Here is a 72,089-nt window from a genome sequence, read left to right on the forward strand (position 1 = left end):
TAAGCTATCCATTAGGGTTTAGACTGAAACCCTAGCAGCCTACAGTATAAATAAGACCCCTAGCCTTCAATTTTTGGCCACTTGATTCCCAAGAGAAACCCTAGGCCAAAATTAAGCATCCTCCCTCCTCTCTCATAGTTGCCTTCTTGCTTGTGGTGTTTGTAAGCCATTAGAGGAGTTATAATTGTGACTCTAAGCTCCAAGAAAGAAGATTCAAGCTTCCATTGAAGAGGTAAACATCTAGATCTGATGTTATATGTTAATTTCGAAATTACGTATGCTAGATTAGGGTTTGTAAGTCTTGGATTCGTTGCATATACAATAGAGAAACCTAGATCCAATCATTAGGGGTTGTATGAGCACATAGGATTGTTCTTATGCATAAAATCCATCAATAAAGGCATCTATGTGATGCTTAATATGTTTATAACATCAAGCTAGGAATAGTTATTCAAGACTTCTAGGAAGTCTTGGATAATTTAAAGATATATATATATATATATATATATATATATATATATATATATATATATATATATATATGTCAGATGATATAATAGGTCAATCAATATTCCAATAAATACAATGATATTTTATTTAAAGCCAGTTTAAACATTGGAATAATTCAAGGCTAAAAGAGTCACATAGTGTGATCTAAGAGGCCCATGTTTTATGGACTGAACACCTTTCAATCGAAGAAATCTACTAAATCCCACATAGATTGATCTTGTTTCTTTTCTGAAGAGACTGGACATTGGAAGATGATTTACTCCTCTTATTTCTTAAAGAAAGTCTAGAAGAGACTAGTACTTTTTGTATCTACTAGATAGAACTCATACTTTTCATGTAACACTTAGGTACTTGGTACTTAAATGTTAATCTAATATTTGTAAATGGATAGCAAATATTTACTGAAGAGTAACCAAACTGAGCACAATCAAGTAGGAACTATACTCTTAGAGTTTAGTTTATTATGCTTAGTACATAAATGACTTGTAATGTAAAACAAAATTTGTTTTGGAACAATGTATGTTTTAATTTAGCATGTCTAAATTTGTGTCTCCGTTATTTTTTTCAAATGTTTGATCATTTTTAATAACGATAATATTCATATTCTAAAATGATTAACTTCTATTTATGAGGCCAGATCTCTTAATAGATTTGTGAAGTAAATATCAACATTTCATAAATAAAATTAAGTTCTATATGCAAACACTTTTGACTTAAACTTGTTATAAATCAAACTCATCTTTGACATTGTTATCTTTATTATATAAATGATATTCACATATTCCAACTTCAATAAAGGGATCTTTGAAGGCAAATAATGTAGTTTATTCGACATATGTGAACCTTATTTATATGTCAAGGATTCCTAATGCTATTTTCACTAAGGTGTAGAGAAAATAATTAAGGAACTATACACTTTGATGTATGACTTCCTTCCAAATGAATGTATGAGATTAAACACAAGATACCAAATCAACTTTGTTAACAACTATAGTAGTTTTAATTATATTTTACGTGCTAAAACATAATTGTGAAATCTTGGTTGAAGGTTTCAAAAGTTGAGATACAAACTGATAAGAACCATCTAAGGCCTTAATGATAGTAAATAATGAATTAAATCTTACATGGTATGATTTACTTTCTAATTGGTAGAAATATCCTCCTTTAATCTTTTTGGGATAATACTTCAATCACTATTAATTGTATCTTGAATACAAATACCAACTAATAAGTAGATTAAACACTTTATAAGATTTAGTATGGAAAGGCCCCATTCTCATCTTACTTAATGTTTTATGGATTTGAAGCTGATGTTGGACTAAAGTTTCTAAACCCAAAATCTACTAAATACATATTTGTATGATACTATAAATGTGGCTTAGATTGATATAAGCAAACCCACCAAGAATAGGTTATCTTATTCTTATGAAGTCTAAGTTAGTAGAAATCAAGCTTCTAGTAACAAAGCAAGTGGGAGGTACATGGAACTTGAAACAACTCAAGAACCATAACCTTATGTAGTAATAGTTGGTACTAGTTATAACAAGGATTGTTAAACTTGAATAATAGCTATTCACAAACACAAATTGTTCGCATTAATGGTAGAATTCATCTATGACCTGAGAAATGTGGAATCTCTCATTGATGAGCTTTTATTGATAGTTTTTGGAAAATCGATCAAATACCAAGATGCTATGTCAGATCTCAAATCTTATAAATGACTTAGATTCATGAACATGATATGTAATCCATGTATGAGAATCAAGTATGAGATTGATTAAAATTTATCTCTATAGCAAGGCTAGAATGAGAAAATGATTCTTCTAGAAAGAATAAATTACATGGATAACCATACACATTTAAAGCAAGACTTTTTGTATAAGGATTTTCTTATACTCATGTCATTGACTATGGTCCTCATCATACTCATGACATTGACTGTTATCAAACCTTTTCACACATAGCTATGATTAGATCAACAAGGATATTATTTTCAATACATTCATATTCTTAATATGAGATATACTAAATAGATTTCAAGAAAGACCGCTTTTCTTAATAAACATCTACAGGAAGTTATCTATATAGATTAGCCTGGAGGTTTTCTCCATGTTATCCTGAACAAAATGTGTAGAGCATGAGATCCACTTGTGGATATAAATCAAACATCTTGATGTTGCAATCATCATTTTAATGTAAAACCACAAGGTATGTTTTTATATCAAAATGAATAGAACATGTGTGTTTACTAAGAACTAGTGGGAACATAATGAAATTCCTAATCTTGTATGAATGTGACATACTTAACATTTGAAATCACATTCTGACTAAGCAAGGTCGTTTTCACCTTGACTTAGAAAGCGTTTCTAAAATGAAAGACTTAGGAAGGAGAATGTACATTCTTTGATGTAAAATATATAAGGGATAGATAAAAGGAATGTTAAAAGTTTCATGTCCTTATACATATATTGACAATATCTTGAAAGGGATCTAGACACAAGATTGTTTTGGAGAATTCTTGGCATTGTCATATGGCACCATTTTGAGATAGCCTCAAAAAGTACATAGCTCATAGGATTGAACTAGATGAAATGATTTTTATTCTATTTGCTTGGAAAATGAATTCATCATTTACGCCATATTATACATAAGACATGGTATTTGATCATGCTGAAAGCATGTCATAGGATACTAATTAAATACATGGTGAAGTCACTGGATGACTAAGAGAGCATTCTATGGGTACTTTAGAAGAACTAAGAGAATGTATATGAGACAATCAGTTTAAAAAGGATCTTTATAGAAAGAGCTACACAAGATGTTAATTTCTAAACAGATATAAATAATTATAAATTATAATTAGATGTTGACTTCATTATGGAATAAAGGATAAGTTTTATTAGAATGAGGTCCAAGCAAAACATAATGACACAATCTACTACAAAATAATAATACACTACGTTAGAAGTTGAATTCAAATATGATTGGATGAATGAGATCATTGAAAAACTATGTTGATTTATGCCATTCAAGGATCACATAGAAATGTTTGTGACTTTGAGAGTATACTTAATCAAGCTAAGGGACTTTATGTCACAAAAGAAAACCAATAATATTCTCCAAGAAATTTTATTTTACTTAGAGTAAAGTTAAGTATGGAGATGATAGTATTCATAGAATTCACATAAATTAAATTTTGATAGATCCATTGATAAAGTCATTCATTTGAGCTAAGTATGAATACTCACACTTCAACTATAAAACTTTATTATTCTAGAAATGGATTTTGATTTGGATTTAGTATTTGAATATTGGAACATTATAAAAACAACTATTAGATGATGTTATGATATATTGGGATATGGTCATCACATTAATACTAGTCGTGTTCTATATTAACATGTTTAGTCCATGAATAATGTTATTATTCTAAAATTTCATAGTTAGTTATAATTGTGGGAGAAATTATGAAGTAATACTAATATGAATTGGATTGGTTGACTCTCACTAGATGAAAGTAGGCAGGTGGTTGTAACAAAGTTTCATAGGTACTTGTCAGAGAACTAGTATTGAATTGACCTGCATCAAGATCATCTCATGGATCACTATCGTGAATGATCCTTGATTTAAAAAGGTACTATCTTTGTAACCTTAACACCTGAGATACATAGTGGGACTTAAGTGTAGGGAGTACTATGCTTCGATATGGTCAAATGTTGTTCCATAATTGGGCAGTTATAAAAGCCATTTTTAGGTATGGTGTGAACTATGGAAGAGGCTTATGTAGTAAAGATGGGATTTTTTTTTCTCTTCTGTGTTGAGGCGCCTTACCAAAAGTTGAACAACTAATGTGATTGATCGCGATCCGAATCTCATGTTCAACATGGTGTATGTAGAAAAGGGATAACTGATAAACTTACCTTATACACCAATTGTAGCTTTGAGCTTTTTGGGAATTGGGTGTTGATAGAATGGCACAAAAAGTCGTATGGTCTTGGGGGCAGTGAAATGTTGTTAGATGTTCACCACTGTCTATATCAGTCTAATATGAGTCTTACGCAAGTGGGAGATTGAAAGGTCTAGTATGCTCAAGAGTCATATTAAAGTGATATTGCCAAATAATATATGATACTAATAGGTCACACTAACTACAACTTGATATAATTGATTATTTATTAGAAATTGATTTTTGGACTAGGTAAGCTTTTTGTCTTTTAGCAAAAGACAAAGTTTATATCTTATAAACTTTGATTTTATAAAATATAAACTTCCTTTTCTCTTTCTCTCCATGATGGATGAATCTTAAGAGTATCATAAGGGGACATGGCTTTCCAATTTGTCTAATCAAAAGTAATAAGAAGCATGAGAGACATGTAAGCTTTAGGGACATGCAGTGGAAGGACCTAATGGTTAAAGACTTCACTTTAAGACAATATAAATATGAGGCTTCCAGTCTTGAATTGGTGCTCCATGCTTTCTTCCCTAAAACTTTAACCTCCTTAGAGGAGGTTACGCTCTCTCTCTCTCTCTCTCTCTCTCTCTCTCTCTCTCTCTCTCTTTTCTTCATCTCTTCTTGAAGATTACTTGCATTTCATGCCCTCTATAAGTTAATATTGGTTATGAACTTAAAGATTAAGGGTCTAAGAGTTTTGGACTAGCATCTACATGAAGTTGAGTCATTGTTTGTGTCTTAAAGGTTCCATATTCTTCATCAACTTCCAAGCCACCCAAGACGACACAAAGAACTACACATGTTGTTATTTCTTCATCTCTTCTTTGGTTATTGTTTAAATCTTCTCATAACTTGCAAGAAGATCCTTGGTGGGCATAAAATGTTTATGTTATTTCAAAAATTAAAGTCTTCTGTTTCCATATTTTTCAAGTTTATATAACTAATTTTCAAATAAAACCCAACAGTTTGCTCCAAAACACTAAAGGTGGAGGATATGAGGAAAGCAAAAGAAGACATTATTAGAATCTTGTGCAAGTTAGAGTTGATTTATCCTCTAGCGTTTTTTGACATTGTGATTTATTTAGTTTTGCAATTACCCGATGAAGTGATTGCCATAGGCCCGGTATGTAATAGACGGATGTATTCTTTCGAAAGGTATATGAAATAAATAAAAAACTATGTGAGAAATAAGGTGAGGCTGGAAGGTTGTATAGCTAAAGCTTATGTCGCTAAAGAAGCTTTGCCATTTTGTTCGATGTACCTTCGAGATGTGCAGACTCAATTCAATCTCCTTAAAAGAAACAAGGACGTTGTCATTGATAAAAACAAAGTTTTGGATGTTTGAGTCCAAGTGTCAACCGGTTAGCGCAACGCAAATCGAAAATCTTTATATAAGGGAAAGACGTAATATAGAATGGTTTATTGAAAGACATCTTTCATACTTAACATTATTACTCCAAGTTGCTCCAAAACATGCTACATGCATATTTATAAAACAGTATTTTACATTAATAGTTTAATTACATAATACTGGATACAAGCTGACTAAGTTTTAGTATATTACATAACTACCCAGGAAATTATAATTTTATACATACATGATCACTAAATACAAAACTAATATTATTAACTATTCTAAATCTTCCAACAGTATGTGTCTATACTGGATGCTTATTACCTGTAATAGTTAAACACTGAGAGAGATAAGCGGTGACGCCTAGTGACTTCAGTAACAGATACAATATAACGTTATGTCATACAAATATATATTACACATATAACACATAACATACCATTGTTTCTATATATTGAACTCACTGTCAAATAATTGGAGGTTAAAATGGTAAGTTGGGCAGCACTTCGTTTCTACAAATAACTTTCTTCAATGAAAACTAAGAGCTTTATTGAAAACCGAGCCTTGCGAGGGCTGAGTTTCAAACCAAAAAGATAAATTCATCGGGGTCTTCGGGTGCTTCAGGACGTTCATCGTGTGTTGGGTATGATCTTGGGGCTTTGGGGGATGTAAAATAGCTTGAAAGAAGGTTTAAATTGAAAAAGTGTGCAAAAATCCAACCAAAACCAGGAGGGTTCGCACCTCCCCTTATATAGGGCGCGAGGCTCGGATCTGAAGAGGGAAGGAGGACATGCGTCAGCAGCGAGGGGGAGGGGGAGAGGCACGCATCGGGCTCGCAGGGCTGCACGTGTTGGATGCGAGGGCGAGGTACGCTTCGGATACGTAGGCGAGGTGTATTGCTTCAGACCTTCGGACGCGCCACCAATCGGACACGCGTCACGCATGCGAGGCTTGTATGTGGCCGAGTCCGAGCCTAATATGCGAAGCTTCTCGAATTTAGTGCCTAAATCTTCAAAAATTCATAACTTTCGAATGCGAGCTCCATTTTCAACGTTCTTTATATCCACGCGTAGGTGAGATTATACTCTACAACTTTTGTTTAGACACCGTTGGGTAATTTTGACTTTATTTTCAATATTATTATTTTTAACAGACCGGGATAGGAAAATCCATTAAAATTTCATAACTTCTTCATCCGATGTCCGTTTTCGTCTATCTTTTTACTGCTGTACTAATATTGACGAGACTTTCGATTCTCATTTAGGTTGTGTCGGCTAAAAATCATTCGATCTTTATTTCGAGTTTTTAGTTGTATACTGCTATACCAAATCATAGAAAAATCATAACTTCCTCATACGAAGTCAAATTTTGACGATCTTTTTATGAAAGTTCTCGGTTTAACGAATCTACGACTTTCATTTAGATCACAAAAGATAAAAAGTAGTTTATTGAAAACTCAATTTTTATGCTAAATTGTGTTTTGTCGGTTTTGTTGCGGATCTTCGATTGGTCCTAGCTTCTTCGTTATAACTCGGATTTCGATGAGGTTTTTGCCTAAATGATTCTAACAAGATAATCTAAAACTTTCAATAACATTATTTTTATTTTTTAAAACTTTATATTTTCGTTAATTTTGATAGTTGACTTTTGATCGGAATGTCATAAGACTTCCAATACATTTCGAGTGATTCTAAACATAGTTTTACTTTAAATCTCATAAAAACCATCTTGTTAGAACTCAACGCTCAAAAAAATATAATATTATTCATTTTAAGCTGATAAGCTTTACAAACGCGATAGTCGAACAAGGTTATTAACGTGTATTTTACAATTACCTGCTCCTTTCGAGGATTTCGTTCCCGAAATCACAATGATTAAAACAAATGGGGATATTTCGCTCTTATCTCATTCTTATTTTCCTATGTATAATTTGGGCCTGGATGGTGTTTCCACTTGACAAGCACCAACTACACTTCTTTATTACATAGATTAGTCTTTCGTTCATTTACTATCTCTTCAGGCTCTTCTACATATCTTAACTTATTATCCAGTTTCACCTCGGATAACGGAACCGTTTCATCATATATGCTTAAAGATTTACACAGATAACTAACATGAAACATGTCATGAATACCTGCCAAATCTTCAGGCAATTCCAAGCGGTATTGTTGTTTACCAATTCTCTGGATGATTTTGAAAGGACAAACAAATCTAGGAATTAGTTTTCCTTTCTTTCCAAATCGCATAATACCTTTCCATGGGGATACCTTCAACATTATGAAATCACCCTCTTGGAATTCTATTGGTCGTCTCCTCCTTTCTGCATAGGATTTTTTTCGATCCTGGGCCTCTTTCATTCTTTCTCGTACAATTTGAATCTTGTCAGTGGTATGTTGAATGAATTCAGGGCCTCCAAGGATTTTCTATCCTACTTCACGCCAACATAATGGAGTACGAAATCTACGTCCATATAGTGCTTCATATAATGGCAATTTGATTGAAGCGTGGTAACTGTTATTATATGAAAATTCGACAAGACGTAAGTACTTGTCCCAGTTACCACCGAACTCCGAGACAGATGCACGAAGCATATCTTCTACTATTTGGATCTTTCTCTCAGTCTAACCGTCTGTCTGGGGATGATAGGCTATGCTAAGAGCAACTTGAGATCCCAATTCACGTTGCATACTCGCTCAAAAATGAGAAGTGAAGCAAGTATCACGAACGGAAATAATCTTTGGTGGCACACCATGTCTCGCAAAAATTTCATCCAAGTACACTTGTGTGTATTTCTCCATTGGATCTGTTTCACGCATGGCAAGAAAACATGCGCTCTTAGTCAATCTGTCGACAACTACCCAAATACTATCATTCTGTCTAGTAGTCTTTGGTAATTTGGTAATAAAATTCATGCATAGCTCTTCCCATTTCCAGACGGGAACACCAAGACTTTCTGGAATTCCGTAAGGCTTTTGGTGCTCTGATTTAACTTGTAAGCATACTAAACATTCCTATATGTATCTTCGAATGTCTTTCTTTAATCTAGGCCACCAATAATCAACTTTTACATCATAGTACATTTTACTTGTACCAGGATGTATTGACAGCTTAGCTTATGAGCTTCATCTAAATTTTGCTATCTTAATCCACCAATCTTTGGAATCCATAGCCAATTCTTAAATACCTTCAATCCTCGTGGATCATCAAGTAAAACATTAGTATAATGTATCGTTCCTTCTTTCTTCACATTTTCTAGCTTTAAGGCCTCTACTTGACATTTCTCTAGTTCATCAAGAATAGTGAACTTTACTGTAGTGTGAGTAATAGTATAACACACACTATTACAATAAACTTTTCTGCTAAGAGTATCAGCAACTACATTGGCCTTTCTAGGATGATATAATATTTCACAGTCATAGTCTTTGATCAGCTCCATGGCTCGTTGTTGGCTCATACTTAGAGTTTGCTGACTGAATATATACTTGAGACTTTTGTGGTCGGTAAACAATTGGCATTTTGTACCAAAAAGATAATGTCTCCAAAGTTTTAGGGCAAATACCACTTCAGCGAGTTCAAGGTCATGAGTGGGATAATTCTTTTCATAATCTTTCAGTTCTCTTGAGGCATAGGCTATCACTTTACGATGTTGCTGTTGGGTTTTGAGCAATCTAACACTTCCTAAGTGTGCATGCAACCCTAATAAACCTTGGATCTATGTTTGTCTAAATACATGCAAAATAATAATTTTCCAAGGTTTATAACCTATTTAACATGGCATGGGGAACATTTCAACATAAAAGAGTTAGAAGAGATTACATACCTTTTTGATGAGTTTGGTTCTTAAGGAGTTTGAGGGCCAAGCACCAATAGTGTGAATGCCTCAAATGGAATCACAAAACACCACAAACTCTTGGAAAACTTTGAGAGAGAATACACACTTGTATTTTCGGCCACACACAAGCACACACACACTAGGCTCCATTTCATGCTCCATAAGCATGCTTATATAGTGTGCATAGTTAGGGTGAAACCCTAATAACCCATGTCTTTTCCTTTCCAAGGATCCATGGGTTAAAAGCTCCATGGATCATCCATGGACTTCCATATAAGCCTAGCCCATTAACAAATGAGTATTAGCCCACACTATATAAAACCAATAGCCCATAATCTAATTAGTCTTCTTTTTAATCTCTAAATTAATTCATAATTAATTTAAGACTAAGACTAATTAAATAACATAACTTGATATTAATATATTATAACTTATAATATATTAATAAACATATGTGTATAACTCTCATAAAATTATCTATAAATAGTTTGGATGAGATGCAAGCCAAATGGACCATGCCGGGTCGGTTCAAGTATATACCAAATAAGTTATGGACTTAGACACCTTATCCAACAGTTGCATCAACACACAACCGAGTCCCAACCCAGAAGCATTGTTATATACAGAGAAATCATTATCACCTTCTGGAAGTGATAAGATTGGAGCATGAGTCAAAAGATCTTTTAAACTTAAGAAAGCTTTTTCTTGGGCTTCACTCCATTCGAACTTTGCTTGCTTTCGTGTAAGACTTGTGAGAGGTACAACTATACGTGAGAAATCTTTGATGAATCTCCGGTAATACCCTACGAGACCCAAGAAACTGCGTATTTCAGAAGCATTAGGAGGCGCTTCCCAATTCTGAATGGCTTCAATTTTGGTAGGATCTACGGATATACCGTCACCAGAAATCACATGGCAAAGAGATTGAACTTGGCGAAGACAAAATTCACATTTTGAGAATTTTGCATATAGTTTCTGATGGGTTTGAGCCATAGGAACATTCCTATGTGCACATACAAACCCTAATGCTTGGATCTAGGTTTCTCTAATGAACATGCTTTCATCCAAGACTTGCAAATCCTAGATCTATAATATAGAATTCGAAATTGACAATCTAAAAGAGATCCAGATGAGTACCTCTTCTTGAAAGCTTGAATCTTGTTATCCTTGGAGCTTAGAGTCACAATTTTTGCTCCTCTAATGGATTACAAACACCAAGAAGCAAGAGGATGATTTGGATAGAGGTTGTAGGTACTAAATCAGCTCTAGGAACTCCTTAGGGTTTTTGGTAGCTGATTTCTGTAGCCCTTGGGTTCCTTAAATACTTGATCTGCTAGGGTTACAACCTGAAACCCTAATTAGATTACTTAGGCCTTAAGAAGTCCAAGGATCCTTCTAGAGTAGGGCTTGGACGAATTCAAGGAGTCCATACACCTTGATTTCGTCCACCCCATGACCCATAAGGATCCACAGCCAAAACAAACTATCACACAATTGACAGTTCCAGTTGCCATTATTTAATTAATCTCTTTTAGCTACAAAATTAATCTTAATTAATTCTTGTCTAATATTAATTAAACTATATGATTTCTCCTTTAATATATTAATCATATAATATATTAATAAACCATAATAACCTCTTTATTTATAAATCATCCTACCATGTTGCTCTGGTGAAAGCAACCCAAAAGTACCACGCACAACTGGGTCAAGTATTTACCAAATATAATTATAGGCTTAGACACTAATCCAACAGTCTCCCACTTGGATAAGTCTAGCAACTATAAATATAAGCACAATTCGATTAGCAATCGTACCTCTCAAAGACACTGTCAAACTCTAATCTTATCAGTAACTCTGATTTTATACGTGTGCACATTCCCATCCATGTCGGTCTTCTTTTTGAAGATCCACTTGCACCCGAATGTCTTACGTCCGGGCACATGGTCAACCAAATTCCAAACTTGGTTGTTGTACATGGACTGAATCTCACTGTCCATCGCCTCTTTCCATTTTGCAGACTCCGGGCCTACCATGGCTTCCTTATAGCTGTTAGGTTCGTCCAAATTTATTAGTGTACTATCACTAATATACGTGTACCCTTCTATAGTAATATGAAAACCATATAACTAGGGTTGAACTCTAACTCTTTCAGAATGTCTAAGAGGTAAGGACTCGTCAATTGGTTCAACCGAAGTTTCCTCCTCGGGTTGAGTGCCAGCGTTAGAGGTTCCTTCATCGTCCGACTCTTGAATCTCTTCAAGATCGATTTGCCTCCCACTATCCCCTTGGCTTATGTGTTCTCGCTCTCGGAAAACCCCTCTCCTCACAACGAAGACAACATTGTCACTCGGCCTATAGAAGAGATATCTAAAGGATTTATGTGGGTAGCCGATGAAAATACACCGCTCACTACGAGGTTTGAACTTGTCGTGAGTCTCTCGTCTTACTAAAGCCTCGGCAACCCCCAACCTTGATATGTGCCAACGAGGAAGCTTTCCCTGTCCACATCTTGTGATGTGGTTTGGCAACCTTCTTCGTAGGGACTAATTTAAGGATATGGGCGGCAGTCTCTAAGGCATAACCCCAGAATGAGATAGGTAGTGAAGCACGACTCATCATGGAACGAACCATGTCCAACAAGGTTCGATTATGCCTCACAGACACACCGTTCAACTGTGGTGTCCTAGGTGGCATCAATTTTGAAACTATTCCGCATTCCTTGAGGTAGTCGTGGAATTCAAGACTTAGGTACTCTCCTCCTTGATCGGATCGAAGCGTCTTGATTTCCCTGCCCAATTGATTCTCCACTTCTTGCTTAAACTCTTTGAACATTTCAAAGGTTTCTGACTTGTGCTTGATTAAGTAGATATACCCATATCTACTATAATCTTCGGTGAAAGTCACTTAGAAGCGGTTTGCATCCCTTGTGGTGGATCTAAAGAGCCCACACACATCGGTGTGTATGTCCAATAGACCCTCACCCATTTCACAAGTGCCAGTGAAGGGTGACTTGGTCATCTTTCCAAGTAAACAAGACTCACATACGTCATCGTCCCTAAGGTCGAATGACTCCAACACCCCATCCTGCTGGAGTTGGGCTATACGTTTCTTGTTAACATGTCCAAGACGACAATGCCATAAGCATGCTTTATCCATACTATTGGAAGAATCCACACATAACACATCATTTCTTAAGTTATCTACAACCATCACAGTTTCATAAATTCCATTACAAGGCGATGCTTCGAAATATAAAACACCATTTAGATAAGCATAAATAGAACCTTTCTCATTATCAAATGAATAACTAAATCCTTGTCTAAACAAACCATGAAATGAAGTGATGTTTCTTGCCATATCTAGCCAATAGCAACAATTATTTAAATCTAATCCTAATCCATTACTAAACACTAGAGAATACACTCCAATCTTGGTGACAGGCGACGATCTTATGTTCCCATGATTAGATTTATCCTTCTACGCTCCACATACCTATCTCTTCTTAGTCCCTGCAAATCAGAACATATGTGAAAACCACATCCTGTATCAAGAACCCAAGAAATAGCATGTGATGAATCATTAGATTTAATTGTGTAAATACATGCGAAAGATGGCTTGATCTTCCCATCCTTGATGGCTTGTATATATTCCGGTCAGCTTCTCTTCCAATGCCCTATCATGTGGCAGTGGTGGCACTCTGCCTCCTTTGGGTTAGAGTTGGGCTTAGCAGAACCAATTTTGGTTCCAATAGAAGAGGTACCATCTTGGGATTTTCCCTTGTGGTGGCTCTTTGAAGGAGCCTTCCTCTTCTTTCCCCTCCCTTGCCCAATGGCCAACTAGGAACAACGGTTGGAGTGGGAGTTGATGCAACAGACTTATCCTTGAGATTGATCTCAACAGTCCTAAGAAATCCTTGAAGCTTGCTCAAGGTGACCTCTTCCTTATTCATGTGGTAGGTCATGCGGAATTGGTTGTAGCAGTGAGGCAATGAGTGAAGGATAATGTCAATTGCCATCTCTTCTTCGAATTTAACATTCAACTTCAGCAAGCGATCAACATATCTCTGCATCTTTTGCAGAATAGTGGTAAAGGACTCTCCATTACCCATTTTGGCAGTGATCATCGAAGTGATGATCTCATACCTTTCTTGCCTCGCAGTCTGGTGGTACCGATCCACCAAGTCTTGATGCATCTCATAGGGATAGTAGTCCTCGTAGGACTTTTGTAGTTCAGCAGTCATAGTCGCTAGCATGATGCGATGGACTTTCGTGGCATTACGCTCATGGGCCTCAAAGGCAGCGATTTCTTCGGGAGTAGCAGTGTTGATGTTCACCTCCTTTAGCTCCTTATCGAGGACATACTCTTTGTCCTCGTAATGAGTGAGCATTCGGATGTTACTGATCCAATCGTTGAAATTGGACCCGTCAAAGATCACCCTCCCACACAAGTTCATGAGTGAGAACGAGCCGGATGAGGTGGAGCCTAAAGCGTTGATGTTGTTTGAGTTCGACATCTAAAGAAGAAAAGAACAAAGTTTGATTAGAAGTGAATCCCTAATTAAGCACCCAAAATGAGAAATTAGGAATATGATCCAACAACATTATTTACATATTAGAAAAGGGATGCTGTAATCTAACATGCAAATAATTTGAAGGTAAGTGAATGACGATTCACTAATTCTCCACCATGAAAAACCAAAAAAAATAAGTTTTAAATGTATTGAAAACTCCTAGATTCTTTTGAGATTCATTGACCTTTCCAATGGCATGTTTTAATCTCGATATGCCCCTCAAGTTTGTGACTAGGATGCCGAGGATCACAAAGCGGGTGTGAATAACCATGCAAATGTACATGGTGACCTAGTCAATATTTCTTGCAAGATAATTCAACAATTAATTTAAATAATCAAGTATTATCAAATAAGGAAAAATATTAGTTAAATAATTGGTAAGTATCTTTTGTTTTGATGAGGATATTGATAAAAAAGTAATAAAATTCGGATTTTATTAGACTAAAACAATTTAGGTAATTATCGTTAAGCAAAATAGCAAGAAATCCCAAAATTCCCTCTGTCTGACGCTCCAACTCGCCGAGTCCCCTTATGGACTCGTCGAGTTCATCCTACTCGTCGAGTCCACAATGGGACTCGCCGAGTTCATCAGGCAGAGAGCAAGAAAAATGATTTTTAAGTAAGAATCAAAGCACAAAGCATCAAATTCAAGAGAAGCCAATCAAGGCTCTGATACCACTGATGGGTTTGAGCCATAACAACATTCCTATGTGCACATACAAACCCTAATGCTTGGATCTAGGTTTCTATAATGAACATGCTTTCATCTAAGACTTGCAAACCCTAGATCTATAATATACAATTCGAAATTGACAATCTAAAAGAGATCTATATGATTACCTCTTCTTGAAAGCTTGAATCTTACAAACACCAAGAAGCAAGAGGATGATTTTGAGAGAGGTTGTAGGCATAAAATCGGCTCTAGGAACTCCTTAAGGTTTCTGGTAGCCAATTTCTGTAGCCCCTGGGTTCCTTAAATACTTGAGCTGCTAGGGTTACAGCTTGAAACCCTAATTAGATTACTTAGGCCTTAAGCAGTCCAAGGATCCTTCTAGATTAGGGCTTGGATGAATTCAAGGAATCTATACACCTACATTTTTTCCACCCCATGACCCATAAGGATCCACAGCCCAAAACAAACTATCACACAATTGACAGTTCCAGTCCACATTATTTAATTAATCTCTTTTAGCCACAGAATTAATTCTTAATTAATTCTTGTCTAATATTAATTAAACTATATGATTTCTCCTTTAATATATTAATCATATAATATATTAATAAGCCATACTAACCTCTTTATTTATAAATCATCCTATCATGTTGCTCTGGTGAAGGCAACCCAAAAGGACCATGCACAACCGGGTCAAGTACTTACCAAATATAGTTACGGGCTTAGACACTAATCCAATTATTTCTCCTTTCGAAGAAGTTCTAATATTTCACGAATATGAATGGCATGATTAGATTCCGACTTGGAATAAATTAGAATATCATCAATGAATACGATGACATATTTATCGAGCATTGGACGGTATACGCAATTCATCATATCCATGAATATAGCAGGAGCAATTGTCAAACCGAATGACATGACATGGCATTCAAAATGCCCATATTGAGTACGGAAAGAAGTCTTCGGTAAATACTGCTCGTGTAACTGATGATAGCCAAATATCAAATCAATCTTCGAGAAATAGCTAACACCCTGAAGTTGTTCAAACAAATCGTCAATGCGAGGTAGTGGGTACTTGTTCTTGATAGTGACCTTATTTAGCTCATGGTAATCAATACACATTTGAATTTAACCGTCCTTCTTGACAAACAACACTGGAGCACCCCAAGGAGAGGTACTCGGTTGAATAAAGCCTTTGTCAAGTAATTCCTAAAGTTGGATAATCATTTCTTTCATTTCAGCTGGCGTAAGACAATAAGGAGTCTTTGCAATCGGAGCAGCACCAGACACAAGGTCAATTCAGAATTCTACTTGCCTATCCGGAAGAATTCCAGGACAATCTTTGGGGAAAACATCAGTATATTTATTAACAACAGGAATATTATTCACAATTTTCTTCTACTCTTTTGAGATATCAACTATATAGGCCAGATAGATTGAACACCCATTCGATATAAATTTACGAGATTTTAGGAAAGAGATTATTTTTATGATTTTAAGTCTTTATTCAAAGTAGAAATAAATAGGATTCTCCCCTTCAATAGGAATGCATACCATCTTTTCATAGCATAAGAGTTCTGCGTGGTTCTTTGACAACCAATCCATGCTGAGAATAATATCAAAGTTAGGCAAGGAGATAGGAATCAGATTAGCAAGAAAATTTAAGCCTTCAATTTCTATAACACAATCCCTATTGATTTTATCAGCAACTAATGATATACTTCCCGCAGTATCTACATGAATTGGTTGTGTGAGTGCATAGCAAGCAATTTGAAAGGAATGCGCAAATTCATGAGACACAAAAGAATCTGAGGCACCAGAATCAAATAAGATGTGAGCAGGTCTAGGGTTGACTAGAAATGTACCAGTCACAACATTTGGGTCTTCATGTGTCTCCTCTATGGTAATCTGGAATGCACGGCTTTTAGCTTTTGGTACCTCCTCCTTTTTAGTTGGAGTACTCTTCGGTTGTTGAACGGAAGCTTGACTCTACGCTATTTGACAAGTAAGAGTAGGGCAAAAACGCTTCTTGTGTCCAGTAACACCACATGCATAGTAGGTAACATTCTTCATGGGAAAACAGGTTTCATGTGGACCACTTCTACATATCTATAACAGACTACTGATCCCTTTTCTAATCTGTATTCGCCCTGATGATTCTTTCCACAATTTTGACACGATGACGACTGAATAGAAATAGATTGTGACCTACCGTGGCCACGAAAAGCGCTCTGAGATTGCACCTTTTAATTAGAATCAGGTCGAACAAGTCGAGCTGATGGAATAGAGGAAACATGATCAGTTTGATCAATACATGGATGCTTCAGAACAGAAATTATGGCACCACGTATCTCTAGGTCATGCTCGCGCTTTCGGGCATACTCTACAGCTTTATCAAATGTTAGAATATCCCGATTGATCATGAAATCACGGATTTCATATCGTAATTCTTCCATGAATAACTTAATTTTATCGGCTTTAGTTGGATTATACTTTCCAGCAAACCGTGCTCTTTGGTTGAATAGAGTTTCATACTCATTCACATTAATTCCTCCCTTCTTAAGCTTCAGGAACTCTTTCTCCAGTCTTCTCCTCATGTCTAGAGGACAATAATTTCCTAACAAGTGACTTTTCAACATCTCCCAGTATAAGTTCTCCGGGTCAGACTCATTGAGAGCTTCAAATGTTGCTTCCCACCAGACCAAGGCTTCTCCAATAAGCATTGCAGCGACATAGTTTGCCTTGTCTTCATTAATTACATGAGAGATACGAAATATTTTCTCTATGTTCTGGATCCAAGTAAGAACAACAAAAGGATCGAGGACACTTGTAAACTCTGTAGCACCACTACTTTTGAAAGTCTTGAATGAGGGACGCTTCGCCTTCTCTCTCTCTCGAAGATTCTCCAGTGGCTTTCTCTTTGCCTTTATCATTATCCTTCTTGTGTTCTTCGAGAGTCTGTCGAATAAAACCAGTAAATTTGTCCAAGAGTCTCACATCACGAGGGGATATCGGGGTATCTCCTTCATCAGGATGAGAATCTCCATCCACATCTGGTGTATGACTACTCACCTATTCAACCATTGCTCTGAAAATTTGGAGTAACATTGTATTTTAGATTATTAGGATTTATTATAACATAATACTTCACTTAAGTCTTTCCTATGGTTTGTATCCATGTACTTATAATGAATCCGTTGATATATTGAACTTCTAATAGTTTAAGTCTAAATACTAATCCATGGGATTTAGTTCACTTAAACTACTACTATGATACCATGATTGAAAGACCTCTTTCATACTTAACATTATTACTCCAAGTTACTCCAAAACATGCTACATGCATATTCATAAAACAATATTTTACATTGATAGTTTAATTACATAAGACTGGATACAAACCCACTAAGTTTTAGTATATTACATAACTACCCAGGAAATTATAATTTTATACATACATGATCACTAAATATAAAAGTAATATTATTAACTATTCTAAATCTTCCAACAATATGTGTCTATAATGGATGCTTATTATCTGCAATAGTTAAACACTGAGAGAGATAAGCGGTGACACTTAGTGAGTTTAGTAACAGATAAACACTGAGAGGGATAAGCGATGACGCTTAGTGAGTTCAGTAACAGATACAATATAACGTTATGTCATATATATATATATATATATATATATATATATATATATATATATATATATAAAGACCCTTTTACTAAGATCTCACTAAAAAAACACAGTTCCATAATCGACACGTAACCTATCCTCACCGATCGACGCAATTTATTAGTAGCTAGTTACGTCGATTCAATCCATCTGCTGATCTTCAACTTCTACGACTCCCTTCTACACATCGACTTATCCACCAATTCCTCCATCTGTTTCGCAACACGTCCGACTGTATCCCCAACTGGAATCCGACATATCATCCACCCAAAAAAAACCTAATTCGTTGTGCAAATATTCCACCAAGTCACTTATGCCGATGGTGGGTTGATTGTTGATTCTTGAATCATCAAAAGAGTTAATATTCATTTGGTTTTCACTTAAATTACATAATCCCCCAAAAAGTCATAACTTTTACCATTTGAAATTATCCCTGAAAGTGTAATGTTGTTGAATGCGGAGCCAAAGAGGGACAACACAATCTTTCCATTTGCTGTCAACATGTTTCCTACATGTATATTATCTTCACGAACCCTAATTTGATCTTGATCTTATCTATTTCTTAGTGTTAACTCAATAATTGGATTTTCCTGCCCCGTTCAAGTTTCTATTGACAATTTTCCCTAATTCTTATTACCATTCTCTCGTGTGTCACCAAGTATCAAACTCATGTCCTAATTTTGTGTTTTGTTTGAATTAGAGTGCAGTTTTTATTGTTTTATTGTCGTTGATTTTTTAATATTGTGGATGTTTATGATTTGCATTGGGTCATTACCGTAGTCCTTAAATTAAAGGGTTTATGTTACTTTTTACTTTGAGGGTAAAATTGACAATTGCTACTAACATGCTTCAAAGGCAATCAATCAATAGTTTATGCTCTAATATGTGTTTTCAAGTAAATAACCCTACTATACTAAACAAAAATCACTTCTATATATTTGTTTGTTAGGGAGGACAGAATCGTGAATGTTGCTCCTGCTTCAGCAGGTTTTTTGTAAGGCAAAAAGTCTTATCGAAAATATAATGGACTTTCACTTGTTGATTATAAAAATATATATGCTCAAAGTAGATGTTTATACATGTCTACTACCCTCACCTTATATGTTATTGTTTTTTAGATGTGTGTCTATGATCGATGATAGATTAATATTTGCCACAGAAGTTAGGGCTCTCATTCTTGTCTTTTCATTTTCGTTTATTTCCCGAGATAATAAACCTCTCTCTGAAGCTTAGCTTCTCAAACAGAACCTTTCAATAAGAATAGAAAATTAATGGAAGAAGATATGTTTACAATTTGTTTTACATTTTCTATTTCTATTTCTATTTTTACGCTATTATTAGAATTAAGTTTTAATATTTCTATTTTGCCCGAGGTTTTACTAAATGGGATTTTATTTCCTACCCTGATCAGGTTTGAACTGGTATTTCAATCCTTTTTCATTTTTAGAATTCCTTCGTCCTGAAAAAAATTTAGTAATTCCATCCATTTTTTTAGTCAATTTGTTCGTTTATTATAGTTTTAATTAATAAATTAACAATGCTTAACATTCAATAAATTGTAAAGATAAAGATATAGGAAATTTATAATGTATATAAATTTTATAAAGAAATTAGACTCTTTTACATAAAAAGATGCCAGCAAATAGACCTAAAAGATCAACAGGTAGGGCTGGCAATCCTGTCGTGTTCGGGTTGGCATGTCACGGGTTGGCGGGTCAAAATATGTCAACCCAAACACGGCCCATTTAAATATACAGGTCACAGGTTAGCGGGTCATGGGTTGGCGGGTTTGGAACAGAAACCCATATATGACCCGTCAACCCATTTATTTATACGGGTTCACAGGTTGGCGGGTTCGTGGGTCAGATTGCATAAATAAAATGGACAATTAAACATGAATAAATTCTTGATGGTTGATGCAAACATATCCGAATTTTAGACACTTAACTACTTAAGTCTTAAACATCCAAATGAAAATTAAAAAACATTTATAGAAACATGTTCAAACTAAACATTAATACAAACATAGATAATACTTATTAAATATTGATACTTGATACATAAATACATGTAAAAATAATATATATATATATATATATATATATATATATATTTGTGTGTGTATATTATTAAAAATATAAACGGGTTGGCAGGTCAATCCATTTATTTTTTGAGAAACCCATATATGACCCGTTTAATAAACGGGTTGACGGGTTGGCGGGTTGAAAAACTCAACTCAAACCCATTTATTTCGTGCCGCGTCATGGGTTGTGTCGTGGGTCGTGTCGAGAATTGCCAGCCCTATCAACAGGTCATTTTAAGCATTCCAAATGACAACATATGTTTGCACACTACCTTCAATTAAAGCAGACCAGGCTCTGACTAGATGTCTTTATAACGTATTGTTAACAATTAGTTAATGTAAATATAATATAATGTGCTATCAATAATGAGTTTTATGTTAGTTTTTAATGGTTTTTAGTTTTTTTAGAACAGTTTTTACATAAATATATCTTTTTTGTTTACTGATGTGTGCTCTTGTTTGATATTAACATGTGATTCACAAGCTGATCAAAGGAATTCAAAATTTATGTATTAATGTACTTGCATTTAGGTATAATCATAATCTTTTTAATGAAAATTACAATCATAATTTATTTGTTAATTGAAATTGATGAACTAACGTTTGGAAATGAACCAGATCAGATCATCAACTACTCAAATGTACTAGATTTACAATTGAAAAGTGATTCCAACCAAAACAACCCACACATGTGTCATGTATGACATTACTTACAAAGTATCTCAATTTTTTTCGTGCACAATATTATAATCTTCATCAGAAGTGACAATAAAGTGACAATTATAAGTCTTAGATAAAAATAACACATCCATCAGTATAGTTATATGATATACCAATTAAAATTATTAAACAATTGTCATCAAATTAATGATCTGTAATCATCAACCATCAACAAATCACACAAAAATAACAATTGGTGGTTGTTCCAAGCAAGATAAGAAACTATATAGGAGGATAGCTATCATAAATTGGAATTTTTTTTTGATAAATGTGATGAGATAATAGAGAAGTTGGATATGATTAATGTTGCTCTTGCTTATAAGAAACAATTAAGAAAGGAAGTTGTTATAAAATGGAAAAAGAAGAAATTAAAAATGACCTGCAATACAAATGTTACAATAAACAAGTCAAACAAACAAATAATTGATACCATACACACAAGTATATGCAATTTAAATGAAAACATCAGTGAAGAAAGCAAAAGACTTAACAAAAGAATACTTAGAGATTTGGGTCCATCAAATGAGAAATCTACAAATCTAGGCAAAAAATAGCAACAAAAATGGAAAGCATCTCTTACAATAAGTAATTTTTTCTGCTGATGTTCTTCCAGAAGTAAGGTGTTGTGTCTATTGTCATGCTGTGAATTTTTTTTTCCAAAACATCAAATTTTTGCTGTTCAAAAGGTCGTATTGTTTTATCCAGTAATGAACTCCCACCCGTCATGTGATATTTATTGACATCTAACTCAGATGAGATGAAATCATTTAGAACATATATAAGAACATATAATAATCATTTCGCATTAACTTCATTGGGTGTTAAAGCTGATAAAAAACTTACAAGACGAAATAAGGGTATTTACACTTTTAGAGTGCAAGGTCAAGTATATCATTTCGTGAACGATCTACAACCTAAAGAGAAAAGTGCAAAAAACCTTCAATTATATTTTCACGATACAAACAATGAAATAGAAAATCGACAAACATCTTCTCCACGATTATCCAATGGCATAATTGCAACGTGTATAACTTATCTACAACATAATTCATATGCACGTTTTATTAGAAATTTAAGAGACATTCCATCTTTGAATGAATATAAAACTATTCTTAAGACTATTCCTGGACAAGATCAACAAGTATATAACAAACCAGAAGTTTTACAAGTTGCGGCACTATGGGTTGAAGGGGAAGAGAACGGAGAACATGGTTGTAGAAATATACAAGTAAGAACACATAGTGACCATCAAAGGACTGTTGAGTACTATTATAGTTGTTATGATCCTTTACAATACCCTTTAATGTTTCCATTTGGAGAACTTGGCTGGCATCAACACATTCCCAAAAAAAATACCAATAAACAAGGTAATAGTGGAGTAGGAACAAGTTCTGTAGAAAGGCTTATTTCGCCATTTGATGCTACAGATGCTGATGAATTATTAAATATGGAACAAACAGGTAAACATGTTCCATTAATTTTTTTTCTACAATGTAGTATTAGGAAACAAATTAATATTTTTTGGCAGTTATGAACAAAACTATAGAGAACTCAATTTCTGTCTCTGTTAGAGAATATTATGCTTACAAACTTCAAATACGTTTACATGATAAATCATGTATATTGCTTTTCGGTCCCTTATTACAACAATATATAGTTGATAGTTATGTAAAATTAGAGACACAAAGATTAGCATTTTATAGAAATCAACAAGAGTTACGACAAGAGTTACTTCAAGGAGTTGTAGATGCTATGGCAAGTGGTGAGACAAATGCATTAGCATTGGTCAACGAGTGGTTTTACCAACAAATTTTATAGGTGGTCCAAGGAGCATGAGACGAAAATACATTGATGCTATGGCATTAGTCCAAAAGTTTGGTATGCCAGACATTTTTTTAACCTTAACATGTAATCCTAATTGGCCAGAAATCAAACAACACATGATGCACCATGAGGAAGCAGAAAATATGGCGGATTTAATTGTTAGAGTATTCCATGCAAAACTTGACCAATTTAAAAAAGATATTTTCAAAAATGAAATATTTGGTAAGGTTGTTGCATACACTTATGTTGTGGAGTTTCAAAAAAGAGGCTTTCCACATGGTCATTTTTGGCAAATACTTGGAACTCCTTATAAGATGTACCATGCTGAAGAATATGATGAAATAGTTTCAGCTGAAATACCAAATGAAAATTAAATCCTCATCTATTTTGCATGGTAGTGAAACATATGCTACATGGTCCCTGTGATGATCTTAATCCCAAAAATGTTTGTATGAAAAGAAAAGGATATTGTAAGAATTTGTATCCAAAAGCATTTTGTGATGTAACAACACAAAATATTGGTGCATATCCAGCATATCGAAGACGTGACAGAGGAGTTAAAGTTATAGTTCAAGGTGCCAAGCTAGATAACAGATGGGTTGTTCCCTACAATCCCTATTTACTTTGTAAGTTTGACTATCATGTAAATATAGAAATATGCTCTACAATTAAAGCTGTTAAATACATTTATAAGTACATATGCAAGGGATTTGACAAAATAAATTTCCTGTAACACAAGATGATCACTCATCTAGCATAAATGAAATAGATCAATTTCAAGCACGTAGGTGGATATCACCCCCAGAGGCAGCTTGGAGAATTTTTAGATTTTCATTGGGTGAAATCAAACCAGTAGCTATTCATTTGCCTCTATATTTGGAAAATTACCAACCAATTAATAACATTCAAAAAGAAAGAACGGTTGACTAATATTGTAGATAATATAGGTAAAAGAAAAACAATGCTAACCGAGTTTTTTTGTGAAAAATAGTACAGATAGATATGCACAACATCTTAATTTAACATATGTTGAGTTTCCTGACCATTTTGTATGGAAACCGGATAACAAAATCTGGTTACCTAGACAAACTAAAGATTCAATAGGACGAATAGTGTTAGCACACCCAAGTGAAGGAGAATGATATTTTTTAAGAATACTATTAACAAAAAAAAGATGTCTAAAGTCATACGATGACCTTAAGCTTTGTAAAGGACAAAGAGTTGACACCTTTCGAGAATCTGCATTACTACGTGGATACCTACTTGATGATAACAGCCAACAATTATGTTTGGAAGAGGCATGAAACTTCCACATGCCATATGAATTACGAAGAATTTTCACTACATTACTTGTATATACAAATCCTAACAATCCAAGAAAATTATGTGAATCATTTGAAGCTGCCATGCTTGAAGACTTTGTACACTATGATATTCGTTCACTAACTGAAGCAAAGCGATGTGCATTTCAGCAAATTAATACATTGCTACAGTCTAATGGAAGACAACTTCATGAGTTTGATATATTGCCAAATGATTTATCATATGCTGATTTAGAAGATGACACAAGAGAAGTAGCAACAGAAAAAAGTATCATTGTATCAGAAAAAGATCAAAGAGCAATACAAAATCTCAACAAAAAACAAAAACTTGCTTTTGATACAATAATTAGAAAAGTAGAAAGTAACAATGGTGGGACATTTTTTATTGATGGTCCAGGTGGTATAGGGAAAACTTTCCTATATAGAGCATTTTTAGCATACATCAGATTAAAGGGACAAATAGCTTTAGCAGCCGCAATATCAGGTATAGCTACCTAATTACTACCAGGAGGTAGGACAACACAATCTAGATTTAAGATTCCATTAGATTTGACAGATAGGTCGAATTGTAGGATCAGTAAACAAAGTTCATTGGGTATATTGATTAAGACTTGTACGATAAATATTTGGGATGAAGCTCCAATGGAAAAAAAAAGACAAGCAATAGAAGCCCTAGATGACCTTTTACAAGATCTTATGGAATCAACTAAAATCTTTGGAGGGAAAGTAGTTGTACTTGGTGGTGATTTTTGGCAAACATTGCCAGTTGTTCGAAATGGAAGCAAACATGATACAATTACTGCTTGTATAACTAACTAACACATATGGCCATGACTATATGTACTACAACTAGATGAAAACATGAGGGCATTACTAGATCCAATTTTTACTGAGTTTCTTCTAAGATTAGGTGACGGTAGAGAAAATTTAGAAGATGATGATGTTGTTTCTCTTCCATCACAAATTATCATAGCAAATAATGATGAATTACAAGGGTTAAATGTTCTAATCAAATATGTTTACCCACATATATTTGAAAATTCTATAAATAACCTTGCATCCTTCAATCAAGCTATTTTGACAACTAAAAATACGTTTGTTGATGAGCTAAATGATATCTTAATACACAAATTCCAAGGAGAAGAGAAAGAGTATATTAATTTTGATGAAACGCTTGATCCAAATGACCAAGCTCATTATGAGGATCTTCTACATTCTTTAACTCCACATGGTATGCCACCACATAAATTGATTTTAAAGGTAGATGCACCTATTATATTATTAAGAAACATGAATCCAGCAAAAGGATTATGTAATGGTACAAGACTTTTTTGCAAGGACTTTGATAAAAATGTTATTTGAGCACAGATAGCATTCAATGATTTTGTTGGAAAAGAGGTATTTATACATAGAATACCTTTACAACCACCTACAGGTGAAGAATACACAGTGCCATTCAAAAGAACACAATTTCCAATCACGGTCTGTTTTGGAATGACAATTAATAAAGCACAAGGCCAAACACTAGACAGAGTGGGCCTATACCTTAAGGAACCTATTTTTTCACATGGACAATTGTATGTTGCCCTATCTCGTGCTAGAAGTATTGAAAATGTTAAAGTTGTTATAAAAAAATCTCACAAAAATCAAGAAATACTTAACAAAAAAAATATAGTATATCAAGAAGTATTACAATGTTCCAAACACAACTAAAGGTATGTATTACTATTAATCTTAATATCTGGTATGATGACGAAACTAAAATCACACACATTTTTGCACATTGATTAGATAAGATAGCAGGTCATTTCATTTTTCCAATTTTCATTTGTGCAATACCCCCTTATATGATAAATTTTCATACATTAATTCAATTGAATTTCAGGTATGCATTCCAGCGATGGTAGTTCCTTTCTTTTCCAAACAAATTACAACCATCAATGTAAGTGTTTTTGCAATATCATGGTTGCTTGGCAAATTACATGCTTTTTTATATAAATTTAGACCATGAATATTTCCAGCAGGTAAACAACTACTAAACCGAAAATAATGATTTTGGATCATTACAGGAATACACTATTCAGTGATCTGGTAAGTGCACTTTGTTTTCTGAATTCATTCAAAATTTCATTCTTTTCATTTAATATTACTTGATTTAAATGATATGTCAATGGACTATCCAAAGAAATCCATTTATTTTAGATTATAGCAATTAATTTTTATTACATATTGTAATAAGCAATATTTCAATAGTAAACAACATGCAAAGAATCACAACCCTTCTGGAGATCCATCTCTTTCATTAATATTTGTATGATTGCATTACATACAGAAAATTATATTATCCCAATTAAAGTGTTTATTTTCATATTTGCACTCTATTTTAAAATTAATTCATGCAGAAACAACTTTATTGCAACATCATATGGCAGTACAAAAGGAAGGGGACAAGTTCAATTCATCACGCCAAGAAAACAACATGCAACATCTGCAATTGCTTTATTACATAAAATTTGCAACCATAAATTGTATTGTCATACAGTTTCATTTATGATTTTATTTCAAATTTATTTATTTGTATATGTTGAATCAGATCATTTGCCATCGATTGGTGACCTAAATTGTTAATTTTTAAATTAACTCAACTATAAAGGAAATTACTAATGATCATCATTGCCGCAATTTTGATCATCTTCATGATGCCATTTTTTGAGTTAAATATAAAATACATCAAATACAATTGTATTGTTTAAAATCATAAAACCGCAACACACAAATTTACTAACATGTATGTTCAACGTTCTTTCCAATTTTGCATCGTCGCATACACACAAATTTACTTTTCGGAAGACACTGTCAACTTTCACTATAAATCTTTAATGCATTCCATCTATTTGCAAACACAATTTACAACACCAATTCTTGCACAAACACATACGTATTGGCTGAAATACGAATGTATTATAATATACAATTTAACATACATTTATTAGAATATAAGTAACTCCTACATAATTCTTCAGTGTATTATGGAAATTTGTAAGAATATAATCGACAAAACAACATACCACTTCCACATACAATTCTAAATGGTGATCATCCAAATTTTGGAAAAAGACGTTATCTAAAAACCATATATAAAATATGATCAATTTGGCTAACATAGCCCAACATCTATTTTGGTAAGAGACACTTTTATTTTAGATGAAAACATGGTACTATATTATTTATATACATTTAATTTCGATATTGTCAATGTATGTTGATTGTTTTTTTAAACTAATGTTACCTTCATAGCATTTTAATACATGTTATACGCATCAAATAATTATATATACAATGTAAATAAAATGAACAACATTAATAAATATAAATCTTAGAAACTTAAAGCTATGTAAAGATTTTGTACATCTGTCATAAACATTAATATACCAAAAGTACTTAATGCATTCCAGAACCAATTCATTACAGTTTATTAAGAAACAATGACTTTTTTCAGAACACAATACATAGCAAACACCAATGTCGAGAGACCAATACAACATTCATGACATAATTCCAAATATGAAGAAAAATTGGACCGTCTTGATTCAAGTTTTGGCATATGGACACATACAACTGAGTAGAGAAAATAAAAATTTTAGAAGGCTCATGTTTGCTGACACACAGGTATACAATAAATCCTTGCATATCTTACAACATCTGCATAAATCTAATCACGTTTCAAAACAGGGAACAAGGGTGGCAGCATTAATCTGGAACAACGACCTTGACTTTTATGAAAATACTTTCAAACCCTACAAGCGCTATCAAATATCAAATGCTAATTTGATATACAATGAACCACGTTTTCAACTCGATTCATATGGAAATTCATGGACACCGAGCAAATTGGCACTCATTGAACCTTTTCAAGATGAAACCCCACCAACACTCACATGCAAGTTCACCTTTACTCCCTTTAGTGACCTATACAAATATGCAGATGAGGAAAAAGATTTAAGTATGCAAAAATTACTTGTTCTATACTTATCACTCATTTTTAATTTGTTCTTTACTAACTTTGATGTTCAAATTGCAGATGTGTAAGGGGTGTTGTAATAAAATGTTTTCCAAGTCAGAAGATGAAACTAGTCCAAGATCCATCATCGAAAAGAGATGTAATCATTGTTAACGAAGAGTACGTGCACAATTGCCCAATAACATAAACGATGACATTTTTACTTTGTTAAATTAAAAAATTATTCATCATATTATTCCTACCTTTTAATTTTTAGGAAAAAACTTTTAATATTAACATTATGGAATTACATCAATGAAAATGAAGGCAATACCTTAGACCAAATACTAGAAACCGGGCCAATGATATTCTCAATGAGAGTAAAGGTGACAACTTTCTACGATAAGATAATGTTGCTTAAAACACAAACACAGTATATATATATATATATATATATATATATATATATATATATATATATATATAACAAAATTTTTAAAAAACATCTTATCTTATGTCTTATAATCACACAGGACAATCACTCTCAACAAGTAGTAGCTCTGCAATTCTTATAAATCCACCAGTGACAGATGATCTACAGCTAAAAAATTGATATAATCCACAAACCCATTAACCAAAATTCAATTTAATTAATTCTATTTGTATGTGATAGGTATACAAATAGCAGAACAGGAATTAAAGAACTACTTCAAAAACAAACATATAAGGATACCGATATTCTGTTGCCCCCTCCCCAAGAGAGAGACATACTTCCGATAGCCAAGCAATTATAAGAATGAAAAATGTTAGTAATATCAACATTTTTTCATGACCTTTTACATAATATTATATACTATACGTTATCTATATAATTTTTTTTCATCTAAAACAGGGTAAACCAACATGGATAAAAGGAACTCTTATATTGCCTCGTCAAGATAGAAGTTTCACACAAACAGAATGTGCCAATTGTTTAAAACCAGTTGTGGTTGACGTAAAGTGGATCATCACATGCTCTGCTTGCAAAAAACAATATAAAGTACAACTCATGTAAGTATTTTCCATCATTCAAGTATTTAAACCATATTTTTTATACTAAATGATAATTCTATGTGAAGGTCAAGGGCAATAATTGAAATCGATGATGGTACCAGCTCAATTTCAGCAAGCATTTCAACGCCGGAAATTGAAAAGTTCATTAAATTGGACCCCAATGAAATCGAAGATGCAGAAGAAAATGTAAGCCTATTATTTTAAATATTACAGTTGTAATTTAACAATTGATTATTTATGTTATCATTTTACAAACCAGGAACAAACTGTACAAGATATGATTGCAAAATCAATTGGATCATTACCACTTCTGGCATATGTACGATCATATCAGACATCGAATCAAGAAAACCTTATTACAAGATTCGTCGTTGTGAAGGCACATAGACTCCTATAACATCAAAACGAAAACAAACAACAACTCCGACTATCAAATGAAGATGAAACTTTGTCAACAACAAAACCACGCTCTCCTAAACAAACACAAAAGCGAAACCAAACGGACAATTAGAAAGCAAAACCAACTGAAACATCGACAGCTGGAACATCAAGACCAAAAAAAAATGAAACAGATATTCACACCTATCATATTTAAATAAAAATTGTAAACTATTATTATATTTGATACTGCTACTTCCATTAGATATTATATTCATCAATTTTGTATGATATTATGCATATTTAATTAACTCCAAGAATGATATATAATTATATTTTAAGTTTATATATATATATATATATATATATATATATATATATATATATATATATATATATTAACTCTTATTAGTTATTGTTGCTTCTAAACATAGTTCATATTATAACATTCCATTACATTAATAACTGTATAATAGTTTACATCTCTTCAGAGCACCCCATGCATCTCTTATATCATAACCATTTCATTAATGACTGTTGATAGTTTACATTTCTAATTTCAATAAACTATATCTGATGATCATTTTTTAAAACAGCATAATACTAAATGTCAGAAAGTTGATCAAGTATCATCCAATATATTAATTTTCAAGTTTTATCTAATCTATTTTTTTTTCTAATGTTTGTCGGTGTAGTCTAATAGTTTTTCAATGATACGCAAAACACTACACTTGGGCGTGCTAAGCACGGGCCTCGAACTTTCTAGTGTGTGTGTATATATATATATATATATATATATATATATATATATATATATATATATATATATATATATATATATGACAGAAGCAAAGAGGAACAAAGATCAACAAAGGCATATGTGAATTATGTGACAAGCTTTCCATTTTAATCAATAACTGATTTCAAGATTTACAATCAATGAGACATAACACTTTCAACTTGATCTACATCAATAAAGCTTTAGCCCAAGTGGCACAAAAAATATACAATTTTTGATTATCATTTTGCTAGAATATATAGGCTTTCAGCCCTACGTAGCCCTATATGAATACCTGATGTGATACGAGTCATGCTCTACATGGCCAAATGTACAAAGCCGATACCAGAAGTTATACGAGTCATGCTCTACATGGCCAGAGACATAATACCAATACCAGAAGTGATACTAGACATGCTCTAGATGGGAAAAGGCACATTGCTAATACCAGAAGTTATACGAGACATGTTCTACATGGCCAAAGGTATAAATGCATATTCAGGATAACACAGGAAAACATATTACACATATAACACATAACATACAATTGTTTCTATATATTGAACTCACCGTGAAATAACTGGAGGTTAAAATGGTAATTTGGGCAACACTTCGTTTCTATAAATAATTTTTTCCAATGAAAACCGGGAGCTTTATTGAAAATCGGGCCTTACGAGGGTTGAGTTTCAAACCGAAAAGATAAATTCCTTCGGGTCTTCGGGTGCTTCGAGATGTTCTTCGGGTGTTGGGTATGATCCCGGGGCTTCGGGGATGTAAAATAGCTTGGAAGAAGGTTTAAAGTGAAAAAGTGTGCAAAAATCCAACCAAAACTGGGAGGGTTCGCACCTCCCCTTTTATAGGATGCGAGGCTCGGATCCGAAGAGGGAAGGAGGACACGCATCAACAGCGAGGGAGAGGGGGAGGGGCATGTGTCGAGCTCGCAGGGCTGCACACGTCGGATGTAAGAGCAAGGCACTCGTCGGATGCATAGGCGAGGTGGTTCAATTTGGACATTCGGATGCGCCACGAGTCGGACATGCGTCACGCATGCGAGGCTTGTACGTGGCCGAGTCCGAGCCTAGTATGCGAAGCTTCTCAGATTTTGTGCCTAAATCTTCAAAAATTCACAACTTTCAAATGCGAGCTCCATTTTAGACATTGTTTATATCCACGCGTAGGTGAGATTATACTCTACAACTTTCGTTTAGACTCCGTTGGCTAATTTTGACTTTATTTTTAATATTATTATTTTTAACAGACCGGGACAGGAAAATCCGTCAAAAATTCATAACTTCTTCATTCAACGTCCGTTTTCGTCTCTCTTTTTACTATTGTACTAGTATTGATGAGTCATTCGATTCTCGTTTAGGTTGTGTCGGCTAAAAATCACTCGATCTTTATTTCGAGTTTTTAGCTGTATACTGCTATACCGAATCTTAGAAAAATCATAACTACCTCATACGACGTCATGTTTTGACGTTCTTTTTATGAAAGTTCTCGGTTTAACGAATACTACGACTTTCATTTAGATCACAAAGCTAAAAAGTAGTTTACTGAAAACTCAATTTTTATGCTAAATAGTGTTTTGCCGGTTTTGTCGCGGATCTTCGATTAGTCATAACTTCTTCGTTATAACTTGGATTTTAATGAGACTTTTGCCTAAATGCTTCTAGTGAGATAATCTACAACTTTCAATAACATTATTTTTATTTATTCAAATTTTATATTTTCGTTAATTTCGATAGTTGACTTTTGATCAAAATTTCATAAGACTTCCAATACATTTCGAGTGATTCCAAATATAGTTTTTCTTCAAATCTCGTAAAAACTATATCGTTAGAACTCAATGCTAAAAAACATTTAATATTATTCATTTTAAGCTAATAAGATTTATAAAACATGATAATCGAACAAGGTTATTAACGTGTATGTTACATTTATATTGACTAGCTGTCAAGAAATCAGACAATACATCGAGTAAATGTTCTTATTTTTAATTATCTTTCATTATTTATTGTTACTTTTTTCCATTCTTCAAATATATATATATATATATATATATATATATATATATATATATATATATATATATATATATATATTTGTCATCAAGATAGAAAATTCAAATATGAACATTCTAAAAGTGACGAAAAGACTGAATTTGCCAACTGGTTTCTTGAATAGGTAATAATAATTAATAAACAAATATGTTTAATAAATATATCAAATCAAGAATACATAACACATCAATATATGTTTAATAGGTTTTATTTCAGATGGAAAAAGAAAACTTTCCAAAATTCCACAAAGTGTTGTCAGCCCTTTCAATGGGTTCACAAATGGATGTTTATACTTATACCGCGTGCATAGTCAATGGTGTCAGGTTTATGGTATTTAGTCGTGATACACAACACAAAACACAAAACTCTGGGGTTCTAGTGGTTGGTGAGAATGGAGAGAAATATTATGGCCAATTAGAAGAGATTATGGAAGTGAAATATCCATATGATTTTTCGACTGTAATATTTTGGTGCAAGTGGTTCGATACAAAAGATATTCCTGATGATAATTTCATCAGTATCAACGCAGAAAAAGAAGCGTACCAAGATGATCAACTCATATATGCTTCTCAAGCCAAACAGGTGTTCTACATCCGTGAGCCTGTTAATCATCGATGAAACCAAAACAACAACCCTCATTGTGTCGTCGAGCATGTTAATCATCGAAGTATTTGGGATCTACTATCCGAAAATGCTCGTGTCCAAAATGCTTACAGTGACTCTATCCAAGATGTCGACAATGTGGTGACTGAAAATGTTGACATAATTCAAAATAACTCTTCATCTGGAGCTAAACTATTTTTAACGACTTCTCACAATACTTTCAAAACAAGATTGATGTAGCTTAGAAACAATGTTGATTATGACGATGAGGACGAGACTGAAGTACCTCTACCAACGGGTAGAATCGATAATTATTCTGAGGAAGAGACTGATTATGATGATGACGATTCTGATTATGATATTGATGAGGAAGACATTGAAGTGTATGATGCAGATTCTGATTAAAAAAATCAAATGTTTTTTTTGGTAATAGAAACTTTATTTGAAGTGTACCTTTTATTCATATTGTTTGTCTAACTTTTATTCATGTTGTTTGTCTAACTTTTATTCATGTTTGTCTAATTTTTATTCATATTGTGTTTTTATATTGTATATCTTGTAATTTTACAGGCTACATATGATGCTTAGTTGGTTGGTACTCTTTGCCATGATGTCCGATGTTATGGGCCTTGGACATGGAGGTGATGGAGCTGGGGATCCACCACCTCCGGTAGGATTTGGTCGCGGTCATCATGAACATGATGGTAAGTCTTATTATGATATGTTTATTAACTACTTTTTTTAAATTTATTATAAATTATCGTGACTAATATTTTTAATTTTTTTTCCTCTTAGCTTCTAAAGAAAAGAAGGTGTTTATCTAAAAACATCAAGCTAGGAAAGTTGACATGCGCAAACAAGGGAAAGCTCGTGGATTTGGATTTTGATAGGAGATCGAATATTCCCCTGTCGGGAAGCGTGCTAATTGGTTTTCACGTGAGATTGGGAGGTATACATGGATGAACATACCTTTCAACGTATCTGGTTGGGACAATCTTTCCTCCGCGTTAAGGAATGCAACAGACGTTCATCTAAAGGTAACTTTGTTAATATTTAAGTTTAGTTATGATTGGTATTTAATTAACTAACTCTTTTATATTTGTAGAATAAGTTTGATCTGGATAAGGTTAACTTTGATCCCAAGCATGCTTAGTTTTTGTGGAGCATTGATGAGAGTTTTGCAAAAATTTATAGAGGGCAGGAAAGTAAAGCCCATACTTATTTTACAGATATTGAAGGGCCTGCAGATATCCCAATGACATTAAACAAACCCCCTGATGGTATGTCACGTGAAAATTCGGCGAAGGCAGTCGAACATTTTCAAACACTTAAAATTTTAAGGCATTCGACGTCAACCAAAGAAGTCCGTGCAAAACAACAAGTTGTAAATAGAGGGGGTTCAACCTCTTATAGCAATGCCTGTTTCAAAGAAGTGGGTTATGATATATTCAATTGTTCATTTAAAAGTATAATTAATATAATATGTAATGTTAATACCAATCGTCAAGGGGTATTTAGTAGTCCTGCAGTCGAGCAACAATACATAAATGGTTAATTTATATTTTTCATATAAGTGTTTATATAGTCAACGAGTATTTAGTAATCTAATTTTTATGTTGTTTATCTTTTTTTGAAAATAAAGTTGGCTTTAGTCCAGGAGATTAATCAACAAACCCAATCTTCTTCTGGATTAAGATGTCTAACACTAAGTGAAATAAAAAATTATTTTGAAAAAATATTGGGTGTTCGACGTAGGCATATCAGAGGCATTGGGCGTAAACCTCCTATGGTTATGTCTATGTATGATCAGGAACAACCGATGACACAACAACCACGACAATCACATGTAATTGTTAGTTTAAGTTGAAAAGTATAATGGTATAATGATATGTTGGTAATTGTTTGTTTATATATAGTACAATGCTACAACGGAAAGTAGAATGCTATAATGATATGTTGGTTATGGTTTGATATGTTGATATTTTGTATTTTGGTAATTCTTAGAAAGTATAATGCTATAATTGAAAAATGAAAAAAATTATACTGTTATAATGAATATGGAATATTGTGTATCATGTAGTTTGGTAACTTTTTGGAAAGTACAATGCTATAATGGAAAAAGGTACAATGCTATAATGTATATGCAATATTGTGTATCATGTAGTTTGCTTATAGTTTGATATTTTGTAGATTGGTAATTTTTTGGAAAGTATGATGCTATAATGTATATATTGTGCATGATGTATGTTTAAGTGTATTTGGAAAGTAGAATGCTATAATGATATGTTGGTTATAGTTTAATATGTTGGTATTTTTTATTTTGGCAATTTTGGAAAGTACAATGCTATTATGATATGTTGGTAATATATTTCACTTTTCTTTTTTGTAGTTTGAAATGTTGCAAACAATACTAAAGGACCCGGTCTGTTCTGCGACACTGGAAGACTGGTTTCGCTTATTGTTGCCACGAAATGATAACGAAGGAAATGATGAGAGTGATGAGGACTAGTAGCTACTTTGTTAGGATTTTATGAAATGTTTTGTTTGAATTAATATTTTGGATATATTGTTCGATGAATATTTAGTTTGGGTGAATATTTGGACCGTTTGTGTATGGACTAATATTTCAGCAAAATTATGTTTTGTAGCCGTTTGTATGTATGTTATATCAGTTTTTATAATTTCACATTAAAAAAAACCTAAAATGTTTTAACGGCGACTGACGACAGTGCATTAGCGGCGACACGTAATATTAGCGGCAACATGTAGTATTTGCGGCGACAAAAGTAGCAACTGGGACGAAGTAACAACAGTGACCCTTTAGCGGCGACAAGTCGCCTCATATAGCTTTAGCGGCGACAAATGTACTCTTCAGCGGCGACCCATGTCGCCACTAATGCTCACATTTCTTGTAGTGATGAAAATGAAAAAAAAAAAAAAAAAAAAAAAAAAAAAAAAAAAAAAAACTGATATGACATCTAAACGAAACAGTAAGTTGAAAGAGACGAGAGGGATATAGTCCATGCACCCTAATGGGTTAATTGCTAAATTTCAAAAAATCACTGAATTAATTATGGAAAAATGCTGCAAGAACACTTTTCTTTTTTCATATGTTTGGAACTATCACGTCTTCTAAAGTTAGGCAAGTCATTTGAATTGAAAAGGTTCTTATTGAATAATATCCCTACATTTCACTGTCAAAAGTGAATTGTGTATTCAGTCCACAATATTAATACAACGGTAAAAAAGACAACAAATGAATGGCTTAAAATTTGATTAGGATCTTAGTTGTTGGTAAATTGACTTGTAACCAATATAACACTTATATATATATATATATATATATATATATATATATATATATATATATATATATATATATATATATATATATATATATATATATATATATATATATATATATATATATATATATATATATATGATACATGTGTCGTATTTATTACCTGAACCTCGAGTGCATGGATGATCCATGGCTCACTATTACTTTTTCCTTTGTACCCTCCTTACCTTGTCATTATCTTTTTATGGAATATCCGCCGCAAACCATCAAGTAACTAACTTCGCTGAGAAAACGCCTGGTGGAATCCGTTTCACCAAAGAAATCGGAATTCCATTCACAAAGACGCTAATGGGTACCATTAATAACTACATATGGACCACCATCTTGCAACAAAGCGATCCTGCTGACCGAAAGCCTGTGCCGACTGTGAACATTTATATCGTAGACTTCAAAGGAGCCGAAGCAATCACTTGGGGTGATAATATTAATGTTAGTGCTGTTTATCTACTAGGGTATCAAGGGAACCTGAAATGGGAATTCACGTCCCTTTTGTACCATGAAATGACTCATGTTTTTCAATGGAATGGCGAGGGTAAAGCTCCTACAGGCTTGGTAGAAGGGGTGGCAGACTATACGATTTTAAAAGCAAATTATTTCCCACCGGCTTTTGCAAAACCAGGAACTGGTAATAAATGGGATCAGGGGTATGATTTCACAGCTCGTTTTCTCGAGTATTGTGATGGGATTACCCCAGGGTTTGTGGCAAAGCTAAACAAAAAGATGAGGAAAACTTTTGACATCAAGTTTTTTCAAGAGTTGACAGGAAAGCCCTTGGATACACTATGGAAGAACTACAAGGCTAAATATGGGAATATCAAGCATGGTGATGAAATAACTGAATTTGTTAATTGAAAATATATTAAAACTGGGTTCTTTACGAATAGTTATTATAACAGGTCGCAAGATATCAAAAAAAAAAAAAAATGTTATGTTGGTTTTTTATTAAACAAGAAACGTAGGTGTTCCTTGAAAGATCTATTTTTATGTGAATACTAGAAAAAATAACAAAAACCTTCACTCGCAACATGATGTCTCGAAATATAAATAATGTATAGATCGTTGAATGATGAATAATGATGTAATGGATCTTTAGTTAGGAGATAACCAGTTGATGCTTATCAGAAATGCTTATCAGAGATGCCAAAGATCTCCAGCAAGCTACAAGAACTTCTTGAAAAAATATTTATAAGACCAAGCTTCTCGCCTTGGGGAGCTCCTGTTTTAGTTGTCAAGAAGAAAGATGGATCTTTTTAGATGTGCATCGACTCTAAGAAATTATATAAGTTGACCGTCAAGAATCGATATCCACTTCCCTGAATTGACGATCTCTTCGATCAACTACAAGGATCGAGTTATTAATCTAAGATCGATATGAGATCTGGATATCATCATCTCCAAGTAATGGAATAATACATTCTGAAAACCGTATTTAGAACCCGATATGCTCACTACGACTTCTTGGTCATGCCTTTTGGACTCACCAATGCCCTAGCTATTTTTATGTATCTCATGAATCGAGTACGCAAGCCCTAACTAGAATAATTCGTGATAGTATTCATCGATGATATTTTGATCTATTCATGAACCAATGAAGAGCATTGACAACATCTTCGAGTGATCATAGAGCTGCTAAGGAAATAAAAGTTGTATGCAAAATTCTCTAAGTGAGAATTTTGGCTTAGAGAAGTACACTTGCTAGGGCACATAGTAATCAATAAAGGAAGTCACGTTGATCCTTCCAAGATTAAAGCTGTGAAGAATTGAGAAACACCAAAGCCACCAATCAAAGTGCGTCAAATCTTTGGCGTAGCGGGTTAATATCAAAGATTCGTAGAGAATTTCTCTAAGGTAGCAACGCGCAGTTATTCACCTAGTATTATTTAAAATAGGTTACTGAAAAATAGGCATCTAGTCATTGGAGGGCCCTAGCAATTCACCAACATTCCCTCCTTATAAGTTCTAAGGAGGAGTTACGATTGTCAAGGAAAAAAAAACAGGAAAAAGTTTTGTGGTTCTTTCTTCAGCCGCATGACCGTTTGACCGGAGGAATGCTGAGTGCGGTGCTCCTTCACAAGCCACAAATTAAAGCGATTTATGATTGGAAGTTGTTTACTTTCATTTTAGGATTTTATTTATTGCTTTAGGAATTTAAATGTCATTTTATGCTTTTAATTAACATTTGTAGTAGTTTAACTTTTTTAATGAAATGTTATTTTTCTTTTTGGTTTTATTTATTTATTTTTAGTAAATGTTTATTTAAAAAAACTTAATTGTAGGGATTGAAACGGTTGAAAGACATGAATTTTTATATGTTGTTGGTTCACTTGGTTGGTAGAGATGAAAATGAAAGAACAGAAAAAAAAAATATGACATCTAAATGAAACTGTAAGTTGAGAGAGACGAGAGGGATATAGTCTAAGGGTGATCATTTGGACCGAGCCGAATCGGACTGGACCAGACCGAATCTTAGACCGGACCGGTTATGGAGAATATTGTGGACCGTGGACCGGACCAGATGAGTCGTGTGCGTGTCCGTGTCCGGGTTTGGGTCCAGGTCCGGGTTTTCCGGTTCTTGGACCCATTTGGACCTGTACAACTTTAATTGCAAGAGTACAAGTCGTTAAAATAAGTTTTTGGGTTTTATAGAACTCGTTGAAATGATACGATACAACTTGTAAAAATGATTACGTTTCCGTTTCATGTATAACTAATCTACCTTGATGTTATAATATTATAACTTGCAAAATTAATTTTCCAAATAAAAGCATGTAACATATAAATCAAGTTCACCGAGATCCCTTTCATATGATTTATCTGTCAAATATACATGTAATTCAGAATTATAGTCTAAAATAATAGTTAAAAAGGTGAAATATTTCAGCTTTAATAGCTTAACTTTGAAAGATAGTAACTCACTGAATATAATATCAAAATCAACAAAATTATAGTCTAAATTCATCTACAAAATGTAAACTAAATTTTGGAAAAAATCGCAGGTCAATCCAACTTAAAACGAATGAGTTATGGTTGTTTAAAAATTTCACAGATTACAAAATTTTAAAAATCTTGCTGAAAAGCTGAAAATTTTCAGCTTTGATAGCTCAACTTTCAAACACTGTAACTCATTGAATATAATACGAAAATCAACCAAATTATAGTCTAAATTCATCTAAAAACTGTAAATTAACTGTTGGAAAAAAACGCGTATCAATCCGACTTAAAATTAATAAGTTATGGTTGTTTAAAATTTTCACAGATTACAAAATTTTAAAAATGTTGCTGAAAAGCTGAAAATTTTCAGGTTTGATAGCTCAACTTTGAAAGACTGTAGCTCATTGAATATAATACCAAAATAAACAAAATTATAGTCTAAATTTATCTAAAAACTATAAATTAAACATTGAAAAAAACATTTGTCAATCCGACTTAAAATGCATGAGTTATGGTTTTTTAAAAAATCTCACAGATTAGAATTTTTTTTTTAAATCGGGTCCAACCAGTTTTGATGGATTTCTAGAACCGAGAACCAGACCGGCGTCCAGAAAAATAGTCCGGTCCGGTCCGATCCGATCCACCGGTTCAAATGCTCACCCCTAACATAATCCATGCACCCAAATCGGTTAATTGCTAAATTTCAAAAAATCACGGAATTAAATATGGAAAAATGCGGCAAGAACACTTTTCTTTTTTCATATGTTTGGTACTATCACGTCATGTAAAGTTCGGCAAGTCATTTGAATTGAAAAAGTTCTTATTGAATAATATCCCTACATTTCACTGTCAAAAGTGAATAGTTTATTCAGTCCACAATATTACTGATGGTAAAAAAGACAACAAGTGAATGGCTTAAAATTTGATTATGATCTTAGTTGTTGGTAAATTGACTTGTAACCAACATAACACTTATATATATGATACATGCGTCGTATTTATTACCTAAACCTCGAGTGCATAGATGATCCATGGCTCACTATTACTGTTTCCTTTGTATCCTCCTCACCTTCTCATTGTCTTTTTATGGAATATCCGCCGTGAACTACCAAGTAATTAACCTTGCTGAGAAAACGCCTGGCGGAATCCGTTTCACCAAAGAAATCGGAATTCCCTTCACAAAGACACTAATGGGTACCATTAACAACTACGTATGGAACACCATCTTGCAACAAAGCGATCCTGCTGACCGAAAGCCTGTGCCCACTATGACCATTTACATCATGGAGTACAAAGGAGCCGAAGCTATCGCTTGGGGTGATAATATTAATGTTAGTTCTGTTTATCTACAAGGGTATCAAGGGAACCTGAAATGGCAATTCACGTCCCTTTTGTACCATGAAATTACCCACGTTTTTCAATGGGATGGTGAGGGTAAAGCTCCACTAGGCTTGGTAGAAGGGGTGGCGGACTATACAAAATTAAAAGCGAATTATGCCCAAGTTGGTTATGCAAAACCAGGAACTGGTAATAAATGGGACCAGGGATATGATTTCACAGCTCGTTTTCTCGATTATTGTGATGGGATTACCCCAGGGTTTGTGGCAAAGCTAAACAAAAAGATGAGGAAAACTTTTGACGTCAAGTTTTTTCAAGAGTTGACAGGAAAGCCCTTGGATACACTATGGAAGAACTACAAGGCTAAATATGGGAATATCAAGCATGGTGATGAAATAACTGAATTTGTTAATTGAAAATATATTAAAACTGGGTTCTTTACGAATAGTTATTATAACAGGTCGCAAGATATCAAAAAAAAAATGTTATGTTGGTTTTTTATTAAACAAGAAACGTAGGTGTTCCTTGAAAGATCTATTTTTATGTGAATACTAGAAAAAATAACAAAAACCTTCACTCGCAACATGATGTCTCGAAATATAAATAATGTATACATCGTTGAATGATGAATAATGATGTAATGGATCTTTAGTTAGGAGATAACCAGTTGATGCTTATCAGAAATGCAAATCTAGCTAGTGTTCTTCTATCATAACTTTATTTTTAGCCAGGAAAATTAACTCAACCAATCCCGAGCAAATTGTAACATTATAGGCTGGCAATATAAAGCTTGAAGGTTGGGGAAATCCTACGCTTCATGGGTCTAATTAATCTTCAACACTTATACAAAATTTATATAGAGAAATTAGTTTAAGATTTAGATGGTATAACCTTACATTACTTGCAAGAAATTACAGCTTCATGACAAGGAACTAACTCCCTACACAAAACACAAGCTAATGTTTTTGGAACCGAAGTTTGTTTCTAACATAAAACCTTTTCTTACATAAAACACTGAAAATAAAATTGGTTACATGTCTCTGTTCTATATCCTTTAGCTACTATTATTTAAACTCTAACCTAATGTGTTTGTTTTTACGCAAAAAATATTTGTAACAAGTAACGTATTTACATTGAGTAGTGATGATGACGTAACTATATATCTCTTTAACCAATATTGTTAGTTTCAACAGTTTTAACTGTAAGGGTAGAATCGTCTTTTTTTTACTGAAGCAAGGGCATATTTGTAATTTTGATCAATTGGTTGTTATGAAAGTAGTTAGTGAGATGATTACTATTTATGTAATAAGTATTGTAACGATTCAGACGTATGAATGAATTCAGAAATGATAAAGATGTTAATTTCTTGATTCTCTTTCAATCTAACATGGTATCAGTCTGATCCTTTTTTCTTCCGCTGATTTCATTGTTCTTCATCCAAATTGTTTCAATTCCCTTTGTTTCAATGTCTTCATCATCATCATCGATTCCTTCTCAATCATTGAATATTGACATCACAAGTCCTTATTACCTTGGATCTTCTGATAATCCGAGTCAAATTCTTGTTACTACTGTCTTTAATGGCGTCGGTTTTTCTGCCTGGAAGAGATCGATGATCATCTCTCTTTCAGCTAAGAACAAATTATCATTTTTCGATGGCACAATTACTGCACCACCTGTCAATTCTCCGACTTATTCTGGATGGCATCGTGTCAATTCAATGGTAATTAGCTGGATTCTCAATTTATTACACAAGAACATCGCTGAAAGCGTTCTTTTCTTACCAACTGCACACGAGATTTGGCAAGAATTAAAACAGAGGTATGATCAGTCTAATAATGCATTGATCTATCAAATTCAACAACAACTCTACTATGTTGCTCAAAATTCGGATGACTTTTCCACTTATTTCACAAAATTGACTAAGATCTGGGATGAATTACGTGTTGTTCAAGACATTCCTTCTTGTACTTGTGGTTCTGCAGCTAAAATATAGAAATTCCTTGAAGATCAACGCTTAATTCAGCTTCTCATGGGACTTAATGAATCATACAAGATCATTCGAGGACAAATTCAGATGATGCAGCCTTTGCCATCTCTTTCTACTGCATATTCCTTGATCATTCAAGAAGAACGTCAACGCACTATTATTGCTTCATCCTTTGTCAATACTAAGGCTATTGCTATGCATGTGTCTTCAGATTCATCTCCAAATTCAGTCAAGAAAACTCTAACATGCACTCATTGTAAAAAGATTGGTCATAAAAAGAGTCAATGTTACCGATTAGTTGGTTTTCCTTCCAACTTCAAGTTTACTAAAGCAAAGAAAGAAGAATCCAAGTCCAATGTTCATAATACTACTTCTTTTCCATTTACTTTAGAGCAATATCAGCAGTTACTTCAATTGCTCAACAGCAATACTTCTCAACCTTCAACAAGCCATGTCAACGACTCTATTGCTGATAATGCCATGAATCCAAAGGGTAATTCTTTTTCATTCAAATCCTTTGCTACAAATGTTTACAAATCATCATTTCTTCTTCACAAACATCATTCATGCATTGTTGATACTGGAGTAACTGATCATATGGGCTCTAATAAATCTTTTTTTGTTTCTATGACACCAATTACTCAGAATCACACGATTGGTCGGCCTAATGGTCAACATACATCTGTTTCTTATATTGGAGATGTCAAATTACATGATTATGTAATGTTACATGGAGTGTTATATATTCCAGAATTAAAGTACAACCTTGTTTCTATTTCAAAATTGACATCCCAACTCAATACCTTTGCTATCTTTACTGATGAAGCCTGCCTTCTGCAGGACTCTTCATTGAGGAATATCTTCTCTCTTGGAGTTCTTGCAGAAAGAATCAATGATTTGTATATCTTTGATCATAATCATCTTCAGCATAATCTTTCCTACAGTTTTTCTGTTTTTTCATCTTTTTCTACTTCTAAATCTTTTGTTTCCAATTCTGTAATGAATTCATCTTCTTAGTTGTGGCATAATCGTTTAGGTCACATTCCATATCATAAAATGAAAATGATGTCAATAACCTCTGATCATTCTTCTATTCAAAGTTGTATGATTTGTTCTAAAGCTAAGCAGCAAAGGTTATCATTTCCTACATGTGTATCTGTTTCTAATGCACAATTTGAACTTATACACATTAATGTTTGGGGACCTTATAAACATGCCACTTATGATGGATTCAAATACTTTCTAACCATTGTTGATGATTACAACAGACATACATGGTTCACTTGTTAACTCACAAAAGTTATGCCTTTCCTTTGATTAAAGCATTTATTTCACTCATTCAAACTCAATTTCAAGTTGCCATCAAAATCAGTCGAACAGACAATGCTTTTGAACTTGGATCTAGTACAGAAGGTGTTGCTTATTTCAGTCCAAGGGCATAATTCATCAGAAATCAACACCCTACACCCCACAACAAAATAGAATAGTGGAAAGGAAACATAAATACATTTTGGAGACTGCTAGGGCATTATATTTTCAATCTGGACTTGGGATTGCTTATTGGGGTGAATGTGTAAAGACTGTAGTCCATCTTATTAATAGAATCCCTTCAAAAGTTCTTCATAACAAGTCTCCTTTTGAAGTCCTTCATAATAAGCCACCAAATTTACAACGTTTAAAAGCATTTGGGTGTTTGTGTCATGTTTCCACTAGTTTACAAGGAAGGGATAAATTCATGCCCAGGTCAATTCTTGCATTTTCATAGGATACCCTTATGGTCAAAAGGTATACAAAGTAATGGATTTAACCACAAAACAGATTACCATTTCAAGAAATGTTAAATTTTTTGAAAACATCTTTCCATTACATTCTTCATTCATTCCTTTATCCTCTTCCTCACCTTCATATTTACCAATATCTTCTATTGATTCATAATTTTCAGAAACTTCTTCTACATTTGTTCATATATCTTCTGATTCTCAATCATCAACTTTGCCACGAAGAAGCACATGAACTAGACAACCATCCACAAGATTACATGATTACATTTGTAATCATGTTAACTCTCAAGATCAATCAGATGTTTGTACACATACTATCACTAATCTTTGCATTTCCTCTTCATCATTTCATAATTCTTCTGAGATTCCAACTACTTCATTCGCTTTTCATGTCGCCTCTACTTTAAAAGAACCATCATTTTATCATGAAGCAAAAGGAATTCCATAATGGGAAGAAGCAATGACTAAAGAACTCAATGCTTTAGATGCCAATAACACTTGGGAACTTGTTAAACTTCCTAAGGGTAAAAAACCAATAGCATGTCGTTGGATCTACAAGATTAAATACAAAACATATGGTACAAATAAAAGACATAAAGCCCGTTTAGTAGCCAAAAGATTTACACAACAAGAGGGAGTAGATTTTCATGAAACCTTTTCTCCTGTTATGAAATTCAACACAATTCGTTGTCTTGTATCACTAGCTGTCAAACGAAAGTGGAACATCCACCAATTTGATGTCAATAATGCCTTCTTGCATGGTGATCTCCATGAAGAAGTGTATATGAAATTTCCACCAAGACATCAAGCTGCTTCTTCTTCATCAATTGTTTGTAAGCTCAAAAAGTCCCTCTATGGATTAAAGCAGGCTTCACGACAGTGGTATGACAAGCTTTCACATATACTTCTCAACAAAGGGTATCATAAATCTGCTAATGATTACTCTTTATTTCTAAAATTTATAAATCATAAGATAATAGTGATTGCAGTCTATGTTGATGATATTCTCGTTACAGGGAATGATGAGGATGAAATTACAGATATCAAGTCTTCTCTTCATACTTAGTTTCAAATCAAGGATTGGGGACAAATTCATTATTTTTTGGGACTTGAATTCAATAAAATATCAAATGGCATGATAGTTCATCAACAAAAATACATAAAGGAACTTCTTTAATCATATTCTTTATCTGATTATGCTTCTGTTTCAATGCCTTTACCATCCAAATTATCACCCTCATCTTATATGGATATTCCCTTAGAAGATTCCACAATTATCGGCAATTAATTGGAAAATTGAAATTTTTGGTTCATACCAGACCCAATATTGCTTTTTTAGTTCAATATCTAAGTCAATTCAACCAGAAACCATCTCAATTTCATTATGATGCTGCTTTACATGTCCTTCGATATCTTAAAGGCACACTCAACAAAGGCTTGTTCTTCATTATGTTTGGTGACAGTCCGATATCATGGAAATCAAAGAAGCAGGTCACAGTTTCTCTTTCTTCAGCTGAAGCTAAATATCGCTCAATGTGTCGCGTATGTGCAGAACTTGCTTGGTTAATTCGTTTACTTAGTGAACTTCAAGTTGAAGGTGTCACTCCTATACCTTTGAAATGTGATAATCAAGCTGCTATTTACATTGCTACTAATGCAGTATTTCATGAGCGAACTAAACACATCGAACTGGGTTATCACTATGTTCATGAAAAATTACAAGCTAGAATTATATCTTTACATCATGTGCCTACAAATGATCAATTAGCTGATGTTTTGAGAAATAATTTGTCTGGTATTCGTCATCAAGATGTTATTTCCAAGCTTGGTCTACTTCCATATCCTCCAGCTTGAGGGCGGGGGGTGTTAGTTTCAACAGTTTTAACTGTAAGGGTAGAATCGTCTTTTTTTACTGAAGCAAGGGCATATTTGTAATTTTGATCATTTGGTTGTTATGAAAGTAGTTAGTGAGATAATTACTATTTATGTAATAAGTATTGTAACGATTCAGATGTATGAATGAATTCAGAAATGAGAAAGATGTTAATTTCTTGATTCTCTTTCATTCTAACAAATATACCTAATGAAAACCAATTAAACGGTTATTTTTCTATAAATATTTTCTTCAAGTTAAAAAATTGTCATTTTAAATCTCAGCCATGCATATTTTATTTCTTCTTTAATCATAAAGTTTGGATGGTTATTTGGGTGATGTTTTTATTATATTCAATGTTCTCATTGCGTGGTTATTTGGTTAATTTTCTTATTTTATTTAAAGATTTTATTGTGTGATATTTTAGAATTCAAATTTTACAAGAACCAAATATCGAGCTGTTGGATTAAATTGGTTAGAACATGGGCATGATGGTCATTGTTAACAGGCTCGGTCCATAGGTAATTTCTCATATTTTTAATCGAAAGTATGTCGTTTTGAATGGTTCTATACACAAGCTTATATACAAGACAACCACATATCCATTTATATATATATATATATATATATATATATATATATATATATATATATATATATATATATATATATATATATAGAGAGAGAGAGAGAGAGAGAGAGAGAGAGATCATTTGAAAACTCATAGTTTCCCGTGAACCCGAAAACTAAAGGTGGAGTGTTAGATTAAAATTTTTAATGACTTGGATTGATCATGGCATAATTCTAATTATCACTTGTTTTAATGGCATCAAAGACATGTTTTAAGCAATTATAGGGGCATATTAGGAATTAAAAATATCATTTCCTAACAATTAATAATTAATTTTTAGTTTATATACCAAACATACACTATTTCTCTCTCTATTCCTCATCAGATCTCTCTTTCCCTCTCTCTAACTCTCACGTCCTTCTGCATCTTTGTCATCAGTTCGTTGGAGTTCATCGCCATCGTCGACCTCACCTCGGCATTCTCTGTTGACTCAAGATCTGAACGGATTTTCTCTATTTGAACAATTGCCTTTTTACTCTTCAGGTCTACTACCTCTGCCTTTACTCCTCCCACCATTAGAAACAATGTCTCACCACTTTCCTCCTCCTTCCATCAACCACTTCTACCTTTTCAAACAATGAACAACAATTTACTGATCCATTGTCCTCATCTGTTATTTCATCGACAACGAATCCACGAGCAAGAGATTGACGTCATTCATTTTCATCTTCGATTGCAACAGTAATCGTCAAATCACATTTGTAGATCACTTCGATCTGGCGAGGGTGTCTATCTGCCTAACCTCCGAGATCAGATTTTTATGAGCTTGAATCTCACTCTAAATTTGGTATCTGCTGATGAAAATTTAGCTATCATCTGTTTCTACTGTTCATTCCTTACGTTTGTTTGACCTTTTTGAATTGTTTTTGCCTAATCATTAATTTTAACCTGTTTAGTCAATATGTTTTTAAAAAGAGTTAAATCCTTGTGCTGATTGTAGGTATAAAAATAGACACTTGTGTTATTGAAAAATATAGATATTTGTTTGCATTCAACATGTTCGATGAAATGCCTCAATGAGAAATATCACATGTTAACTTCATTTTGACTTCAATAATGATGAACCAATTCCAACTTAGGATTTTGTCCAAGTTAACATCGGAAATGTCGATGAACTCGTTGCCAACAAAGTCATTACACAGGTACTAACTATATCATTCTACCTAAAGTGGCTGAAATTTGAGTTATTGTTTTTTTATAGTGTTGTATGACTGGATAAATCTTCATGATATTCATCAAATATGTTAAAGGTTAGTGTCTTGATACATTAATCCTAATTTTTTTTACTTAACTTATTAATACATTGTGTCCAGATTAAGATTAAGTAAAAAAGAAAGTCATAATAGCTATCTGGATTTATTGAGTTAAAAAGAAAAGGATCCTAAATCATTGAAACTTAGTAAAAAAGAGATACCCTGTAAATGTTGAAATGGTTATGGTCGCAGCATATTGAGGTATTGACACCAATGGAGAAACCCAACTACTATGTTGTCCAACAAAATCTGATATTCCTTTGCTTTTTTGATGTAATAGATTCAAGAAATTATTAAAATTTTGATCATGGATATTTAGCAAGTTCTTATCATTCTGGAACAATATCTTGATTTATGCTCTTGAGATCATCTGGAACAACCATAAGATCTTTTGCAATCTTTTTTCTTTTTCAATATGGAACTGGAATAAAAAAAATACATACTTTTCCAGTTTAGGGTAGTTATATTTGGTCTTGGTGCTCTTTTTATACATATTTTTCTAAGTTAATGTTGTATTGGAAAGTAAAAAGTTGAATCTTTGGTTACATAATAATTAGGAAACATTATGTTGGTAAAGAACTATATCATTTTTGTGTTGTTTTGTTATAGAAAAATATTCCATGATCCATTAATCTTATTTTTTTTCATTACAAAAGTACATTTCTGAAAGAGATTATGAAAAATTTGGTATTTTATTATTGTCGTGCAATTTGAAAGTATATAAAAATCATATATTTCATCCATGTAACAGAATTTGAGATTTTTTTGGAAGTTTTGAGTGAAAATTGACATGAGACATTGGTGGATCTATTAATCGTGAGACAACTTAATTCTTATTGATTTGATTGGCTGATGCAAGATGATTTTTGTTTATCCTTATTTTATCTTCTTTTCTAATAGGACCCTTTGGAGATTATTAAAGAATTGGCTGAGTAATTTTTTCGGGCCGTACGTGAATTCCGGCTGAAAATGTTGGCTTTGTTGGAGGTTTTGACTTGCACCATTCCTAACGAAACACCCTCAGGTAAAATCTCATAATTTAAATAAATAACTTTCAATTAAATTTCTTGAAACTTTATGTTCCATGAAAGGTACAATTGCTATTGCTTTGTGTATAAGTTCTCATTGCATGACTCCTCAGAATTAGTTGATGTCAGCTCTAGAAAAGGTGTTACAATATTATCATGGCAATTTGATGAAGATAGATATGAATTATATATAATTCACATGTAAATCGCATATAGTTCACATGTAAATCACATATTAATCACATGTGACTCACATGTAAATCACATATGAATCACATGTAATTCACATATAAATCACAAGTGAATTACATGTGATTCATATGTAAATCACATGTAATGCATATATAATTCACATGTAAATCAAAAGTGAATCACATATGATTCACATGTAAATCCCAAGTGAATCACATATGAATCACATGTAATTCACATATAAATTACATGTGATTCACATGTAATTCATATATGAATCACATGTAATTCACATGTAAATCACAAGTGAATCACATATGAATTACATGTGATTTGCATGTAAATCACATATAATTCACATATGAAGCACATGTAATTCACATGTAAATCACAAGTGAATCACATATGAATTACTGTGATTCACATGTAATTCATATATGAATCACATGTAATTCACATATGAATTACATGTGATTCACATGTAATTCACATATTAATCACATGTAAATCATATATCAATTACATGTGATTCACATGTAAATCACAAGTTAATAACATATGAATTACATGTCATTCACATGTAAATCACAAGTGAATCACATATGAATTACATCTATGTGTACACATGCATTTTGTGTGTGTGTTCTTCGTTAATTTTTTTTTTTCGAATCTTCTTGTTAATTTCACATTTGAATCTTAAAATATACAATTACATATGAATATTACATTATATAATCAATATATGAATCTTACATGATATAATCATATGTCACTCTTACATGATATATATACATGTGCATTTTTGTGAGTGTTTTTGCATATGTGAATCTTGCATTAATCAACTTTTTTTTAATTTTATTGTAGATTTTGAAGAATTTGTGGAAAATATTGAAGAGGTGAAAAGTGATACATTAACGAAAATATGGAATTTTTAATATGAAGAATTGACAACATTGTGAATCTTTGTAGCATTTCTTATTTATTTTAATTTATTTTGTATCAAATAAAATTCTTGTACTATTATGTTTATAGATTGATTAAAAAAAATTAATTTTTTTTATGATTTAGTTACGAATATTATAGTATAAGAAATATGCATATATGCATTTAAAAAAATATGCATATACGCACTTAAAACTTTGATTTATTTTTTTGTTAAAAAAATTGGAGTATTTTTTTTAAATATTCTAGTTTTTTTTTTTTTTTTTTAATTTTCTGATTTTTAAATGTTTACTTTTCAACAAAATGTAGTTTTTTTTAAATAAAAAAGACGGTTTTTTTGAAAAAAGTTACAGTGTTTTTTTATTTATTTTAAATGCACTTTTTTTTTTTATAAAAAATTGCACTTTGTTTTTTTCTAAATACAATTTTTTTGGAAAAAAAAATAAAGTTTTTTAAAAAAAATTGCAGCTTACTTTTTTTTAAAAATTTCAATTTTTTTTTAAATACATGTTTTCAGTAAATAATAAAAAATCTCCATATAAAAAAAACAAATCCAAAATTATTTTAAAAAATTTGAAATTTGATTTATTATGTTAATTTTAAGAACATTTTATTAATATTTCCAATAACAAAAAAATTAAACATTAAATGAGATCAGTAAGATGACGATCATGTCCTTAATGAGTTAATTTTTATCTAACGCTCCAGCTCTCTCTTTTTTTTTTGTCTCTCTCTCTCTCTCTCTCTGTATATATATATATATATATATATATATATATATATATATATATATATATATATATATGTTGTAAAAATCTTTCGACGTTAGCTAGTCGGTAGACTGGGGTTAAAGGATTAATTGGCTAGACGGAGATTAATCAGGGACCATGAATTGCTAATTTGTTAGATTTCAAAAAATTAAATATGAGTAATATCATATAAAAATTTGTAATTACCACTAATATTATAACAAAATAAGTTGATATGAAAAATACAACACTAATCATACCTTATAGACTTTCCGTTGTGATATAACTTCTTAAAAAGTTAAAATTTCATCGTGTTCTACTGTTAGAGTCACATTGTATGCAGGGTTTAATCGCTAGGCGCCTCTAATCGGTCGAGTAGCGCCTAGGGATTAATCGGAGATTAATCGAGATTTTTACAACACTGATATGTATATATATATATATATATATATATATATATATATATATATATATATATATATATAGGGAAAAGTAAATATATCCTTAAGGGTATAAATGCTTAGGTACCCAAACTCACCATATTACGCCGCTTTATAATATATATATATATATATATATATATATATATATATATATATATACACACACACACACACACAAACACACACACATTGTAATTGTCAAATGTTCTTCTAATTCAACTTCTAACTTAATTTAATTCCAAGATTTTTATACAATTTTATTTATCTTCCTCTTATATATTTTTCATTTTCAACTATAATATATGATAAAGTATAGCCTAATAGGTGTTCAACATAAAGAGGTGATGTAAAAGGAAGATAATAGTGAAATTTCAAAAATCTTGAAAGTTAATCAAGTTAGGGGTTGAAGTTTAAGAAAATTATAACGAATATATAAAAAAAAGCGACATATTATGGTGGGTTAGAGTAGCTAAGCTTATATACCCTTAAGGGTATATTCACTTTTCTCATATATATATATATATATATATATATATATATATATATATATATATATATATAGACACACACACACACACACTAGCCGTTTACCCACGGAAAGCGGCGGGTGTGACAATGGTGGTTGAATGCTGAAAGATGAATTAAACCCTAGAAATGGAAACGTCAGCGATATATATATCCAAGATTTGTGAACAGAAATTGCGAGATTTGGGAAAATACGGAGATAAGGAATGAACCGGGTCAAAATAGCCTAAGAATAGGGGATAAAAGAGTTGACATTTTTAACTGTTGACCATATGTACTCTACTCTTTTTGTAATGCATAAACTGATTGTATAAATGCATTATATATTTGTACGACTTAAAATTCAGCATTTGACCAAAAATGCTTTATAAGGTAATTAAGATATATATATATATATATATATATATATATATATATATATATATATATATATATATATATATATATATAGGGCTAGGTTATAATATGGATTAACAACTATTGTGCGTATGTGTGGACAACACTATTGTATGAGAATTACTAATAGAATAGGTTGTTCAGTAATGTGAATACATTAAAATTCAAACAACTATTGTCACTTTTTTATGAGAATTACTAAACAACCTATTCTCTTAGAATTCTATGAGAATTACTAAGAGAATATATATGGTGATGTTTAATAGATAACCATAATTAGCCAACGAACAAATCTTTTTTTCAATTTTTAGAAATTATTTTTTTTATCAAAAAGAAAAAAAACTAAAAATATAGAAATTCATAACTTTTTATCCTTTTTCCAATGAAATCAAATTCGATGGATTTTTTTCCATCAAATTCACAATGTGAAACTTCGAAAATTCACACGGTGAATCGGAAAAATATATTTAACATTCACAATGTTAAGTTATCAATTTAGATATTTTTAGTTTTTTTTTTCGATAAGGAATAAGCTCTAAAATTAATAAAAAAAAAATTCGTTCTCGATTGAACTTTTGCAAATATATATATATATATATATATATATATATATATATATATATATATATATAGGGTTAGGTTCATTTGAGACCACCTATATTTTGTGAGACCGTGAGACCCATTTTTTTTTATTTTTTTATTTTATTTTATTTTATTTTTATTTATTTTTGGTTAATTCAAGTTCTGAAAATAATATTTAAAAAAAGAATTTTTGGATTTTTTCATTTATTTTGCATTTTAAAATTATTTTTAGATTTGGTCTCACGGTCTCACAAAATTAGAATGGTCTCAGATGAACCTGAACATATATATATATATATATATATATATATATATATATATATATATATATATATATATATATATATGGGTTAATATTATAAAAGCCCTAAATTTTTAACGCGTAATTGGAAAAAGACATAATATTTTTTTTATTATTGTTGTGGCCACAACTTTGTCGTAGAATTATCACTATTTCCCACTTAACGAGTTTCATGGTCAAGTTGGTTAACTTTTTTGCAAGATCAGTCCTAAAAAGTTCAAATTTAGTCCCTGGGGTTTAAAAAAAATTACACCACATGGTTTTTTAACTTTATTTTTCATTTTTTCTATACTTTATTTATTTTCAGTTTTTTTATAAATATATGTACATTTTTTATTTACTTTTTATATATATATTTTACTTATTTTCATTTTTTAACTTTCTTTTTTAACAATTTTTTAAAACCTTTTTACCTTTTGTTTTCTATTTTTTATGTATATATAGAGAATATTAGATTTTTTTTAAGGTTTTTTCATATTTCTTTTCGTATTATATTTTTTTTCATCTTTTTATTTTTTTTTAACTTTCTTTCTTATTTGTTTCCAATTATTTGTTTTTTTTTTGTATTTTTATCTTTTTATTTACATTTTTCAAAAAATATAAAATGTATTAACATATTAGAGTATATTACAGTTTTGATAATTTATAGTTTTTGTAATTGTTTTTATTTTTATTCAAATAAATAAAATTGTTATGTTTATATTTGTAATTTCGTTCCAACTTATTTTTTTTTTCTTTTTTTTCTTTACTACTATTATATTTATGTTACGGAAAAAATGAAAATTAAAAAAAATAGTTCGGTTACTAAGAATCAGTGTTTCAATGTGTTATATAACTTGTAAATTAAATCATATTTCTATATGTGATATCAATAGATTAAATTCAAGATAATATTTTTCAATTTGATAATAGACTAAAAAAAACAAAAAAATAATAATAATAGTCGATCTTTATAAAAAAAAACTTGTTATAGTAATTTATATTGAATTCAAGTTCGTTTACTTGAATCAAAGTAAATAAAAACATTAGTAAAACCATAAATAACTAAAATAGGGAAAAAAAAATAGAAAACAAAAATTGTAATATGAAAAAACCTTAGAAAAAATATTAGAAAAACCATAAATAACAAAAAATACAAAAAAAATAAAAAAATAAAAAGGTGAAAAAAATAAAATATAATACGAAAAAAATATGAAAAAACCTAATAAAAAACCTCTAATATACTCTATATATACTCTAAAAAATAGAAAACAAAAGGTAAAAAGGTTAAAAAAAAATTATTGAAAAATAAAGTAAAAAAATGAAAATAAATAAAGTATATATAAAAATAAAATAAAAAATGTACATATATTTATAAAATAACCGAAAATAAATAAATAAAGTACACAAAAAATGAAAAATAAAGTTAAAAAACCATGTGGTGTAATTTTTTTCAAACCTCAGGGACTGAATTTGAACATTTTAGGACTAATTTTGGAAAAAAGTTAACCAACTTAACTATGAAACTCGTTAAGTGGGCTACAGTGATAATTCTGCGAGAAAATTGTGGCCATAAAAATAATAATAAAAAATATCAGGGTTTTTTTTTCCAATTATACGTTAAAAATTTAGGACTTTTATAATATTAACCCTATATATATATATATATATATATATATATATATATATATATATATATATATATATATATATATATATATTCAAATGTTTTCACTATCTATTGTGTGTCTATATGATTGATTCTGAACAAATCATTTTAGTTATTTTAAGAAAGTAATTAATGCATATTAAATATTGAAGATATAATTAATACCTATTATATCTTCAACATATAATATGCACTAATTACTTTTTTAAAATAACTAAAATGATTGGTCCAGAATCAGTCATACATGCATAGAATAGATAGTGAAAACAAAATAACCTAACCCTATATATATATATATATATATATATATATATATATATATATATATATATATATATATATATTATTTACCATATATCTGTCAATCAAAATATTTATTGTCCATATATAAAAACGTAATACAATTCCAGATTCAGTAAATCGACCAAAATATTTAGAAAATATTTGAGATGCAATTAATTTTCATAATGACAAAATTGGAAAATATCAATTACACATGATACCTATATTTAGATGATGGCTGCATGTGTCGTTTTTATTCCCCGAACCTCAAATAGATTATTCATGGCTCTCTGTTACTTTTTCCTTTATACCCTCTTCTCCTTGTCATTGTCTTTTTGTGGAACATCCGCCGTGAACTACCAAGCAATTAACGATGCTTCAGATACTCCCGGCGGCATCCGTTTCACTAATGAAATCGGAATTCCATACACAAAGCAAATAATGAGAACCATCAACAACTACGTATGGACCACCATCTTCGAACAAAGCGATCCTGCTGACCGAAAGCCTGTGCCCACTATGAGCATTTACATCGTAGAGTTCAAAGGAGCCGAAGCAATCACTTGGGGTGATAATATTAATGTTAGTTCTGTTTATCTAGAAGGGTATGAAGGGGACCTGAAATGGGAATACACGTCCCTTTTGCACCATGAAATTACCCACGTTTTTCAATGGAATGGTGAGGGTCAAGCTCCAGTAGGCTTGGTAGAAGGGGTGGCAGACTATACGATTTTAAAAGCGAATTATTACCCACCTGGTTTTGCAGAACCGGGATCTGGGGATAGATGGGACCAGGGATATGATTTCACGGCCCGTTTTCTCGAATATTGTGATGGGATTGTCCCAGGGTTCGTCGCAAAGCTTAACAAGATGATGAGGTTTTCTTTTGACGTCAAGTATTTTGAAGACTTGACAGGAAAGCCCGTGGATCAACTATGGCAGGAATACAAGGCTCAATATGGGAATGTAGTATGAAATAATTGAATTTGTTAATTGGAAAATATAATAAAATAGCTTGTGCGTTCTTTAAGAATGGTAATTATAACATGCCGCAAGATCTCAAAAAAATGTTATGATATTTTTTTTATTAAACAAGAAACCAACAAAACAAATGTGTTCGTTCCTTGAAAGTTTTTTATTTTCTATATGAACACTTGAAGAAACAACAAAAACCTTCACTCGTAACATAATGTCTAGAAATATACATAAAGTATAGATCGTTGAATGATGAATAATAGTTTTTTAGGTATTTTTAGAAATTAATCATTGTCAAAATTCAGATATAACTGTTTTTATTTATTTATTTATTTATTTATTTATTTTTACCGTTGATTGATTAAGATTTATCAAAATAGAGTACAACACTTCCAGTCCTATTGAACTAATTTTTGGCAAGGAACATACATATAAGGATTTTAATTATAGAATTGGCTCATTAACTTTATTGACTAACAGAGTACTCATCTTAGTTCCATTCATTTGGATATCGAAGTTGCAAATTACGAAATACAAATCGAAAGCAATTTTATACCAGGTACTATATTTGCTTTATTAATATTAATACAAGTTTCATTACGTTTAATAATAATTTTATATAGGTGTAGGGATTCGCAAGTGATGTTTGATGCACCGGGTTTTATACCAATTTGGGTAGGAGTAGCAAATCAAGTATCATGTCGTGTTTTTGTCTGATATGACACGACATGACAAATTTTTTTGTAATACGAATACGACATGACATGATGTCGTGTTTTTTTAACTAATACGAAAACGGAGCGATTAAAAAAACAATAAACACGACACGACAAAAATGACATAATATGACAATTAAGTTATTTAATTAATACTTAATCATAAATAACACGACAAACACGAAAAACACAACTGACAAATGTTAAATTGTATAAATTTCGTGTCGAATTTTAAACACGACACGACGTCGTGTTTTTTACACGTGACACGAAGACGAATTCGAATTTCAGTTTCGTCTCAATTTCGTTTCGTGTCGTGTATTTTTGTCGTATCGTGTCATCAATTGTCACCCCTACTTATCTGGCGTAAGGTTAGGAGCTCAATTCTCTTAGATTACCTCTTGTGGTGCCACATGTGGGGAATTTTTCCCTAGAAATCTCTATAGAGGCTTGGCTTGCCCTGTAAAGGAGCTCGAACTCAGGGTGCTCGCTGAAATATTGCAAGTTGGCTTCTGCTTAATTCGTTTGTTGTTTCCAAAAAAACGGTACAAGGATTCGTTCGATCTAGTTTCCTTATTCTATTTTTGCTTACTATTCAAGCAATATTCTGGTGTATATTTTCAATGGTTCTTCAATAATAACACCAAGTCAGGAACGCAATTCTTCATGTTAAGCTTTTCTTGTTTTCTTTATGGTATCAGAGTGAGTCTCTTGATCTGTTTGAAAACTCTGAAGCACCATGACCAGATCTATTGTTGCTGAAGCGGGTTCATCTACAAATCCATCAAAATGACCCCAACTCACCATTCTATATTCACCCAAACGATTACCCTCGCCAAGTACTACAAGTCAACAAAACACTAAATGATGGAAACTATGCAAATTGGTCTAGAAAAATCAAAGACTTTCGCAAAGAATAGGGTCGACTTCATCGATGGCATCCTAGAACGTCTAACGGAGAACTCACCGATTCTGATGGTGTGGCAATGTAGTGATGCGATTATCGAAGGTCGGTTGACCACTGCTATGGAGAAGGAGATCCTTGATAATGTAAATTATGCATGCACAACAAGAGAGATCTGGAAAGATCTTGAGAAATGCTTCAAAAAAGAGAGTGCACCTAGGGCATACGAAAACAAAAGCTTGCTTCAACAAGAAAATAAGTCATGTTTGTGTCAGCATATTTCATGAAACTAAGAGGAATCTGGGACGAAATTCAATCCTTCTCCTCGCAGCCTAGGTGTACGTGTGAAAATTTTTCTTGTAATGTTGGAAAAAGAATCATCGAGGACAAGAATAAAGAACAATCTACGAGTTCTTGATGGGTCTCAACGAAGATCCTGGAACTTTTAGAACTCAACTACTGAGCATTAAACCTATACCGACCCATTGTACTTTTATCACATGGTTGCAAAAGATGAGCAACAAAGGAGTATTACCATGTCCCGCAAATTTGTTGTTCAAGCTGCAGCCTATGAAATCCGAACCTAAACAAACATGGAAAAAGGTCTCGTTAACAAGAAAAGTTTAAAGTGCAAACACCGCGGGACAAATGACCATAATATTAACGGATGTTTTGAAAAAAAAAATCTGATACCCAGATTAAACCTTTCAATGAAGACCAACAAATGATTTAAAGAAAAAGCCTAAGGCGAAACCTAAGTCTAATGCAATCGAACTTGAGAGCAGCCCAATACCCAAACTCATCGTTGAACAATCCAAAAGATTCCTAATACAACTTAATGATCCACCAAAACCAAAAGTAAACATGGAAGGTAAAATCGGTTTCACTTCTCCTTTGGTTAGTGACACTGGAGCTATAGAAAATATTTCATGTAGTGATTCCATCTTAACATCTCTAAATAAATCCAACGTCGGGGTACCCGTTAGAATTCCTAATGGAGACAAAGTTGTAGTAAAAGGTGTTGGGAGTGCACAACTATTTCTAATTTGGATGTCAATGACGTTCTATATATTCCTCATTTTAAATGAAGCTTGTTATATGTTAGGAAAATCACCAAAGGGCTTAACTATTTTTTAATCTTCTTTCCCGATTATTGTTGTTTACATTACTTACACTCGAGGAAGTTGATTGGCATGGGGATATGTAGGGATGGTCTCTCTCATATGGAGAAGTTGGACAAAGGAGCTACTGCCATGGCTGTCACTATGAATTCTCAAATTAGGCATAGAAGACTTGGTCATACTTCAAATTCTAAGCTTCAACAAATTAATTCTATAGGTAGCATAGCTAGTATTGATAACTGTGATTCCTATGTATGAGCTAAACAAACTCGGTTACCTTTTTTATAGTAATATTAAAACCACTTCATGTTTTGATTTAATTCATTGTGATATATGGGCTGGGTATCAGGTACCTTCAATGAAGGGAGCTCGATATTTTCTTACAATAGTGGCTGATTATACTAGAACCACATGGGTCTAATTGATGAAAAACAAGTTCGACACAAGTTCATTCTTAGTTAAACTTTTACAAAATGGTTTTAACCCAATTCAATTGAAGAATCAAGAGAATACGCAGTGATAATGGGGGAGATTTCACCTCCAATGTTATTACAAAGTTTTATGAAGATCATGACACTTTTTTGTAGACCTTATGTGCACACACCCCACAACGAAATGGGGTTGTTAAAAGAAAACATAAGCATCATATTATAGACCTCATATTATGTGAAAATTTTTCATCAAATCTTGAAAACACTTTTGTTTTGACACTTTTAATAGCTTTCTCATTTAGACATTGTAATTTACTTTAATGTGTTTTCTCGAAACCCAACATGATATTTATGCAAATCTCAACTTCAAACATGTTTATAAGACATCTCTAATGCTTGTATTTCAAAACATACCTTATTTGCGTATTTTGCTTCAATATAGTTTTATAATCTGTAAAGTTTTTAAAATTTATAGCATTAGAAAACTTAGTGTTCACTTTTAAATTCTCCAGTGATACACTCTCAACAATGAATAATTATTCTTTTAAATATACTGAGATTTTACCTTATCCATTTTAATCATTGTTGGACTTCCTTTTAGAAAGTCAAAATTGTGAGATTTTCAATCGCCATTTGTAGGGCTTCTCCTTTTTCACAAATGGAGTTTAACTTAATAGATAACTTATGAATTTTTAGCAATCCTTAGCAAACACTTTAGAACTCCCACATGTCTATTTAATCATCAATATACATAAAATATTGAAGTTTGAAATATATCTCAACCTGATTTTAAATCTACGTATAGGTATTGTTCTTAGAATTTTAACAATAACAATCATTGCCGCCGCCGCTACCTTCCTTTTTCTTTCACCCGAACTTTATTTCTCGCTCACCTTTTGATTTTAGATCTCGTACGCCATTATATTAACATAATACACTGTCTAACTTTGTTTTTGTCTATTTTGCTTCTCATGGTATCATGTTTTTATACATAAAGACTAGAAGTCTACCTTTTCGTTTTGAGCGATTAATATGTGTATAGTTGTGAGGCATAATTTCGATTTAGTCAACTTTGATATATTCAGTTACGCCTTTTTACCATATACATCTTGTTTTTATTTTGAAATCTACAATAAACAAGTAATCCTTATTTACATTTGCTCTTTCGTTCTAAATTCAGAAACTTGATTTAAAATGCAAGTTTCGTTGTATTTTTCCTTATAATTAATACACAAGATGAATACCCTTATGCTTATAATTTTTCTATATCCAGAAAATATATGTGAAGGATATGTATCCTTATGTTTCTTCTTTTCTTTAAATACATCAAAAATTTTGAATTTTACGATTATCTATTCTTTAAATGATTGTTTTTGTAGAAACACTAAACTAAGAGTACACTATTTTCAATAATCGATATTTTTACACCTTTCTTAAAATAGCATTTTACTTTGTAATTTTCAGTGAGTTCCTAAACTCTCAACTTTGTTTTCATAAATACTATGACTCGTAAACTTGAATTTGTCCTGACTATGACAATTAGAAATTTCTCAAAAAAATTTAATACAAATATTTCTATACAAATTCATTTAATGGCGACTAAAACCTTTAACCGTAATTAATCTTTATATTATTTTACTACTTCGTTGGATCGTCACACATGTATATTCATTATCTTGGAATTATTACACATTTTGATAATATTGAGATTAATTATCATTTCTAAACACACATTTTGATAATAGTGAGATTTTTATCGCTTCTAAACACTTAAAATGCTATCTATACAATGTGATTTAATTTATCATAAACTTTCATCGCCTCCATTTGCAACAATGATTCTCTAAGAGTATTCATTCTACGAATAAGGTTTTATTATTGTAAGAGTAACCGTAGTAGTAATTATAGCCTCGGAGATCCTCAATCATTTCGTAACTCATTTTGTCGACGACACTTAAATAGCCTTTACATTTGAGATGTACCAACACTTCGTTGCTTACCCTTAGTACATATTTTTAGGAACTTACCCTTGATCGTTTCCCTTTCATTCGTGCTACCCCATCTTATTTTGGAATATATCTTTTCCAAATGTAATAGCCAACCCAGAAGTGAACAAATTGTTCCTAATCTCTTCTTTATTAAGCGGTGAATTTACACTTAGTGCTAATTTAGAATGCAACTTAACGATCAATGTGGATTTAACGCTCAGTGCAGTTGGTGTATCAGCAAAACTTATGTCGCTCTCTTAATTCAAATAATATCTAACTAGATGATCTTTTTTGACTAGGTCACCATCTTTGGATCATGATTTCCATGATCCTAATTTCTCGCAATATAAATTGTAGAACTCGAATTAAGGAAACATTAATTTGACTATAGTTAAAGAATTGGGTTCTTCCTTTGAGGAAATAAACCCGAAATAATCAAAGAACACTGCAAGTCACCACCTCTCCATCTATATAATTGTATTCGACTGAGTTCTAATAGAATACGTCACAAATTGAATTTCGGGGCGAAATTCTTTCAACCGGGGGAGAATGTGACAACCGTCAAAATTAGATTCGGTTCTAGATTTGAATAAACTTAGTTGCACATATAGGCACGACACATAATATACTTAGGAACTAGAAGCTAAGTTATAACCTACTAGAAACTTGGAAACAAGTAGGATCGAATGATAGTGTACTTAGATTTCACATTGATATGTGGATTCTACTACTACTTAATTGTAGTGACTATCCATATTCGGGTCACTCTTTGACTCGAACACCATTTCATGAATCATATACACACATCATGCACTTGACCTAGAAGTAGAAATTAGGTCAAAGTCTCATAGAAACTTAAGTCAAAGTTGAAGACTAGGACTAGTATACTTGATTCCTCAATTTCGCTTGAATCTCGGAATCACTACATAGAATGCCAATAAACTGATAAAAATAAATTACAAACATTATTTATAACTATAAAAGAGTGATAATACCATAAGATAATATAAAGTCTCAAATATTCTATTTATTTTGATATCCAAAGATTTACAAACTCTCAAAAACCCTAAATGCCCAAAAAACTCACATTTATAAACTTTAACATTAAAAATTCTATAAAAATAATTATGAAGCTTCTAATATTATCTAATAGTAATTAAAATTATAAAAATGCATTTAAGGAAATAAAATTGAACTCATTAACATTTACCCGTAATTTATAAATCAGAAATCAACATTTTTATGCACAAAAAAAACTTGGTTAAGTTGCATCTTTTATAAATATTTGATATTTTTATAAAATATTTAAAATTTATAAAGACAAATGAAAGAGAGGGATATTATACCCTCAAAATTCGGATTCCTCTCTCTCTCTCCTCTCTCTCCTCTTCCCAATACACTCAATCAATTCCCCTCTACACTCTATTTCTCCATACTTCACTTTCTCTCTCACACTCCCTCACTTCATTTTCTCTCTATTCTCCCTTCCTCTCTCCATCAACCATGAAATTCTCCAGAAAATGGGTCATATAACACACCTTGAATTCTAAATCTTAATCTGCTTGAGGTGTTCTTAAAGGTAAACCCGAAAATCCTTTAATCTCCTTCACCTTTCTTTCTAGTTTTAAAGGTTTGGGAAAATGACACAAATGCCCTACGAACTTTAGAGGGTTTACCTATTGAGTCCCTAAAGTTTTTGCCGAGCTTTACGGGTCCTTAAACTATGATATGACCTGCTCTTTTAGTCTCTGTCAACCTGTAATTGCCGGTTCAGTGACCTGTTAGACAAAAAAAACGCATTTTGTGCCCCTATAAAGTAAAAAAAAATAATAATAATAAGTTCGGGGATCAATTCGTACAAAAAAAACTCTCATTTTCTTCTAAATCTGATTCACACTCAATTCGTATTGATCCCCAAACTTATTTTTTTGGCTTTATAGGGGCACAAAGTGAGTTTTTTTGGTCTAAAAGGTCACTGAGCCGGCTATTACAGGTTGACATGGACTAAAAGAGCATGTCATATCCTAGTTTAGGGACCCCATAAAGTCTAAGAAAATTTTTAGGGACTCAACGAGTAAATCCTTGAAAGTTCATAGGACATTTGTGTCATTTTCCCTAAAGGTTTTTCTTACACTTTCTCCTTATTCTACTCCATTCTATGGTAAAATCAAGAACACTTACTCAAACTCACGTTTGATGATGGTGGTGGTAGGATTTCACCCAAAAACAACATGCATGTTGTAAATGGTGAAATCCAAGGATCAAAACCTAAGTCGAAATCAACATAATGCACTTTTTCTACAAGTTTTGGGTGAAAAACACCACATGCATCCAAAGTTTTCTATCAAAAACGATTTTTGAACATTTCAAACTCATGAATGGTCTTCAAACAAACATGCATGTGATGATCTTCAAGCTTAGATGCTAGATCATCAAAGTATGTTGTTAAAAGCTTTCAAATATGTTCATGAAGGATTTACTTCCAAATAAATATCTAAAACTCATTTTCTGACCAAATCCGATTTTTCCCATATTTCCATCAACAAAATGAGATGTTCAACAAATTTTTAGAAAATAATTCATTTTTCTCGAATTATTATAATTATTGAAATAAAATAGGGCAATAAATCATATAAAATACTTTCTGAGGTCTATAAATCCTAGGTAAATTCTTGGATGACCCCTATACTAAATAATGAACCCACATTAAATTTCATCGGTTTTTGTTACTGTTTAATATGGTTTTGATTTTCTTTTTGTTTGTCTCCAATAAATCCTAAAAGCACTTTAGAGAATGTTAAAATGATATATAAAACTTTTCGCAGTTGCAACCAGAGGTATAAGATTTAGAAGAATATTTTCAGAATTTTTCATAATGAATTCCTATTTTCCCTGATTTTTGTATTTATAATGGACTAAAAACAGGAAAAATAGTTTTACTTATCCAAAATTTATGAAAAGTTACCAGAACACCTTTTAGACATTAGAATGCCACATAACAATTTTGATGATTTTTCTCTTATGTATACTATTTTTCTCCTATTTTCTAAGATTAAATACACTTAAATCCACAAAATCGGATTTCAGTAGATAAAAACCACCTTTGGGATTTTTCCCAGATTATCTACACTTTAATTGAACTTTACAAAAATTTTGATAATTTACTTTAATAGTTTAATAATTATTCTCCAAGTAATGATTATTTCAGAGGATAAAAAAAGAAACATAGAAAGACTAATTGAAAAATATCTTTTATATTTTTCACAGCTTCTACTTGTATAAAAATAGTTTACAAAAATTTTGGGAGATTTTGGAAACTGGTTTCTATTTATTTCAAGTTTTATTAGAATAAATGCACAAAAACCATAAAACACGGATAAAAAGTTTAGAAATCCATTTTTATATTTTTCCCAGGTTAAGAATGTCTAATAACGGTATTATAAAAAGTTTGGGTAATTTTTCCCAGCTTAAGAATGTCTATTTATCCACATTTTTAATAGAATAAATGGATAAAAATCGTAAAATTGGGTTAAACAGTTTAGAAACCGATTTGTATATTTTTCCCAACTTAAGTATGTGTAATTACATTATTACAAAAAGTTTGGGGTATTTTCGTAACTGATTTCTATTTTTCATGAATTTGTATCTATTTATAGAATTAAATATATGAAAAATGGCCAAAATGGGTTTTATGTCCTAATATGTTCATCCTAACCAAATGAACTATTTTTCTTGACTTGATTAGTGTAAAATGGTTTAAGTTATGTTTATTTCATTCCTCATGTTATAGATCTCGGTTTTTAGATACTTTTTGGATAACATATTCATCACAACACAAAATATTACACACAAACATGCATCAAATCACACATAGCATACATTTACTCATAGATCTACACATTTGCTTGTATTCTCCCCCATAAAAACTCATAAAAACCAAAAGAAAGGGTGTATGAAGCTCACCTTGGGTGTGGTTTTGGTTTTTGGAAGGAAAAATGAGAAAAATTCGGCCCTAGTAACCTTCCTTGGAAGATCTCGAACTTGGATGCTTCTAAGGTGTTAAATCATAAGTTTGAATGAATTAAGAGATGATTCTTGAATGGAATGAAATAGCTAGCTTATGGATCTAAGCAACATCTTACCTTAGATGATGATTTTTATGTAAGAATCCCCTTGAACACCACTTAGATCTCAAAAATATGGAGAGGGAATGAGAGAGTTTCTTGAGAGAATTGTGAGTGAGTTGTGTGTCTGTGTGCTTGGATTCGGCCGAGAGCAAGAGAGAGAGGGAGAAGAAGAGAAGTGCTTGCATGGAAAGATGAGATTGCATGGATGTTTGAAGTGCAAAAGCTTATATATCCTCCATATAAAAATGAGGTGGTAAGAAAAGTCAACCCTTCTTCTTGGGTTTGTAGTTTGGGCCGAGAGATAGAGAAGAGAGATGGAGATTTGGGCCTTTTATGTTTAAGTCCATAATATGGAGCCCAAGTTAATGGTTTTCGCCCCATTGGCCCTTTTAGAGTAATTCACGACCCAAATAAATATAAATATGATTCTTATGGCCCATTAGGGCTAATTAGGTTAGTTATGGCCCAATGAGGTCCATTAAGGTGTTTTATTTCATTCTAGGCCCAATATGGCCCAAAATGTTAAAATGAATGAAAGTGGGTCCAATTAGAGCCCATTTAAGAGTTCTAAGCCCAAGATGGTCAAATTGGAAGCTTATTGGTCCATTGGGCCCAATAGGGAAGTCCTAGTCCAAAATGGACTTAAAAAAGAACTTCTAGGGTTTCCAATTGCTTATTGACTACTTGAAATGCTTGTATGAGGTGTTTGATTGAAATTATGTTGTTATAGAGTATGCATCATACATGCTATCATTTCTTTGATTCATAATTTGGCTTAAGTGTTGTAGTTACAAGGCACAAAAATTTCCAGTTGTGACATCATCCCCCCGTTAGAGGGAATTTCGTCCCGAAATTCTTTTGAAAGCTAGATTCAAGAATGCTAGAATAGATGAGGGTACTTTTGCTTCATTTGGTCTTCGCGTTCCCACGTGAATTCTGGCCCACGCTTCGCGTTCCACCGTACTTTCACGAACGGGATGCGACTTTGTTTAGTACGCTTCACCTCCCTGTCCATGATTTCGACTGGTTCTTCAACGAACAGGAGATTCTCGTTGATTTCAATTTCGTCAAGGGGAATGACGAGAGTTTCATCTGATAGGCACTTCTTTAGATTGGGAACATGGAACACGGGGTGTACACTGCTTAGCTCAGTGGGTAGCTACAGTTTGTACGCCACTGGACCTATTCGGGCAACGATCTCGAAAGGTCTAATGTATCATGGGTTTAGTTTTCCCCGTTTTCCGAAATGAATGACTCATTTCCAAGGTGAAACTTTTAACAGCACTCGATCCCCGACCTGAAACTCTAAGGGCTTTCACCGTTTATCGACGTAGCTCTTTTGTCGGTCGCGCGAGGCTTGTAGTCGAGCTCTGATTTGGACTATCTTTTCTGTTTTTTCACGTATGATTTCCGGTCCCGTTAACACCTTGTCCGATGCTAGTTCCTTTGCTAGCTGGGTGTCGCCCACCTCAGCCCAACACAACGGTGATCTACACTTACATCCAATAGCGCTTCGAAAGGAGCGACTTTGATGCTCGAATGGTAACTGTTGTTATACGAGAATTCAACTAAGGGTAAGTGGGTATCCCAAGACTTCCCAAAGTCTATCACACATGCGCGAAGCATGTCTTCGAGCGTCTGGATGGTTTGTTCGCTTTGACCGTCCGTTTGTGGGTGATAAGCGGTGCTCATGTCGAGATGGGTTCCAAGTGCCTTCTGAAGTGATTGCCAAAAACGTGAAGTGAATCTACTGTCTCTATCTGAGATGATAGACACTGGTACTCTGTGAAGCCTCACGATTTCTCGGATGTATATTCGTGTCAGTCTCTCCATCTTGTAGGATTCTTTTATTGGCAGGAAATGGGCGGATTTCGTCAGTTGGTCAACTATTACCCATATAGTGTCTAATCCGTCCGACGTCTTGGGTAGCTTGGTCACAAAGTCCATGGAAATCCCTTCCCATTTCCACTCGAGGATTATTGGTTGCTGTAATAACCCCGAGGGCTTCTGGTATTCCACCTTTACTTTGGCGCAAGTAAGGCACTTGTTGACGTATGTGGCAATTTCTGCCTTCATGTTAGGCCACCAATATTGTTGTTTAATATCCAAGTACATTTTGTCCGAACCTGGATGGATGGAGTATCGCGTCTTGTGAGCTTCATTCATGACTACCTCCCTAAATCCTCCAAGTTTAGGGACCCAAATACGGTTCATGAAATAATATACTCCGTCCTCTTTTACCTCTAGATTCTTCTCCATTCCGCGTAATGCTTCGCTTGCTCTGTTTTCCATCTTCATGGCATCTGACTGGGCTACCCCGATCTGAGTGGTTAGGTGAGATTGGATGGTTATTGAGAGAGTTTTCGCACGACGATTAGAGTACTCCTTTTGGCTCAAGGCATCAGCTACCACGTTGGCCTTGCCCGGGTGGTACTTGATTTCACACTCGTAATCGTTTAATAGTTCAACCCATTTTCGTTGCCTCATATTCAGCCGTTTCTGATTCAAGATGTGCTGGAGACTTTTGTGGTCTGTGAAGATGGTGCACTTCGTACCATAAAGGTAATGCCTCCAAATCTTCAGAGCAAAGACCACTGCTCCCAATTCCAGATCATGGGTTGTATAATTCACTTCGTGTGTCTTCAGTTGGCGAGATGCGTAGGCTATCACTCTTCCACGCTGCATGAGAACGCAACCTAAACCCTGATTTGACGCGTCATAGTAGACCACGAAATCTTCCGTTCCCTCTGGTATAGATAGTACCGGGGCACTGCAGAGTGCTTGCTTCAGAGTTCGGAATGCAACTTCTTGTTTGTCCGTCCATTTGAATGGTACGCCCTTTTGCGTAAGCGAGGTAAGTGGCTTGGCGATCTTAGAGAAGTTTTGAATGAACCTCCTATAGTAGCCTGCTAGGCCTAAGAACTGGCGAATTTCTGTGGGTGTCGTCGGGACTGCCCATCCTTTAACGGCTTTGACCTTAGAAGGATCCACATGTATTCATTCCCGACTAACAACATGACCTAAGAAGTTCACGCTACGGAGCCAGAACTCACACTTGGAGAGTTTTTCTTATAGCTTCTCCGCACGCAGGGTTTCTAGGATTTGTCGGAGATGTTGGCCATGTTCTTCTTCGCTTCGGGAATAGACTAGAATGTCGTCAATGAAGACAATAACAAAGTTGTCGAGTAATGGTCGACAGATTCGGTTCATCAGGTCCATAAATGTGGAAGGGGCATTCGTTAGACCGAATAGCATTACGACAAATTCATAATGTCCGTAACAAGTTCGGAAAGCGGTTTTGGGAATATCCTCTTCCCAGACCTTGAGTTGATGGTACTCGGACCGTAGATCTATCTTAGAGAAGTAACTAGCTCCTTGGAGCTGGTCAAATAGATCGTCGATTCGTGGGAGTGGATAGCGATTTTCGACAGTAAGTTTGTTTAGCTCTTTGTAATCGATGCACATTCTAAAAGATCTGTCCTTCTTTTTGACAAAGAGGACCGGAGCTCCCATGGCGAGTAGCTGGGTCGGATGAATCCCTTGCCTAGGAGTTCGCTGAGTTGGCTGGACAATTCCGGCATTTCAGCAGGAGCTAGTCAGTAAGGCGATTTAGTGAGAGGAGTTGCTCCTGGAACGAGATTGATTCGGAACTCAACTTGTCTTTCTGGGGGTACTCCAGGAAGATCTTCAGGAAATACATCTGGGAATTCACGTGCTACTGGAATGTCTTGAATGCTAATCTATCCCTTGGTTTTATCCACTATGTGATCCAGGAATGCCAAATCGTTCTTTCACAGATGCTTCTGTGCCTGGATGCACGAGATGAGGTGAAGGTTCGTGCTAGGTTTGTCTCCGTAAATAACTAGGGTTTTGTGATTGGGAAGGTGAAGGCGAACGGCCTTCTCGTGACACATAATTTCGGCATGGTGGGGGCTTAACCAGTCCATGCCAATAATCACATCGAAACTCCTAATGGGAACAGGCATTAAGTCTATTCGAAAGACGTGTTGATTTAGGGTTAGGGTACATCCGATGTAGATTTCCCCAGTGGATTCGGTTTTCCCATTGGCCATTTCCACCGTAAAGGTTTCATTGAGCTTCTGGGGTTGTTGTTTTATCAAATGTTTAAACTTATTGCTCACAAAACTTCGCTCTGCTCCGGTGTCAAATAGGATGCATGCATAAGTGTGGTTTAGGGGAAACGTACCGGTAACAACAGCGGGATCCTGAATCGCCTCCCCCTGACCCATAGTTAGCATCCTTCCAGTTCCTCCATTTCCGGGATTGTTGTTGTTAGGGAAATTTCGACGGAAATGCCCAGTCCTTCCACATCCATAGCAGGTGTAGCTAGGTCCTGCATTGTTTCCGCCAGTGTTGGTGATGTTGTTGTTGTTGCTTCCCTGTTGTTGATTCTGAGGGTAAGTCCTGAAGTACCTTGCCGTGTGCCCCTTCCGATTGCAACTAGTGCACTGCATCTCCCTGCATTCTCCATTGTGATGGAGACCGCACTTGTTGCACTTGGGAAGATTACCAGAATAAGGTCTAGGAGCACTTGGAGCAGCTGAGGCTGGAGCATGTGGTGTGGATGGAACTTGCGCGGTTGCAGCATTAACTGTCACTGTTTGCTGCTTCTTGGACGATTCGGAGCCTTGAAGTCCCTTCCTCTTGTTGTTTTTCCCCTTCTTGCTATCATTTTCCTTCTTAACTTCAGTCTCCACTGGCTTCTCACCCTTCTTGTTGTTGTGGTCATACAACTTCTTGGCCAATCTCTTGGCACTGTCGAAAGTTTCAGGATTTGCAGCTATCACGTTTCCTTGGATCGGGGAGGTTAGTCCCCAGATGAATCGCTCGATCTTCTTTCCTTATGAGGTGATCATGCCAGGGCATAACAGAGACAGTTCGCTAAACCTTGATATGTAGGCATCTATATCAGCATTCCGGACAGTGAGATTCCACAGCTCTTGTTCAATTTTCTGAATTTCACCACGAGGGCAGTATTCGGCCATCAGCATTTCTTTCATTTCTGCCCATGGCATGGAATTGGCTACGGGGAGTGTCATGCCTTCCATGTGTCCGTTCCATCAAGTGAGCACTTGGTCAAAGAAAGTGCATGCGGCAAACTTCACCTTCATCTCTTCAGGGCAATCACATATCTCGAATACCGATTCCACATTCTCGATCCATCGTTTCAGGGTGATTATTCCTCCAGTGCCGTTAAAGGTTCGTGGTTTGGCTTTGGTGAAGTCTTTGTAGGAACATGTTTTGGTAGGTCCTTGATTCGTCCCGTTGTTCGAACTTCCGGCGCCTGGTCCGTTGACTCCTCCATTGTTCCCTTGGTGAATTTGGGCCATAGCCGCAGTAACTACAGCCGACACCGCTGCCTGAAAAGCAACAGAGTTGAACTCGGGAGGGTTTGGCTCAGGGTTTCTACGGGTGGGTTGTCGAGGCATCTTTCTGTCATGGAACAGAAAGATGTTAAGTATTTGTGCTTTTTGTGAGAGTGTGATCCTATAAGCTAGGTGTGAGGCACGAACTTAGGTACTTTCACAATTTGGCACACAATCATGGATATGTAACACATAGCAGATTACAACGTCCAAGTAAAACACATAAAAGTTTACTAATATTATTCGCATTTGATACATGAATATTTTGCTCGAAAGAGCATACATAAGTGATATTAGTTTGACAGCATAACGTCTCTATGAGTAGTGTAGTCACTTAAACATAGAGTCGGAGTACATAGCATAGATCCTAATGACATAATACTAAAGACTGATACTGCTATCCCTAGTACTCCACGGAGTATCCTAAGATAGGGGGTGAGATCGTATGCCGAAGTGTTGAGCCAACAACTGAGCCATCTCCGTCATGTCTCCAATGACCTCATCCCTCTCATGCTCAGCTCGCACTGCACGTGCTTCCATGGCGAACAGCTGTTGCCGCAGGGCGGCAATCTCAGCTTCGGGGGAGCGATTCTCCCTTGCGGGGTTCACTGGTGGGGCGGGGTGGTCCTGCTGCGCCTCGCTAACAAACGACGTGGCGTGATCTTTGCCCGAGTCTTGTCCTTCCTCCACGTCATCATCAGCCTCCTCGAACTCATAGTCGGTGTCCGTGTATTCGTCAGGACCGACGTCGTGTGCTTCCCCTTGATTCCCTTCAGGTTCATCTTCAAGCATCC

The 72,089-nt window shown here is 33.3% G+C and overlaps 5 protein-coding genes across 5 annotated transcripts; 4 read left to right on the forward strand and 1 right to left on the reverse strand.

Annotated features, from left to right (window-relative positions):
• Positions 1-17,143: 17,143 nt before the first annotated feature.
• LOC145059939 (uncharacterized) lies at positions 17,144-17,620 on the reverse strand. Its single transcript, XM_079007699.1, has one exon. It carries the CDS (start codon positions 17,618-17,620, stop codon positions 17,144-17,146), a length of 477 nt encoding a protein of 158 aa, XP_078863825.1.
• Positions 17,621-22,136: 4,516 nt separating this feature from the next.
• LOC145059940 (uncharacterized) lies at positions 22,137-23,577 on the forward strand. Its single transcript, XM_079007700.1, has 2 exons — positions 22,137-22,839; positions 23,306-23,577. The coding sequence occupies exons 1-2, from the start codon at positions 22,137-22,139 to the stop codon at positions 23,575-23,577; spliced, it is 975 nt and encodes a 324-aa protein (XP_078863826.1).
• Positions 23,578-36,874: 13,297 nt separating this feature from the next.
• On the forward strand, positions 36,875-37,888 carry LOC145058165 (uncharacterized). The gene has a single exon (XM_079006077.1). The coding sequence runs from the start codon at positions 36,891-36,893 to the stop codon at positions 37,611-37,613; it is 723 nt and encodes a 240-aa protein (XP_078862203.1). The 5' UTR covers positions 36,875-36,890; the 3' UTR covers positions 37,614-37,888.
• A 2,794-nt stretch (positions 37,889-40,682) lies between these two features.
• LOC145056528 (uncharacterized) lies at positions 40,683-41,739 on the forward strand. Its single transcript, XM_079004217.1, has one exon. The coding sequence runs from the start codon at positions 40,724-40,726 to the stop codon at positions 41,444-41,446; it is 723 nt and encodes a 240-aa protein (XP_078860343.1). The 5' UTR covers positions 40,683-40,723; the 3' UTR covers positions 41,447-41,739.
• Positions 41,740-55,928: 14,189 nt separating this feature from the next.
• On the forward strand, positions 55,929-56,621 carry LOC145059942 (uncharacterized). Its single transcript, XM_079007701.1, has one exon. It carries the CDS (start codon positions 55,929-55,931, stop codon positions 56,619-56,621), a length of 693 nt encoding a protein of 230 aa, XP_078863827.1.
• The last annotated feature ends 15,468 nt before the right edge of the window (positions 56,622-72,089 follow it).

The sequence above is a fragment of the Lactuca serriola genome, chromosome 6, assembly GCF_051521515.1.
Source record: "Lactuca serriola cultivar US96UC23 chromosome 6, Lser_US96UC23_V15, whole genome shotgun sequence".
NCBI classification, from domain to species: Eukaryota; Viridiplantae; Streptophyta; class Magnoliopsida; order Asterales; family Asteraceae; genus Lactuca; species Lactuca serriola.

Excerpts from the sequence above, each read along its gene's own strand:
- LOC145059939 (XM_079007699.1), bottom strand. The coding sequence starts at position 17,620 with ATGCTTATTGGAGAAGCCTTGGTCTGGTGGGAAGCAACATTTGAAGCT.
- LOC145056528 (XM_079004217.1), top strand. The coding sequence starts at position 40,724 with ATGGCTCACTATTACTGTTTCCTTTGTATCCTCCTCACCTTCTCATTG.
- LOC145058165 (XM_079006077.1), top strand. The coding sequence starts at position 36,891 with ATGGCTCACTATTACTTTTTCCTTTGTACCCTCCTTACCTTGTCATTA.
- LOC145059942 (XM_079007701.1), top strand. The coding sequence starts at position 55,929 with ATGGCTCTCTGTTACTTTTTCCTTTATACCCTCTTCTCCTTGTCATTG.
- LOC145059940 (XM_079007700.1), top strand. The coding sequence starts at position 22,137 with ATGAAATCATTTAGAACATATATAAGAACATATAATAATCATTTCGCA. Across the intron at positions 22,840-23,305 it reads ATTAAATATGGAACAAACAG|AAATCAAACAACACATGATG; the intron begins GTAAACATGTTC and ends CTAATTGGCCAG.